Source organism: Rhinoderma darwinii, chromosome 1 (genome assembly GCF_050947455.1).
Source record: "Rhinoderma darwinii isolate aRhiDar2 chromosome 1, aRhiDar2.hap1, whole genome shotgun sequence".
NCBI classification, from domain to species: Eukaryota; Metazoa; Chordata; class Amphibia; order Anura; family Rhinodermatidae; genus Rhinoderma; species Rhinoderma darwinii.
Window position 1 is genome coordinate 198,868,072 of NC_134687.1, and position 72,089 is coordinate 198,940,160.

The 72,089-nt window shown below is 42.7% G+C and overlaps 2 protein-coding genes across 2 annotated transcripts in view; both read right to left on the reverse strand.

Moving 5' to 3' along the window:
* Positions 1-766: 766 nt before the first annotated feature.
* EPGN (epithelial mitogen) lies at positions 767-33,534 on the reverse strand. Its single transcript, XM_075849801.1, has 5 exons — positions 33,498-33,534; positions 31,642-31,716; positions 29,792-29,900; positions 19,326-19,481; positions 767-842 (listed from the first exon to the last, which is right to left on the reverse strand). The coding sequence occupies exons 1-5, from the start codon at positions 33,532-33,534 to the stop codon at positions 767-769; spliced, it is 453 nt and encodes a 150-aa protein (XP_075705916.1).
* A 19,624-nt stretch (positions 33,535-53,158) lies between these two features.
* The window catches only part of MTHFD2L (methylenetetrahydrofolate dehydrogenase (NADP+ dependent) 2 like), a 101,363-nt gene continuing 82,432 nt past the window's right edge, over positions 53,159-72,089 (reverse strand). Inside the window, exons 7-8 of the mRNA XM_075849789.1 lie at positions 65,091-65,216; positions 53,159-55,848 (exon numbers count right to left, since the gene is read on the reverse strand). Of these exons, the coding sequence (XP_075705904.1) occupies positions 55,736-55,848; positions 65,091-65,216 (239 nt within the window). The 3' untranslated portion in view covers positions 53,159-55,735. The remainder of the gene's footprint in view (positions 55,849-65,090; positions 65,217-72,089) is intronic.

Here is a 72,089-nt window from a genome sequence, read left to right on the forward strand (position 1 = left end):
GCAATCGCTTTCGATTGCTGCATCGAAGGTTTTAATGGCAGGGATCGGAGCTAGCTCCGGTTCCTGCCGTTACAGGTGGATGTCAGCTGTACAGTACAGCTGACTTCCACCGCTGATGACGCCGGATCAGCTCCTGACCCGGCGCCATCTTGCCGGCAGCTACGGAAGCCGATCAGGCTCCGCCGCCGGGCGGATCTTGACCGGCTTCGGTGCTAGGCAGACCGGGAGGCCAGTATTAGGCCTCCGGTTGCCATTGCAGCCACCGGAACCCCGGCAATTTTATTACTGGGGTTCCGATGAGCTGCAAACACCTTAAGTGCAGCGATCGCGTTTGAGCGCTGCACTTAAGGGGTTAATGGCGGGGATCGAAGCTAATTTCGGTCCCCGCCGTTACAGCCGGATGTCAGCTGTAAGATACAGCTGAGATCCGGTGATGATGGCACCGGCTCAGCTTCTGAGCCGGTCCCAAACATTTGGCGTACATGTACGGCAAGATGCGGGAAGTCAGTACTTTCCATGACGTACATGTACGGCAAATGTCGGGAAGGGGTTAAGATCAAATTCCTTGAATAGAAGTTTTGAGCAACTGCAGCAACGAACATTTCCACAGTCTCTGGAGACCAGAGTATAATTCTCTGCAACCACAACATTTCATGAACTGTTCACGTGAATTCCCTCTAATTAAATAATGCCTACTAAATGGCAAGTCTCTTCACTGCTTGTGTTTTTGGGGTTTTTCTTTTTTTCCTTTCTACTGTAAAGCAAATCAGTCCACAACATTGACTTGTTGCAGTGTTTCTTCTATATTGCATCTTGTATGATTTTGGCCTGTCTTTTTGCATCTGAAAGAAACACAAATTTATGTCATGTTTATGAAGATAAATCTAGCAAGTGCAAATGGATCAGTCAACATCTACTAAGGATCCCCAAGCGTTTTATTTTATTATTTTATCAAAATCATCCCAAAATCTAAGGTGAATGTATTCATAAATGGTAACCTACTTAGGTCTCATGCACACGGCCTTGCCCATAGTAACTGCCCGTATGTGAAGGAAGGAGGCCCGATCCGTGAGTTGCCGAAAGTGCACAGGTAGGGAAGGAGGCCCCCTCCGTCTGCCGCACGGCTGTGTCGATCAATATGCTGATCCATGCACACAGCATTTAGGGCAGCTGAGCGGGCCCTCACCTACTCCGGGCACCTGTACAGCCAAACTGGCTGCACCGGCGATATGTCTGCCCCATTACGAATATGTTTGGTATATTAAAGCGTTGCCCATCTGCACCCCTTTGAATATGACTTATTAGAGCATGTAGATGTCCTGCTGGACTTAGTGTAACCATGTATAACCGGGCAACCATGAATAACATGGTCACCCATACATTTGAGTGGGTATCAAATAATACTAGATTTTCCAAAAATGATTGGCCATTGACAGCTTTCTCCAGCAATAACATCTAATGGCCAGAGGTTGGATCTGCCAGACCTAGGGCGTCAGCTGATCATCAAAGCAGCTTCATTCAGAGAAGGGTCTATCTGGTAGGGACAACCCCAATAAGGACATTTACTGCTCTCTCCAACTTATTGCTCAGGAAATACAATGGGGAGATTTGTCATTAGTGTGTTAAAATGCATACATTTTATGGAGACATTGAAAATGACACAAATGGCACACAAAACTAAGCAGAAATTGGAGTAATGGTCGTGGTTGTTTTCCATCTATATTTTACCAACACACCCAATAAAACATTATTTTCCTCTTTGTAGAAATGTGAAATACTAGAATTGTTACTAATGTAAAACCTGAACATGCTTTAATGCACTCTACTGGTACTTTTGTCCACCAGTCTTCTATGAAATATAATATAGAACTAAGTGTTATTTTGAAGTCTACCATTTTAATCTATGCTATGAACAGAGGTACAATTTATTATTTAGATTTACTAACACCACCATATTGTAGTAATCGTATCATTTTTATGATCGATGTATGGCTTATACTATTGTAAATAACCTTAACCTTTGCCTGGACAGATATTACACGGGCAGATACATTCTGCCATAAATATGGTATTTTAATGACCTCAGAAAAATGTGTAAAAGATTAAATAAAAGATGAGAATGTACAATAGTTTATGACTCTCTGCCAAACATTACAGCTGGATTTAAGAAGACTTGTATAAAACTACTAATATAGTGCCTCACTAGTGATCTACTAGTGAACATGTAAGCTGTTTTAAAGGCTATGTAAACCTTTGAAAGGCAATTTTTTTAAAATATATATAGATATATATTTTTAATATATATATATATATATATATATATATAAATACTTTTTATTAAAAATTATTTTTACATTTTTAGATACTGCTGGTCTATATTCTCTATATACAGCAATTGTATCTAGCACTATTCACTGAATCTGTCACTCCCGCGGACCTGACGGGTTCAGTGTTGGTGGGTCCTGCATGTCTGACACGCGGGATCCACCTGTAATCTATCACATCTAAGTTCACAACATAACTTAACTGTGATAAGTGAATAGCAAATGATACAGCTGCTCTGTATAGAGAATACAGAGCAGCTGTATCTAAAAAAGTAAAAATAATTTTTAATAAAAAAGATTTACAAAGTTACACAAAACACACTGATACATGTTTTAATAAAATTTTTTGCCTTTCAAAGGTTTACGTAGCCTTTAACCCCTTGATGCATTATCATGCAATGTGATAAGTGTTATAGGGAAGTATGGAGGGCGCTCACAGGCTGAGCGCCCTCCATACCCTGCGGGTGTCAGCTTTGTTTTACAGCCGACAGCCCAGACTAACAGCCGGGAACAGCAATCGCACTGTTCCTGGCCGCTTAACCCCTCAAATGCTGCGGTCAATCTCGACCGCAGCATCTGAGGCGTTATAGAGAGGGGGGCGCCAACCTCCGACAGCTCATCGGCACCCCCCTAATGAAGGCCCCCTGGGCTGCCTTTTGTCTGCCTCTGTTAAGCCGTGTCTCTGGCACGGCTTAACAGAAGCCTGTGAAAATGACGATATACTGCAATACATCTAATTATTGCAGGTTTAAGTCCCCTAGGGGGAGTAGTAAATGGTGTCAAAAAAAAAAGTTTAGTAAAGTTATTAGTAGTGAAAAAAAAATAAAATATTAAAAGTTAAAAAAAAAAAACTTTTCCCATTCTTCCTCTAAAGTAATGTAAAAAAATAAACAAAATTGGTATCGATGCGTCCGTAAAAGTCTGAACTATTACAATATACCATTATTTAACTCGCACAGTGAACGCAGTAAAAACCCAAACATTTTAACCACCAAAATCGCTGTTTTTTGTTCACTTTAGCCTGCAAAAAAAATTTCATAACAAATGATCAAAATGTTGTACATACCAAAAAATGGTACCAATAAAAACTACAGCTCATCCCGCAAAAAATAAGCCCTCACACCCCTCAATCCACGGAAAAATAAAAAACCTATATAAATTTGGTATCGCCGTAATCGTATTGACCCGCAGAATAAAGTTCAGTTGTCGTTTTTACTGCATGTTGAAAGCCGTAAAAACGAAAAACAAAAAAACAATGTAGGAATCACAGTTTTCTTACAATTTCAGCCCACAAAGAATTTTTTTCCAGTTTCCCAGTACATTATATGGTACTTTAAATGGTGCCATTAGAAACTACTACTCCTCCCGCAAATAATAAGCCGTCACACCTCTCCATTGACGGAAAAATAAAAAAGTTATGGCTCTTGGAGCGCGGTGATTGAAAAATGGCTCGGTCCTTTAGGTCAATTAGGTCAATTCCCGGCGCGTAAAACGTGCCAAAAACACGCCTAATTCCCATAGTCAATGGGAGTCCTAATTACGTGCCCAAAAACAAACCCAAAACGCGTCAAAAAATGCATCAAAAACGTCTGTACTTTAAAAAGCGCTTTGCAAAAACGCTAGCATTTTTGATGCATTTACACATCGTTGTACAAGGCCTTAGATTATACCACTACAAATTAGGGCAGGGGCGGATATGAACATTAGAGGGCCCCCTTGGAAGAACAGCATGTGGGCGTTGTTCATTAAGGAACAACCCACCCTTATGTCTCTCTAACAATCCTCAATAATTGTTAGCTATTGTCATTAGCTCAATCCCTTACATGCAATCCACTAGACAGTACAAAGCTGTTTTTAAGGTGTCAGTGGGCGCTTCTACATACTGGGCCCCTGTGCAGTTGCACAGGTTGCACCATTGGTATGTCCACCCCCAGGGGCGTAACTAGGAAAGACTGGGCCCCATAGCAAACTTTTGACTGGGCCCCCCCCCTCCACTGGGTGTCACACAACCCCCCCTTGTAGATAGGGCCTTTTTTACAGCCCCCCTGTAGATAACGCCATACAGCCCCCCTGTAGATAATGCCATACAGCCCCCTGTAGATAACGCCATACAGCCCCCTCTGTAGATAACGCCATACAGTCCCCTATGTAGATAACATCATACAGCCCCCCCTGTAGATAACGCCATACAGCCCCCTCTGTAGATAACGCCATACAGCCCACCCTGTAATTAACGGCATACAGACCCCTTTGTAAATAGCACCATACAGCCCCCTGTAGATAACGCCATACAGCCCCCTCTGTAGATAACGCCATACAGCCCACCCTGTAGATAACGCCATATAGCCCCCCTGTAGATAGCGCCATACAGCCCACACTGTAGATAACGCCATACAGCCCACCCTGTAGATAATGCCATACAGCCCCTCTGTAGATAGCGCCATACAGCCCCCCTGTAGATAACGCCATACAGCCCCCTGTAGATAGTACCATACAGCCCCCCCCTGTAGGTAACGCCATACAGCCACCCCTGTAGATAACACCATACAGCCCCCCTGTAGGTAACGCCATACAGCCCCCCTGTAGGTAACGCCATACAGCCCCCTTGTAGGTAACGCTATACAGCCCCCCTGTAGGTAAAGCCATACAGCCCCCCTGTAGGTAACACTATACAGCCCCCCTGTAGGTAACGCCATACAGCCCCCCGTAGGTAACGCTATACAGCCCCCCTGTAGGTAACGCTATACAGTCCCCCCTGTAGGTAACGCGATACAGCCCCCCCTGTAGGTAACTCTTTACAGCCCCCCTGTAGGTAACGCCATACAGCCCCCCCGGTAGGTAACGCTATACAGTCCCCCTTGTAGGTAACACCATACCGCCCCCCCTGTAGGTAACTCTATACAGCCTCCCTGTAGGTAATGCCATACAGCCACCCCTGTAGATAACGCCATACAGCCCCCCCTGTAGGTAACGCCATACAGCCCCCCTTGTAGGTAACGCCATACAGCCCCCCTGTAGGTAACGCTATACAGCCCCCCCTGTAGGTAACGCTATACAGCCCCTCTGTAGATAGCGCCATACAGCCCCCCTGTAGATAACGCCATACAGCCCCCCTGTAGATAGTACCATACATCCCCCCTGTAGGTAACGCCATACAGCTACCCCTGTATATAACACCATACAGCCCCCCCTGTAGGTAACTCTATACAGCCCCCTGTAGGTAACGCCATACAGCCCCCCTGTAGGTAACGCTATACAGCCCCCCCTGTAGGTAACGCCATACAGCCCCCCTGTAGGTAACACTATACAGCCCCCCTGTAGGTAACGCCATACAGCCCCCCGTAGGTAATGCTATACAGCCCCCGTGTAGGTAACGCTATACAGTCCCCCCTGTAGGTAACGCCATACAGCCCCCCCTGTAGGTAATTCTTTACAGCCCCCCCTGTAGGTAACGCCATACAGCCCCCCTTGTAGGTAACTCTATACAGTCCCCCCTGTAGGTAACGCCATACAGCCCCCCCTGTAGGTAACTCTATACAGCCCCCCCTGTAGGTAACGCCATACAACCACCCCTGTAGATAACGCCATACAGCCCCCCCTGTAGGTAACGCCATACAGCCCCCCTTGTAGGTAACGCCATACAGCCCCCCTGTAGGTAATGCTATACAGCCCCCCTGTAGGTAACGCTATACAGCCCCCCTGAAGGTAACGCCATACAGCCCCCCTGTAGGTAACGCTATACAGTCCCCCTGTAGGTAACGCCATACAGCCCCCCCTGTAGGTAACTCTATACAGCCCCCCCTGTAGGTAACGCCATACATCCCCTCCTGTAGGTAACGCTATACAGCCCCCCTGTAGGTAATGCCATACAGCCCCCCCTGTAGGTAACAACCCATGCAGCTCCAACCCCCCAAAAAAATCAGACCTATAGTGTGTCCTACAAAAGACATGTATCCCCTATCCACAGGATAGGGGATACATGTGTGATCGCTGGCACTGATAAGGAGAATGTGGGACCGAAAGTCCCCCTAAATTCTCCATGACTAACCTCTGACTTCCGGAGTCTGCGCAGCTCAATAAAAATGAAGGGAGCGCTGGTCACGCATGCGCACAAGCGCGTCCGGCGCTCCATTCATTTCTACGGAGCTTCCAACAGAGACCCTGGAAGTCCGAGGTTTGTGATGGAGAACTTCAGGGGACTTTCGGTCCCCCGTTCTCCCTATCGCTGCCAGCGATCACACATGTATCCCCTATCCTGTGGATAGAGGATACATGTCTTATGTAGGAACAACCCGTTTAATGGCAGAGCGGGGAGATACCTCCCTTCTCTGCCGTAGTGTTCAGTGGCGTCGCGCTGTAGCAGCCATAGCGGCAGCTAGCGGAGCCTCCGGCCATGGTGGGGGCCCGTGCCAGTGGGCGACACGGGCCCCCTCATGCCGCGGGCCCCGTAGCAGCCGCTACGGCTGCTATAGCGGTAGTTACGCCACTGTCCACCCCTGAATTAGAGTTATATCAAGCCCCAGGCACAGCTCCAGATACAAGAGTATGAAGTAGTTTTTGACAACTTAGAGATGAATGATGATATTGTTATGTGTAAAAAATATAGAAAAGAGCAAAGGTTCGCTGACTCTTATGAAGTGAAATGTGGAAGTTGCTACCTGGTTGCGATAAATATGATGAAGGTAACTTGGATTTTGCAAAGCAGCATCCTCAACAGCTCTGCAGATCAATATGTTCTTTCTCTTAAACTTGGCTTCTCGGATCGACTATTCCTCTGCTTGTATCTTTACTTATATACTTTTAATGTTTCTTCTCTTTATATGTTTTCCCGATGTACATGTTGTACATTTGTACATAACAAATATGTTTTTTTTTCTTACCTGTGTGGAAAACATCTACAACATTTTTATTCCTGTCCTTTTTAGCTATGTTCACACTTAAAGAGGCTCTGTCACCAGTTTTTTAACTGCCCTATCTTCTACCTAATCTAATAGGCGCTTTAATGTAGATAAGTAATGTATTTGGTTTGTTTTTTTAAACTTTTATTTTTGACAAAGTTATGAGCATTTTAAGTGTTTTGGAGGCGATGTCTGGTCATACTCCTGTCGCTTAGGGTATGTTCACACGCTAGCTGGCTTTTACGGCTGAAATGACAGCCTGTTTTCAGAAGAAAACAGCTGCGTCGTTTCAGACGTAAATGCTCCTCCTCGTAATATACGAGGCGTCTGTGACGCTCGTATATCTTGAGCTGCTCTTCATTGAGTTCAATGAAGAACAGCTCAAATTACGTTGCAAAGAAGTGCCCTGCACTTCTTTGCCGAGGCAGTCAATTTACGCGTCGTCGTTTGACAGCTGTCAAACGACGACGCGTAAATTACAGGTCGTCTGCACAATACGTCGGCAAAAGCATTCAAATGAATGGGCAGATGTTTGCCGACGTATTGTAGCCCTATTTTCAGGCGTAAATTGAGGCATAATACGCCTCGTTTACGTCTGAAAATAGGTCGTGTGAACCCAGCCTTAGGTGAAGGAACTACGGCAGTAAGTGACAGCTGTAACGTCCGCAGTCGCAGACCGCAGACTCCTATCATCCTGCGGACGTCTTCCTCCCCAGAGATGCCAGCACATGCGGCCGTCCTGTCCTGCAGTGACCACTAGGGTGCGCGCTGGAGCTCATTCCCGGCCTTAATAGGCCAGAGCACACACATGTTTTAGATTTGACTGATTGCTCCCAGATCACCCTGAACTATAAGAAGGGCCCTGCCCCTTCAGTCATTGCCTGAGTGTTGTTAGTATTCCCATTTCAGTCTTGCAAATGGTCCCTTAGTGTTATCCTGTTCCTGTTGTTACCTGCGCCCTGCTACCTGTATCCTGTATCCCGTGCGGTGTCCTTGTTCCTGAGCCTGTTAGTGTTGGAGTCTTGTCCTATTTCACCTGCTGTCATCTGCCACTCCCAGTGTTATCTGCCACGTCTGGCGCAACCTGCTGCACCTGCTGTCATCCGCCACATCTGGCGTAACCTGCTGCACCCACCTCCATCCGTGCTAAAGCCTCGGCCACTGTCTGGACTATTCAGGTACCCTAGCATATGACTTTGTATTGTTTGGGTGCTCTGTTGCTTGGCCAGCTGCCTCCCCGCTGCGGTGGTGCGGCCTAGTGGGTCCACATACCCACAGACCGTGATAGTACACTCAAGCCATGGACCCCACTGGTCAACCTGAGACCTTGACAACACAAGCTATGCTGGCAGAGATGCAAGACCTTCAGTCACGGCAAGACCAACTCCTCCTGACAGTGAACGCCATTGCATATCGGCTGGTTGCTCAAGCACCAGTCATCACCGCACCTACTCCTGCTGTTCCTCCTGATACACCTCCTGTCTGTGCCAGTTCCGATCCCCTATGCTTCTTGCCGCTACCTCCTCGCTATAACGGAGACAGGAGGTCCTGCAGGGGATTTCTGAATCAGTGCCAGATCCACTTTAGACTGCATGCCAGGGCCTTCCCCTCTGATGACGCTAGGATAGCCTTCATAATCTCTCCCCTTGCTGACAAAGCAGTGGCATGGGCAAATCCTCTGTGGGAACATCAGGGAACAGAGACTCGTGACTTACGTGATTTTTATGGACTTTCCGTTCGATATTTGAGGAACCTGGGAGAGTTTCTTCTGCTGCTGCATCCCTGCTGACCCTTCACCAGGGAGACCTCTCCGTGGGCAAGTATCCTGTTCAGTTCCGTACCCTGGCTGCTGAACTAACCTGGAACAATGAGCCTTTGGTGGCCATATTCTGGCAGGGACTATCTTCTGGGATTAAAGACGAGCTGGCCGCTCGCGATCTGCCACCTACCCTGGACGATCTCATCCTACTAGCCACCCGGGTTGACATGAGGATCCGGGAGCATTCCCAAGGGGTTCTCCATGAGAGAGGATTTCCTAGGCTGGCTTCTACTTTCCAGCAATCCCTACTGTCCTCTTCAGTTGTCCCACCAGGGGAGCCTATGCAGATGCACCGAGCCAAATTGTCTACCCAGGAGAGACAATTCAGACGCACTTCAGGACTTTATCTGTATTGCGGCCTCGGAGGCCATGTTGTGCGTTTGTGATCCCAGAGGCCAGAGAGACCCCAGTGCCTAGGATTGGTTGGAGAAACGTCCCTAGGCAGAATGGTACCAAATAAAATGTTAAATTCCAAGCTGACCATTCCTGTGACCATAATGTCCGGCGAGAAGACGCACCGGGTTTCTGCCTATCTGGATTCCGGGTCCGCGGCAAACTTCATCCAAAAGGATCTAGTGGATTGTCTCCAGTTGCCCACAGTTCCTCTGGAGACATCTTTGGCTGTTGCCTGGGTTAATGAACTGCCTCTACCTTATCCGATTGTATCAGAGACCAAGCCGCTGAGGCTCCAAGTTGGAGACCTTCGTTCAGAACTGATTTTGTTTCTTGCTTTGCCCAAAGCCATCAATCCTGTTCTGCTGGGTCTGCCTTGGCTTCGACTACATGCCCTAGTCATGGACTGGAATTCCGGAGAGGTTCTCCAATGGGGCACCAAATGTTTCAATCGCTGTCTGTTGCAGATCCATCCTGTCCAGCCTCCTCTGCCTCAGTTATTGGCAGGATTACCCCCTCATTTCACTCAGTTTGCGAATGTCTTCAGCAAGAGGGAGGCTGAGACGCTGCCCCCAAATCGGATTTATGACTGCCCCATTGAATTGGTTCCAAATGCCTCTCTGCCCCGTGGATGGGTATACCCTCTCTCCCTGCGAGAGACTCAATCCATGTCTGTCTATATCAAGGAGAATTTGGAGAGGAATTTCATCCGAAAGTCTTCCTCCCCGGCAGGGGCCGGGTTCTTCTTCGTTAAAAAGAAAGACAGATCTCTTCGACCCTGCATTGACTACCGTGGTCTCAACCAGATCACGGTCAAGAACAAATACACGTTGGCCAGGTGTTCCACATATCCACAGACCGTGACAACAGCACAGCGTGATCTCACGAGATCACGCTGTGCTGTGGATTAAGCTGGACATGAATGAAGATAAGTGTATGACACTTCTCTTTACTACGCCCACAAGCGCCCGACATACGCAATAAATCTGTCTATAGTGCTTCATCTGGCTGGTATATGTTAGTATACCTTCTTTTTCAAGGATGGAATAGCATGGTAGACTCTTCTTACATAGAGGTCTATGGGTGACGGTTAACACCTCATTTAACCCCTTAGATGCCATGGTCAATAGCGACCGCGGCACATAAAGCGTTTTGAAAGAGGGGCGTGACCCCCTCTGACAGCCCGTAGAGCCCCCCCAAAGTACAATTGCAGGGTGCCAGCGGTTGGCATGGCAGCTCGGGGGCCTAATGAGGGTCCCCAGGTCTGCCATCTTTGTACTCCTATTAATCCATGCCTCCAGGAGGGCTTAATATGTGCATGTCAGAAACACAACATACTGCAATACATTAGTATTGCAGTATATAGTGCAAGCGATCCACTGACCACTGGTTCAAGTCCCCTAAGGGGACTAGTAAAAAAAAGTAAAAGTAATTTCAAGTTTTATGTACAATATTAAAAGTAAAAAAAAAACAAAAAACTTTTCCTTATCTCCCTAAAGCATTGTAAAAAAAAATTATAAATAGAATTGGTATCGCTGCATCCGTAAAAGTCTAAACTATTACAATCTAACATTATTTAACATGCCTGGTGGACGCCATTAAAAAAAAAAAAAAAAAAAAATGCCAGAATGTCAGTTTTTTTGATCACATCAACTCCCAGAAGAAAATGGAGTAAATAGTGATCAAAAACTTGCATGTACATACCTCAATAGCAAAAAAAACTACAGCTTGTCCTGCAAAAAAATAAGCCCTCATACCGCTCAATCAATGGAAAAATAAAAAAAATATATATAAATTTGATATCGCCGTAATCATATTGACCCGCAAAATAAAGTCAACATGTTGTTTTAATTGCACGGTGAACGCTGTAAAAAACAAAGTGAAAAAAAATGAAGGAATCGCTGTTTTTTTTTATTTTTCACACCACAAAGAATTGATTTCCTGTTTCCTAGTACATTATATGGTAAAAAAAAAATGGTGCCATGAAAAACTACGACTCGTCAAGCCCTCATATGTCTATATTGACAGAAAAAGAAAAAAAATTATGGCTTTTGGAAGGTGGGGAGGAAAAAAATAAAATCCAAAAAATGGCTGCGGTGAGAAGGAGTTATAGCCTATAGGTGATGGATGGCGCTATTAGGCATCTGTCACAGCCTGCGTTTAATGTATACGTTGGGAGCTTTTTCCTGACATATACATTAAACATAGGCAAAAAAACATCATGTGCACATGGCCTAAATGATAAAATTCTGGTTGCCTCTATAGCTGACACTTAAGGGAGTTTACAGTATACAACTTATACATTGAACTTAAAGAGGCTCTGTCACCACATTATAATTGCCCTATCTCCTACATAATGTGATAGGCGCTGTAATGTAGGTAACAGCAGTGTTTTTTATTTAGAAAAATGATCTATTTTCACCAAGTTATGACCTATTTTAGCTTTATGCTAATGACTTTCTTAATGCCCAACTGGGCATGTTTTTACTTTTGACCAAGATAGCGTTGTGGAGAGAAGTGTATGACGCTGACCAATCAGTGACCAATCAGCGTCATACACTTCTCTCCATTCATGTAATCAGCACATAGTGATCTTGCTAAATCATGATGTGCAGTCACATACTCAGACATTAACGTTACTGAAGTGTCTTGACAATAAATAGGCATTGCTTCCAGCCAGGACGCGATGTCTATTCACAATCCTGACACTTCGCTAACGTTTGTGTGGGACTTACAGCACAGCAAGCGTGATCTCGCTGTAAGCTGTCATTTACAGCGTGATCTCGCGACATCACGCTTGCTGTGCTGTAAGTCCGACACAAACGTTACCGAAGTGTCAGGATTGTGAATAGACATCGCGTCCTGGCTTGAAGCGATGTCTATTCACTGACACTTCAGTAACGTTAATGTGTGAGTATATGACTGCACATCATGATCCAGCAAGATCACTATGCGCAGAGTAAATGAATGGAGAGAGGTATATGACGCTGATTGGTCAGCGTCATACACTTCTCTCCACAACGCCCACTTGGTCAAAAGTAAAAACACGCCCAGTTGGGCATTAAGAAAGTAATTAGCATAAAGCTAAAATAGGTCATAACTTGGTGAAAATAGATTGTTTTTCTAAATAAAAAACACTGCTGTAATCTACATTACAGCGCCGATCACATTATGTAGAAGACAGGGCACTTATAATGGTGACATAGCCTCTTTAATATTAAAACAGTATTGGTGGAAGTACACCCTAGAGATGTAATTCATGAAAGTAAGGGAAAGTGGAAAAAGAGAAATAGGGTCACTGACTGATGACCAATGAAAATATCTAAGGGAAGTATCAATACAAAAATGACGTATTTCTTTTATTATAAATAGGATGGACTAAACACCGAAAATAATGAGTAAATTTGAGGGAACTATATCTGATAGATGTTTAATATGTAGGCAAACTAAGGGTGAGTTTATACAAATGTACTGGGTTTTTCTGCTTAAGGCGTCCAGATTGCAGGGAGTGGAAAACAGTCATGTGCAGAATTATTAAATATGAATAAAAGATACACAAACAAGAATGAAGTGGAACACTTTGGGAGAATTGAGAGTTCTGGATACGAAGTTTTCCCCTAAAGCACAGCATACATTTTATTAACTCCTTAACGCCGAAGGACGGATATATCCGTCCTCAGCAGCTGCTAGTTCGCGCAGGAGGACGGATATATCCGTCCTGTGATGGCGTGGGTACTGAGACTGTACCCACGCGATCAGCGGCAAGAGCACGGCTGTTATACACAGCCTGGCTCCTGCTGCAGCTGCCGGAATCGAAGCGCGCGCCGATTCCGGCAGTTTAACCCATTAAATGCCGCTGTCAATAGTGACAGCGGCATTTAATGTGTTTGACAGAGGGAGGGAGCTCCCTCTGTCACCCGATCGGCGCCCCCGCAAACAAATCGCGGGTCGCTGTCGGGTTTACATGACAGCCGGGGGTCTAACAAAGACCCCCAGGTCTGCCTTCAGCATCTGCCTGTTAGGCGATGCCAGAGGCATGACCTAATAGGTTGCCTGTCAGTTTTACACTGACAGGCAATAATGCTTTGGTATACTAAGTATACCAAAGCATTATATATGCGATCGGCACATCGCATAGTGAAGTGTCCTGATGGGACTTTAAAAAAAATGACAATCAGTTAAATAAAGTTGTTGAAAAAAATAAATAAAAATTACAGTCAAAGTCAAATAAAACTACTTTTTTGGCACAAAAAGTGGATTTATTTAGTAAAACTGTCAAAACAAATCACACATACACATATATGGTATCCCCGCGATCGTAACAGCTTGACCAATAAAATGAACACATTAATTAAACCGCCGGATGAACGGCGTCCAAAGAAAACGCAAAAAACAACGGCAAAATTCTCTCTGTTCTCCCATTCCCCCCATAAAAAATAAAATAAAAGTTAATCTATAAGTCCTATGTACCCCAAAATAGTACTAATGAAAACTACACATTGGCCCGCAAAAATCAAGCCCACGTACGGCCACATCGACGGAAAATGAAAACGTTACGGCTCTTGGAATGCGGCGATGCAAAAACAAGTAATTTTTTTCTAAAAGGCTTTTTATTGTGCAAACGTAGGAAAAACATATAAAACCTCTACATATTTGGTATCCCCGTAATCGTGCCGACCCATAGAATAAAGTTAACATGTTATTTACGCTGCATAGTAAACGGCGTAAATTTATAACGTGAAAATCAATGCTGGAATAGCTGCTTATTTTCAATTCTCTCCTAAAATAAAGTTAATAACAGTTAATCAATATGTTATAAGCATCTAAAAATGGTACAATTACAAAATACAACTCGTCCCGCAAAAAACAAGCCCTTATACGGCTATGTAGACGGAATACAAAAATAGTTACGACTCTTGGAATGCGACCGTGAAAAAACAAAAAATAATCCTTGGTCATTAACGTGCAAAATGGCCCAGTCATTAAGGGGTTAAGCTAAAAGAGGCTGAGTACAGCATTTTAACAACATGTAGTTTTAAGGTTAAACTATATTCATATAAAATATTTCATCAAATTTCAAAATCTATCTTTATAGTACTTAGAGCTCAGTTTTTAGACATAGCATAGACATAATTAAAAGATAACATCCTGGCTGACTGTCACTACGACTAGAGGGAGATTAGGAGCTTGCTGCATAATGTTTCATTATTATTATTATTATTATTATTATTATTATTATTATTATTATTATTTCAATTATAAAAAAATATAAAATTACAAATGTATTTCTTATTTTACTTGATCAATCTTAATCCCCTATCACACTTCCTCCAACACCCCTCCCCAGGAGGAGAGAGAAGAATAAAAAAAAAAATTTTTAACAAGAAGAAATACCACCCATCCTTCTTAATTTATTTTGACTTTCCTTGTAACTTCCTTAACCCCTTAATGACCGGGCATGTTTGTACCTTAATGACCAAGCCAGATTTGTCAAATCTGGTATGTCTGACTTTATCAGAGAATAACTCTGTGAAAGTTTTGAATATACAAGTAATTCTGACATTGTTTTTTCGTCACATGTTGTACTTTATTTTAGTGGTAAAAGTAGACTGATACAATTTGCGGAAATTAATTAAAAAAATAGAAAAATTGAAGAAATTTTGTAAAAATTACCATTTTTCCCTATTTTTAACTACAATATGTCACATATGTACACACATACTGTACAATTTTTTTAATTAAATATATATTTCTATCTCTTTACTTTATTTTGGCAGCACTTTTGAAAAAATAAAATTTATTTTCAGCAATTTAGAGGACTTACAAATTGAATAATAATTTTATAAATTTTGAAGTACATTTTGTTTTCCTGCACCAAGCCAGGTTTTCAGAGGCTCATAGGTCTCAGAGTGATGGAAACCCCCACAAATGACCCCATTTAGAAAACTAGACCCCTTAAGGTATTTACCTAGGGGTATAGTAAGTATTTTGACGCCACAGTTTTTTGCTAAATTTAATACATAGCAGGTGAAAAAAAAATTCACTTTTTTTTATAAAAGTATCAGTTTGAAGACCAATTTCTTTGTAAAGCGACCATGAGAATGAAGAAACACACCACAAAATCTATCACCCTGTTTCTCCTGTTTTCAAAAATACCCACATTGTGGCCCTAATGCGCTGCCTGGACACACGGCAGGACCCAAAAGGAAGGGAGCACCCGGAGGCTTTCAGGACACATATTTTGCTTGAAAATGTTTTAGGCCCCACTGTATATTTGGAGAGGCTTTGAGCTGCCAGAACGATAGAAACTCCCCATAAGCGACCCCCATTTAGAAAACTAGACCCCATAAGGTATTTATTTAGGGGTATAGTAAGTATTTTGACCCCTCAGATTTTTGCTAAATTTAATGCATAACAGGTGAAAAAAAAACGTATTTCACTTTTTTGACAAAAGTATCAGTTTGAAGACCGATTTCTTTGTAAAGCGAACATGAGAATGAAGAAACACACCACAAAATCTATCACCCTGTTTCTCCTGTTTTCAAAAATACCCACATTGTGGCCCTAATGCGCTGCCTGGACACACGGCAGGGCCCAAAAGGAAGGGAGCACCCGGAGGCTTTCAGGACTCATATTTTGCTTGAAAATGTTTTAGGCCCCACTGTACATTTGGAGAGGCTTTGAGCTGCCAGAACGATAGAAACTCCCCATAAACGACCCCATTTCGAAAACTAGACCCCTTAAGGTATTTATCTAGGGGTATAGTTAGCATTTTGACCACACAGGTTTTTCGCTAAATATATTGGAATTAGTCTGTAAAAATTAAAATGTACTTTTTTTCTGAAACAACATAGAAATTTTTATTATTTACAAGGAATAACGAAGAAAATGCACCCCAATATTTGTAAAGCAATGTCTCCCGATTACGACAATACCCCATATGTGGTAATAAACTGCTGTTTGGACCCACAGCAGGGCTCAGAAGGGAAGGAGCACCATTTGGATTTATGATTTTGCTGGAATGGTTTTCGGTGCCATGTCGCATTTGCAATGCACTGGAGGGACCAAAACAGTGGAAACCCACCAAAAGTGACCCCATTTTGGAAAAACCTTCAAGGAATTTTTCTAGGGGTATATTGAGCATTTACACTCCACTTGCAGAGTTTATTAGAATTAGGGCGCGAAAATTAATTTATCAACATTTTTTCCACTAAAATGTTGAATTTTCTCATTTTCACAAGGGATAAAGGAGGAAAAAAAAACAAACATTTTTTATAAAGCAATTTCTCCCGAGTACGGAAATACCCCACATGTAATCATACGTTTTTTCATTAGAAATGAATTAACCCTTTCAGGACTGATCCATTTTTTGCTTTCATATTTTAGATTTTCACTCCCCGCTTTCCAAGAGCCATAACTTTTTTATTTTTCCATCAATAGAGTGGTGTGAGGGCTTATTTCTTGCGGGAGGAGCTGCAGTTTTTATTGGTACCATTTTTTGGTACATAAAAAGTGATTCAAAAGTTGTATTGCATTTTTTTTTTAGAGCGAAGGTGACAAAAAAAAAACAAACTGCGATTTTGGCGGTTTCAATTATTACATTTTTTTAAGGTGTGCACTGTGCAAATTAAATAATGGTATATTGTAATAGTTCGGACTTTTACGGACGTAGCGATACCAATTTTGTTCATTTTTTTACATTACTTTAGAAGAAAAATGCGAAAAGGTGTTTTGTTTTTTAACTTTAAAAAAATAAATTCTCACTACTAATAACTATAATTCTTCTACACATTTTATTAATCAATCCCCTTAGGGGACTTGATCCAGCGATCATTGGATCACTGGTACAATATACTGCAATACTAATGTATTGCAGTATATTGTTATTCTGACAGGCTTCTGTAACAGAGCGATCGCTGTACCTGTCCGTTAGTACCCAGGGGGCCTGCTGTAATACACAGCCGACAGCCGCAGCGTATGGAGCGGGCTCAGCACGTGAGCCGGCTCCATACATCAACCACCGCACCATGACGGGCAATTAAGTCATAGTGCGCAAAGGGGTTAATGCGCAGCGGATGGTTCAAAGTGAAAATTGCAATTTTCCACTGGTATTCCATTTTAGTGCATAATATGTTGTGCCCAGTTTGTGCCACAGAAGACAAATACCTCATAAAACGTTAAGCGGGTTCTCTCGGGTATGGTGACGCCATATGTGTGGGCGCAAACTGCTGCTTGGGCACGCTGCAGGGCTCAGAAGGGAGGGAACGCCATTTTGCTTTTGGAGCGCAGATTTTGCTTGGCAGTAGTTTTGTTTGGGGTTTTGCTGGTATTTCAGTTTATAATTTGGGGGTATGTGTAATCTGTGCGGAGTACATCAGGGCATAATAAGAGGGTATAATAATGGGGCAAATAAATAATATTTCATAGATGTGTGACCGGTGTCGCACTGATAAATGGTGCCCGATCTTATCCGCTTTTGGACACTCTGCACATTTTGCATCGCCATATTCTGAAAGCCAGAACTTTTTTATTTTTTCACCACCGGAGCCCTGTGAGGGCTTATTTGTTGCGGGACAATCTGTAGTTTTCATTGGTACCATTTTGGGGTACATGCGATTTTTTTAAATCACTTTTTATTCAATTTTTTTGCAATCCTGAGCAAAAAACAGGAATTCAGACACCGTTTTTTAGGTTTTCTTTTTGCGGCGCTCACCGTACGCTATAAATGACATTTTTACTTTATTCTGCGAGTTGGTACGATTACGGCGATACCATATGTATATAGGTTTGGTCCTTTTTTTTAGCGTTTGCACAATAAAATGACTTATTTATAAAAAAAAAAATTCTGTGTCACCATATTCTGAGAGACATAATTTTTTTATTTTTTAGTCAAAAAAGCTGTGTAAGGGCTTGTTTTTTGCGGGACGGATAGAAGTTTTTATTGCTACTATTTTCGGGTACATGCGACTTTTTGATCACTTTTTATTCTTTATTTAGGGAGCGGTGGTGACCAAAAAAATTGTGATTCTGTCGTAGTTTTTTATTGATTTTTTTTGGGGTGTTCATCGTGCGGGAAAAATAACATTACAGTTTTATAGTTGGGGTCGTTACAAACGCGGTGATACAAAATATGTGTACTTTTTTAACGTGTTCATTTTTTTTCTATAATAAAAGTCTTATTATAGGAAAAAAAAGCATTTAGTGTTTATAGAACTTATAACTTTTATTTTTACACTTTTTTTTAAAACATTTTTATTACTTTTTTTTACTTTTTTACTTGTCCCACTAGGGGACACTTAGACTTGCAGCTTTGATCGCTGCTAGAGTACATTACACTACACACGTAGTGTAATGTACTCCAACTGTCATTGTGACGTAACTGTCACACTGACAGGAAGCCTCGGAGGACCGGCCGGAGGCTGCTCCTCCGAGGCATCCGTACATGGCAACCCGGAGGTCATTATCTGACCTCCGATTGCCGTGACAAGCATCGGTAGCCCCCACGATCACTTCGTGGGGGCTGCCGATGTGCTTCAAACCACTTAAATGCGGCGACGGCAATCCGTCGCCGCACTTAAGGGGTTAATTGCCGAAAGCAGCGGCGATGGTCCGCTGTCCGGCGAGACTGATGTCTCAGCTGTCTAGGACAGCTGTCAGCGCGCGCCTGTCACTCTGTGTTTACACACAGTGACAGTTTGAAATGCTGACGAAAATGAACGCCCTGGTGCGGGAACTAGCAGCCGACCAGGGCGTTCATTTTCGTCCTTGGTCGTGAAAGGGTTAAAAAGCAAAAATAAACCAAAAAGGAAGAGCTCACCAAAAATGATACTCCATATTGAAAATATAGCGTACTACAATGCAAACAGTAAAACAGATTAATTTTAAACGTACCTTTTTTCCTTGTAGAACCAGAGAAATGCAATCAATCCGCTTATCAATAACCCTACTCCTATCCCAACGGCAATATGTGTGGCTTCCATTTCATTTACCTTTGTTGCAGATAAAATTATGTTTTCACATCTTTGTCCTGTGAATCCAGAGTTACACCTAAATAGAAGCACCAAACAATGGTTTATTTATTCACATACAAATGTAGCCATATAAAATTTGCAGTTAAGAGCCTTATTGATGAATCGCATGCTGCAAAAGTGTGGTAAAAGTACGCTGCGGCTCAGAGATAGTTAACGTGAGCAGCCATACTGTTACGGCGCTGTGAATTTGCGGGCTCAGTAGCGTCACTTGCACCATCACTTGCGGGTGTCAGCTTTAATATATAGTCGACTCCATTATTTAAAGGCTGGGATCGGAGCTCCCTGCTCCATCCCTGTATTCAACTCTACCTGCAGATACAGTTAGACAGCTGGACATGTGGCACTCATACCGGTACAGAGGGACAGTGCCCAAATCCGGTACTGTCCCACTGTATCCGAGACATTTGGGAGGTGTGGTATTAATTACAGAAATAATATTTGAAAATTAAATATCTTTATATTACACAATGAATAACCTTTATTTTGTGGATGCCGGATTACCCCTTCAACGCTCCTGTGTTTGACAAATTCAGCTGTACTACATCTGTAATACTGTGTTAAATAAAGCTGTTTTCACAATTTCAACATACAGCACATCTCAATAGAAGTAGCCACAAGGATACATTCCCTATAAATGAATATTAAGTGACGTTCCATTATTAATGCAAGTTGCAGCCCCATGGACAGGCCCATGATACCAGTCATGAGTAATGTTTGTTTTCATCCCCTGAAGCAGCTCCAGTGTGAAGATGCAGATTAAGAAGATCATGTACATTAGTGAATTCTTTGCTTTGATGAATGTGGCCTGTCAAGGTTTAACTAGGATCCAGGCAGCCCTTTACCCTATGGCCAGCATTGTTTGTATATTGTGATAAGACACTGAATTAGGCTGGTTTTTATAACACTTCGTGATATCATGATGAGCAAAATGACAAACGCAGACCTACTAAATATAGCAAATGGCTCTACTTCATCATGTTAACTACACCGCGTTCCAAATTATTATGCACATTGGATTTAAGTGTCATAAACATTTAATTATTAGTTTTTCAATTAAACTCATGGATGGTATTGTGTCTTAGGGCTCTTTGGATCATTGTAATCAATCTCAGACACCTGTGATAATTAAAACAAAAACACCGAAAAAGGCCATACTTACAAATGGACACAGCCAGGCCAGAAATGCTGATAAAAGGGCGAGCAGGTGCTTTAAATAATAATAGCCACTCCCACTAATCTTGAGGGGAGTGGTGTGTGGTGCATGGGATGTGTAGTAAGAAATAATAAATGAATAGTGTGTGTGCAAGTGTAATACTATAAGTGGCACGTTGTGCCTCATGACGTACACACTATCCCTCCATGTTTCACTCACTTGCACCCCATTATCCATTTATTTCTATTGAGGCACTTCATTTATTACTGCCCCCTATATTTCACTTATAGTATTACACTTGCACACACACTATTCATTTATTATTTCTTACTACACATCCCATGCACCACACACCACTCCCCTCAAGATTAGTGGGAGTGGCTATTATTATTTAAAGCACCTGCTCGCCCTTTTATCAGCATTTCTGGCCTGGCTGTGTCCATTTGTAAGTATGGCCTTTTTCGGTGTTTTTGTATATGTCCCTGTGTTTTTATCGGTTCTGTTTGTGCATCAGGAACGTTCTGTTCCAGTTTAGGAGTTAGGGACTCGCAAGTCTGGGGATCCTTGTCGTGGATTGCGAGCTTGCGTCCTTTTGGCCAAAATGATTACCAATACCCCAGGTATTTTTCATTATTATGTATATTCGCTTCTCTTGGACACAGCCGGGTCTTTGATGCTGGGAGAGCATGGTGTGTTGTTGTTTGGCATAGCAAGCAGGGTAGCCCGCTCTATGCATTATCAAGGCGTCACAAATAGGCTTCTACCTGGCTATACACGTTGTGCCTCATGACGTACACACTATCCCTCCATGTTTCACTCACTTGCACCCCATTATCCATTTATTTCTATTGAGGCACTTCATTTATTACTGCCCCCTATATTTCACTTATAGTATTACACTTGCACACACACTATTCATTTATTATTTCTTACTACACATCCCATGCACCACACACCACTCCCCTCAAGATTAGTGGGAGTGGCTATTATTATTTAAAGCACCTGCTTGCCCTTTTATCAGCATTTCTGGCCTGGCTGTGTCCATTTGTAAGTATGGCCTTTTTCGGTGTTTTTGTATATGTCCCTGTGTTTTTATCGGTTCTGTTTGTGCATCAGGAACGTTCTGTTCCAGTTTAGGAGTTAGGGACTCGCAAGTCTGGGGATCCTTGTCGTGGATTGCGAGCTTGCGTCCTTTTGGCCAAAATGATTACCAATACCCCAGGTATTTTTCATTATTATGTATATTCGCTTCTCTTGGACACAGCCGGGTCTTTGATGCTGGGAGAGCATGGTGTGTTGTTGTTTGGCATAGCAAGCAGGGTAGCCCGCTCTATGAATTATCAAGGCGTCACAAATAGGCTTCTACCTGGCTATACACGTTGTGCCTCATGACGTACACACTATCCCTCCATGTTTCACTCACTTGCACCCCATTATCCATTTATTTCTATTGAGGCACTTCATTTATTACTGCCCCCTATATTTCACTTATAGTATTACACTTGCACACACACTATTCATTTATTATTTCTTACTACACATCCCATGCACCACACACCACTCCCCTCAAGATTAGTGGGAGTGGCTATTATTATTTAAAGCACCTGCTCGCCCTTTTATCAGCATTTCTGGCCTGGCTGTGTCCATTTGTAAGTATGGCCTTTTTCGGTGTTTTTGTATATGTCCCTGTGTTTTTATCGGTTCTGTTTGTGCATCAGGAACGTTCTGTTCCAGTTTAGGAGTTAGGGACTCGCAAGTCTGGGGATCCTTGTCGTGGATTGCGAGCTTGCGTCCTTTTGGCCAAAATGATTACCAATACCCCAGGTATTTTTCATTATTATGTATATTCGCTTCTCTTGGACACAGCCGGGTCTTTGATGCTGGGAGAGCATGGTGTGTTGTTGTTTGGCATAGCAAGCAGGGTAGCCCGCTCTATGAATTATCAAGGCGTCACAAATAGGCTTCTACCTGGCTATACACGTTGTGCCTCATGACGTACACACTATCCCTCCATGTTTCACTCACTTGCACCCCATTATCCATTTATTTCTATTGAGGCACTTCATTTATTACTGCCCCCTATATTTCACTTATAGTATTACACTTGCACACACACTATTCATTTATTATTTCTTACTACACATCCCATGCACCACACACCACTCCCCTCAAGATTAGTGGGAGTGGCTATTATTATTTAAAGCACCTGCTCGCCCTTTTATCAGCATTTCTGGCCTGGCTGTGTCCATTTGTAAGTATGGCCTTTTTCGGTGTTTTTGTATATGTCCCTGTGTTTTTATCGGTTCTGTTTGTGCATCAGGAACGTTCTGTTCCAGTTTAGGAGTTAGGGACTCGCAAGTCTGGGGATCCTTGTCGTGGATTGCGAGCTTGCGTCCTTTTGGCCAAAATGATTACCAATACCCCAGGTATTTTTCATTATTATGTATATTCGCTTCTCTTGGACACAGCCGGGTCTTTGATGCTGGGAGAGCATGGTGTGTTGTTGTTTGGCATAGCAAGCAGGGTAGCCCGCTCTATGCATTATCAAGGCGTCACAAATAGGCTTCTACCTGGCTATACACGTTGTGCCTCATGACGTACACACTATCCCTCCATGTTTCACTCACTTGCACCCCATTATCCATTTATTTCTATTGAGGCACTTCATTTATTACTGCCCCCTATATTTCACTTATAGTATTACACTTGCACACACACTATTCATTTATTATTTCTTACTACACATCCCATGCACCACACACCACTCCCCTCAAGATTAGTGGGAGTGGCTATTATTATTTAAAGCACCTGCTTGCCCTTTTATCAGCATTTCTGGCCTGGCTGTGTCCATTTGTAAGTATGGCCTTTTTCGGTGTTTTTGTATATGTCCCTGTGTTTTTATCGGTTCTGTTTGTGCATCAGGAACGTTCTGTTCCAGTTTAGGAGTTAGGGACTCGCAAGTCTGGGGATCCTTGTCGTGGATTGCGAGCTTGCGTCCTTTTGGCCAAAATGATTACCAATACCCCAGGTATTTTTCATTATTATGTATATTCGCTTCTCTTGGACACAGCCGGGTCTTTGATGCTGGGAGAGCATGGTGTGTTGTTGTTTGGCATAGCAAGCAGGGTAGCCCGCTCTATGAATTATCAAGGCGTCACAAATAGGCTTCTACCTGGCTATACACGTTGTGCCTCATGACGTACACACTATCCCTCCATGTTTCACTCACTTGCACCCCATTATCCATTTATTTCTATTGAGGCACTTCATTTATTACTGCCCCCTATATTTCACTTATAGTATTACACTTGCACACACACTATTCATTTATTATTTCTTACTACACATCCCATGCACCACACACCACTCCCCTCAAGATTAGTGGGAGTGGCTATTATTATTTAAAGCACCTGCTCGCCCTTTTATCAGCATTTCTGGCCTGGCTGTGTCCATTTGTAAGTATGGCCTTTTTCGGTGTTTTTGTATATGTCCCTGTGTTTTTATCGGTTCTGTTTGTGCATCAGGAACGTTCTGTTCCAGTTTAGGAGTTAGGGACTCGCAAGTCTGGGGATCCTTGTCGTGGATTGCGAGCTTGCGTCCTTTTGGCCAAAATGATTACCAATACCCCAGGTATTTTTCATTATTATGTATATTCGCTTCTCTTGGACACAGCCGGGTCTTTGATGCTGGGAGAGCATGGTGTGTTGTTGTTTGGCATAGCAAGCAGGGTAGCCCGCTCTATGAATTATCAAGGCGTCACAAATAGGCTTCTACCTGGCTATACACGTTGTGCCTCATGACGTACACACTATCCCTCCATGTTTCACTCACTTGCACCCCATTATCCATTTATTTCTATTGAGGCACTTCATTTATTACTGCCCCCTATATTTCACTTATAGTATTACACTTGCACACACACTATTCATTTATTATTTCTTACTACACATCCCATGCACCACACACCACTCCCCTCAAGATTAGTGGGAGTGGCTATTATTATTTAAAGCACCTGCTCGCCCTTTTATCAGCATTTCTGGCCTGGCTGTGTCCATTTGTAAGTATGGCCTTTTTCGGTGTTTTTGTATATGTCCCTGTGTTTTTATCGGTTCTGTTTGTGCATCAGGAACGTTCTGTTCCAGTTTAGGAGTTAGGGACTCGCAAGTCTGGGGATCCTTGTCGTGGATTGCGAGCTTGCGTCCTTTTGGCCAAAATGATTACCAATACCCCAGGTATTTTTCATTATTATGTATATTCGCTTCTCTTGGACACAGCCGGGTCTTTGATGCTGGGAGAGCATGGTGTGTTGTTGTTTGGCATAGCAAGCAGGGTAGCCCGCTCTATGAATTATCAAGGCGTCACAAATAGGCTTCTACCTGGCTATACACATTGTGCCTCATGACGTACACACTATCCCTCCATGTTTCACTCACTTGCACCCCATTATCCATTTATTTCTATTGAGGCACTTCACTCATTACTGCCCCCTATATTTCACTTATAGTATTACACTTGCACACACACTATTCATTTATTATTTCTTACTACACATCCCATGCACCACACACCACTCCCCTCAAGATTAGTGGGAGTGGCTATTATTATTTAAAGCACCTGCTCGCCCTTTTATCAGCATTTCTGGCCTGGCTGTGTCCATTTGTAAGTATGGCCTTTTTCGGTGTTTTTGTATATGTCCCTGTGTTTTTATCGGTTCTGTTTGTGCATCAGGAACGTTCTGTTCCAGTTTAGGAGTTAGGGACTCGCAAGTCTGGGGATCCTTGTCGTGGATTGCGAGCTTGCGTCCTTTTGGCCAAAATGATTACCAATACCCCAGGTATTTTTCATTATTATGTATATTCGCTTCTCTTGGACACAGCCGGGTCTTTGATGCTGGGAGAGCATGGTGTGTTGTTGTTTGGCATAGCAAGCAGGGTAGCCCGCTCTATGAATTATCAAGGCGTCACAAATAGGCTTCTACCTGGCTATACACGTTGTGCCTCATGACGTACACACTATCCCTCCATGTTTCACTCACTTGCACCCCATTATCCATTTATTTCTATTGAGGCACTTCATTTATTACTGCCCCCTATATTTCACTTATAGTATTACACTTGCACACACACTATTCATTTATTATTTCTTACTACACATCCCATGCACCACACACCACTCCCCTCAAGATTAGTGGGAGTGGCTATTATTATTTAAAGCACCTGCTCGCCCTTTTATCAGCATTTCTGGCCTGGCTGTGTCCATTTGTAAGTATGGCCTTTTTCGGTGTTTTTGTATATGTCCCTGTGTTTTTATCGGTTCTGTTTGTGCATCAGGAACGTTCTGTTCCAGTTTAGGAGTTAGGGACTCGCAAGTCTGGGGATCCTTGTCGTGGATTGCGAGCTTGCGTCCTTTTGGCCAAAATGATTACCAATACCCCAGGTATTTTTCATTATTATGTATATTCGCTTCTCTTGGACACAGCCGGGTCTTTGATGCTGGGAGAGCATGGTGTGTTGTTGTTTGGCATAGCAAGCAGGGTAGCCCGCTCTATGAATTATCAAGGCGTCACAAATAGGCTTCTACCTGGCTATACACGTTGTGCCTCATGACGTACACACTATCCCTCCATGTTTCACTCACTTGCACCCCATTATCCATTTATTTCTATTGAGGCACTTCATTTATTACTGCCCCCTATATTTCACTTATAGTATTACACTTGCACACACACTATTCATTTATTATTTCTTACTACACATCCCATGCACCACACACCACTCCCCTCAAGATTAGTGGGAGTGGCTATTATTATTTAAAGCACCTGCTCGCCCTTTTATCAGCATTTCTGGCCTGGCTGTGTCCATTTGTAAGTATGGCCTTTTTCGGTGTTTTTGTATATGTCCCTGTGTTTTTATCGGTTCTACCTGTGATAATTAGTTTGCCAGGTGTGCCCAATCAAAGGAACACTACTTAAAAAGGACGTTCCACATTATTAAGCAGGCCACAGGTTTCAAGCAATATGGGAAAGAAAAAGGATCTCTCTACTGCCGAAAAGCGTGAAATAGTGCAATACCTTGGACAAGGTAAGAAAATATTGGATATTTCAAGAAAACTTAAGCGTGATCATCGTACTGTGAAAAGATTTGTGGCTGATTCAGAGCACAGACGGGTTCGTTCAGATAAAGGCATAATGAGGAAGGTTTCTGACAGACAAATTAATAGGATTAGGAGAGCAGCTGCTAAAATGCCATTGCAAAGCAGCAAACAGGTATTTGAAGCCACTGGTGCCTCTGGAGTTCCGTGAACCTCAAGGTGTAGGATCCTCCAGAGGTTTGCAAGTGTGCATAAAGCTATTATTCGGCCACCCCTAAACAATACTCACAAGCAGAAACGGTTGCAGTGGGCTCAGAAATACATGAAGACTAAGGCTGGGTTCACACGACCTATTTTCAGACGTAAACGAGGCGTATAATGCCTCGTTTTACGTCTGAAAATAGGGCTACAATATGTCGGCAAACATCTGCCCCTTCATTTGAATGGGTTTGCCGACGTACTGTGCAGACAACCTGTCATTTACGAGTCGTCGTTTGACAGCTGTCAAACGACGACGCGTAAAAATACAGCCTCGTCAAAAGAAGTGCAGGACACTTCTTTCAGACGTAATTTGAGCCGTTCTTCATTGAACTCAATGAAGCACAGCTCAAAATTTACGGCTGTCAGAGAAGCCTCGCAAAATGCGAGGAGGAGCATTTACGTCTGAAACGAGGCAGCTGTTTTCTCCTGAAAACAGTCTGTCTTTTCAGACGTAAAAGCCTCTCATCATGTGCACATACCCTAATTTTCAAACCCTGTTTACTGATAAATGCCGTGCAACCCTGCATGGTCCAGATGGATGGAGTAGTGGATGGTTGGTAAATGGCCACCATGTCCCAACAAGGCTGCGATGTCAGCAAGGAGGTGGCGGAGTTATGTTTTGGGCTGGAAACATGGGGAGAGAGCTGGTAGGCCCCTTTAGGGTCCCTGACGGTGTGAAAACGACCTCTGCAAAATACGTAGAGTTTATGACTGACCACTTTCTTCCGTGGTACAAAAAGAAGAACCGTGCCTTCCGTAGCAAAATTATCTTCATGCATGACAATGCACCATCTCATGCTGCAAAGAATACCTCTGTGTCATTGGCTGCTATGGGCATAAAAGGAGAGAAACTCATGGTTTGGCCCCCATGTTCCCCTGACCTCAACCCTATTGAGAACCTTTGGAGCATCCTCAAGCAAAATAGCTATGAGGGTGGGAGGCAGTTCACAACAAAACAGAAGCTCTGGGAGGTTATTCTGACATCCTGCAAAGATATTCAAGCAGAAACTGTCCAAATACTCACAAATTCAATGGATGCAAGAATTGTGAAGGTGATATCAAAGAAGGGGTCCTATGTTAACATGTAACTTGGCCTGTTAAGTTTTTTTTGATTGAAAGAGCTTTTGATTTCTGTAAATATGACCTCCTGATTCTGCAAATACACCAAATTACCATTTTAGTTCTCTTTACAACTTTTAAAATGTCTCTGTTGTGCATAATAATTTGAAACAGTGCATTTTGAGTTTTTTACTTCTAAAAAAAATCTGTTATCATTAGAAGATTTGTTCAATAAAATTTGCATTATACTCCAACGGTTGATGGCTTGAAGATTATACTGACTGTCATTTGACCACTATTTAGGAAAATCAGCGAAAAATAACATTTGCATAATAATTTGTAACGCGGTGTATATACCAAAGGATGATGACATGGTTAACGTTTCTTGTCATACGGTTACTATGTCACTTCATTCACATTACAATCCACCTGTAGCGTCCATGGCCGCGGGCCGTCGGGTCTACTCACCTCCTGATGCCCGCTGCCATGAATCAGTGAGCGCTGGCTCGCATCTCCTACCGAGGAGACGCCAGCGCTCACTTCCGCTCCTGTGAGCTGTGTCCCGAAGGGTGCGCGCGCACGCTCGTGCCCGGTCTTAAAGGGCCAGCGAGCGCACATGTGAAACAATCATCATCATCAACTAGACATGATTCCTGGACTATAAGAAGGGTCCTGCCCTTCTGATCCTTGCCTGTGCATTGTTAGTGTATCCCAAGTCTGTCTTGCAAATGGTCCCTTAGTGTGTTTTCGTTCCAGTTGTTACCCGTGCCCTGATACTCGTATCTTGTATCCTGTGCTGTGTTCTTGTTTCTGAGCCTCTTAGTGTTGGAGTCGTGTCCTACTGCACCTGCTGTCGTTTGCCACGTCCAGTGTCTTCTGCCACGTCCAGTGTCTTCTGCCACATCCAGTGTTTTCTGCCATGTCCAGTGTCGTCTGCCATGTCTTGTACTGTCCACCACGTCTGGTGCAACCTGCTGCACCTACCTCCACCCGTGCTGAAGCCACAGCCACTGTCTGGACTAGTTCAGGTACCCGTGTGTTACGAACTGCTATAGACTTTTGTATAGACTGTGACTAGGCCAGCTGCCTCTCCACTACGGCGGAGCGGCCTAGTGGGTCCACATACCCTATGATCGTGACACCACCCACATGCTACTGAAAATGGAATTTATGTGACACGGACTTATTAAGTATACCATGTTCTTAGGACTGTCTATACTGTAGCTATGGGATTGTTTAACACAGACAAATCTCAGGTCCATCTTAGTTTTAATCCATTTATAGGGGGGGAAAAAAAATCAAGGAAACACATAAAATGGTAGGAGCATGCTTTCCTCAATACTTTACAGAATAGATTCCCATGCAGAGGCTTAGAAAGGGGGGCCCAAAAGAAAAGAAAAACAATAGGTCTCTTCCTCCTGATCCTCGTTCTTGCCAGTATACCCATCTCAAGACAAAAGGGAGTGATAATCCCTCAATTCCTTGTAAAAGGGAAATGTCCACCCCCCCCCCCCCCCCCAAGCAGCTTACCTCCTTATTTTTTGCTAACAACGCAGTATCAGACAACGGTGTAGTTCCCCAGTGACCGAGGGGCATTGGCCAAACCTGGTCTGAAAACCTCTTTTTTGCATTTACCCCACAGCATCTTCTAGGGCTGCTTCTTTTGTTTGTATAAACCTTGTATCTCTGTTATAAACAAAAGCTAATACCCAAGTGCTAAGTGTGTTAAAAGTTATAACGGTTACATATATAGTATACAATACCTGCATAATGGCTCTCCAATAGATTTAAGAAAAAAACAGCCACCATTAATGCAAAAACTGGTATAATCTTCAGGGCATGCATCCTCATATAGGAAGTTGTTGTTCGATTCTAGTAAAATAATAACACATAAGAAAAAAAGTTGTATTATTAGCTTATGTGTTTTATTTACTGTACATTTTTCAAGCTATTTCATTTTCTTTTGTCTCTGCTTGGTAGAACATTGTTGTTTTATACAAATTATAGACTGAAGGTTCTAGCTTTATTTCAACATAACCAGAAATGACCAAGTTATAGTCCCATCAGACAGCCATACACAGCTGAAAGCTATCTCCCCCTACTTCCCCATAACCATGTACACTCGGATCAGCCAAACATGCATGTTTATTTCACTTATCTCCAAAGTAACAAAGGATCGGGCATGTCGAAATCCAACACACCCAATCCTTCTTTCTCCCAACATGTACATCAGGGGCTTTTGGGCTTCCCCCATACACATTAGATCTTTGATCAATTCTGCCGACATCAGCGGGTTCAGCCAACTTTCATTTAATGTATATTGCCAGATTTGGAAACCCTGTTTTTTCTGCCAGGTAAATTTTTCTCTGGTACAACGCTGCTAACTTTGTGTTAATCAATGATGTTGGAGTAGTATTATTGGCCTGGGGGACTTATATTTACAATAACCCCTTAATGACCGGGCCTGAAAAGGCCTTAATGACCAGATAAATTTTTCTGTTTTTGCCTCTCTGCATTTCAGCAGCCATAACTTTTTTATTTTTTCATTGACGTGACTGTATGAGGCCTTGTTTTATGTGGCAGAATTAGTATTTATTTTTTTCGCAGTTTGGGGGTAGAAAAAAGTTATTTTTACAGCGTGAATATAGGAAAAAGCGATTCTCTGCATCATTTTCCTTGTTTATTTTTTATCTTGTTCACGTTTCATGCTAAATAACCTGTTAAATTAATTCTTCAGGTTATTATGGTTGTGTAGATACCTAATATATGTAGGTTTTTTGTTTTTATGTAATGTAGGGGCAATAAAATATATTTTCTGCAAAATAATGTCACCTTTTTTGGGACATTTTTTTTATTTATTTTTGTTAAAAAAAATGTAATCCCATTAAGGGATAACTTTATTTATAACTTTATTTTTTACTTATGTAAAATATTAGTATACTCCTGTATACATTATACTGTGTCACTTTGACACTGGCTGCTGTTAAGACAGCACATAGAGTGCCCTAACAGCAGGAAAACTGAATAGACAGCCATGGGGTCCATTCTAGGTCCCCAGGGCTGACTGCAGAGGGATTCCCTGCTCTTTGATCACGTCACCAGGTTTCCGATGACGAGATCAAAGAGGGTAGTTCTCTTTGATCATGCCGTGGTCACAGACCACGGCGATCAAAGACTTAAACAGCTGTGGTTGGAATGTTTTCCGACCCCAGCTGTGTTCAGCAGGCTGCTCTAAGGTCAGGAGCTGTAAGTTGCAGCTCCTGCTTAGAGGATGCTTAGAGAGTGCTCACAGGAGCGCTTATCAGCCTCTTCTACAGCGACGCCAAAAGACGTCGCTGTAGACGAAGCACCTGCACCACCTGCCATCAAAAGATGGTGAGCGGTCGTTAAGGAGTTAAAGAGAGTTGGTATAGGTAAAAAATTGTAATGGTTGTGTGTATTATATTAAGAAATGAATAGCAAGTCCTCCTGTATGCTTTGCGTTTCTGATAGTTTGAGCATTTTTTTAAACAAGTTTAAATTTCAATTAACTTTTTTTTTTTTTATAACGGTCTTAATTATCTTAAGCTTTGTTATCAAAGACATTATTAAAAAAAAGTATAAGAAAAAATACCTGGTGTTGAATTTCTGTTGCTGGTATATGGGGATATGGTACCTGAAATTTCTTCACCTAATACAGTCATCAAGGCTTAATTAAAAAAGAAGATGTATTCATTAAGTTAAAGGGACACTTCATCAGACATCATCAGAAAGAGAAATATATATTTGAAGGGGTTGCCCCACCATTAAATATCATATTCATTATTTAGATAATAAAAACTTAACAATGTTTTCTATTTACAGGCTGGTATAAAAACGATCCAGTGAAGAGTTATGACATTTACAGTATATAGCAATGTGCACATCCACCTAATGAGCTGAACACACATATTCAGTCACTCTCCCCATAGTCCGTTATTTGCATAGTGATCCTCTGTTTACTGCAGAGCAGCCAATAGAAATAGCTTTCTGTCCTGCTTGTCAGGGAAGGAGCAGAGCCTCTGCAGTAACCCCGGCAGGCAATATATCTGAGGAGTCTTCTTCTTCTCAGTTTGTTAGGATTGTAAAGTTCTGCATCCTGACAGGTGATATCAATCATCCACATGCCCACTAATTCTTTGTTGTATCTTCACTACTCTGGATCGCATGTTACCTAACTACAGGGAAACTAAAAAGGGACTATAGAGTTAGCTGCCAGAGAATAAAGCCCCTCACCAGCAGCACAGATTAGCAACAGCACCAAGGGGTCACATATTATATATATATATATATATATATATATATATATATATATATATATATATATATATATATATGCTAAAAACACTGCAAATTACTTTAAAAACACTATGAAGATCATTCTGGGACTTTTGGTATGAAAATGACTCATGAGATAGCTACTTGCTAATATTTTGCCATGTCTATTCATATAAAGATAAATTATAGAATATAGCAGTTACACAGGTGGTTACACTGCAATAGAGATGCATCTCATTTTACAGGCTAAAGTGAAATTAAATGTCATCACGTCACTATCACTTGCAGGCTGAGAATTAATGACAAAGTGACAGGTCTATTGTACTGCCTCAAACAAAACACAGAGATTGAGTGTAGACAGAAGACACAGAGCACAGTGAGGGGGCAGAGTTATCTGCTGACGACTGGTGTTCGAGACTCCTACCAAAGTGGGGGCGGGGAGGTTCACTAAGGACTTTCTCCCGGAAGTAAACATAATACAAAATAAATTATTAAAATATAAAGGAATTGAAGAAAAATGAAAAAATTCCATGCACTAGTAATGCTTAGATGTTTTAAATAAACTAAAACTTGTTGGTTATACTATAAGGAAATATAAGTTTCCTTAAAGAATTATAAATGTAAGCATGGAGATATACTGAGCCCATATATATATATACACCAACATTCTTTTTTGGGTGAGAAACTTTATCACCAAATTTTGGTTGGGTCTCTAAATCGGTTTAGGTTCCAATTGACTTTAGAGTAGTAGTTACAATGTTTACGAGGTGGGTGTTGCACATTGACATTCATTATGTAATAAATGCAGGCTCTTTCCCACATCAGTCACTACAAGCACATACATGCCATTTTTTCAATTCACAGTTCACTGTCTACCACAGTTTTTCATAAAAATTGCTAAACCATAGTTAAATTCTACTATATCTTAAATGAATATCCAAAATGCTATAAACCCACCTTTCCACCGATACCTTTTGATCAAAACTTGAGCCCTAGTCATGTAAATATATATATATCAGTCCAAGTTACATAGCATTCTCTTTCAGACAAACGCATTGACAGAACCAGACAAACAGCTATTACTCAGATGGATCAAAGTGACAATGTGTATAATAACATATAGGACACCTATGCTAAATCAAACGTCATTGAAAAGTAAAAGTAGAAACCTACCACACGTCAGTACTGAGAATACAACGTGTAAAGCCATTATTAAAGCCATTGGTCTCCTCCCAAGAATAACAAGACCGGTGAGGTGAAGTGTCTCCCCTGTTCACTTATATAGATTGCGGAATTACAGTATGTGACTTCACTAACCAGTCACAACTGTCTGGACGTCCACCTACTGCATACCTCCCTAGGGACATCATATTGACAAATTACATAGCAGCATTTCCAAACGTGTGGGTGAACTGAAACATGCCACAAATACTTACACCGCTTTCTTCTTTACAGCATTTAGGATAGTACTATCGATAGTATGCCGAGGGCTAGACATTAGTCTCATAGAGAGAAACAGCCCACTCAGTTTTGTATGCTATTTCTCTATGTCACCTTTGTATTCCCATGGGGCAGAAATGTTATATTTTATATATAGGAAAAACTTCAGACATTTGAAAGTGTATGAACTCTTTGTAACCATTGGTATGTAAGGACCGTATCGAAGCGAAAGGCAATGGCACATTTTCAAATATGCTGATGATATATCTTATGGTTTATATAAATAAATTATATGGGACTCTAAGCACTCATCAACACAGCTGTACTATGAATAGCCTTGTACAGATCCATAATACCGCACCCATAGACTCCTGTGGGCCCATACTTTCCATATGGGTGCATGTTCTATTTTATATAGAGGCACACAAAGATTTATATAAAAATCATTACATGCTCCAAGAGCCCTAAAAGCTTTGTTTTTATTGGATATTATGGATGCACCAGTGGCGTAACTATAGGAGTTGCCGTTTCGACCAGGCCTTATACTCCATGGGGCCCTCAGGTCCATCTGCCATGAGCTATTTATATGTAAATAAAGTTATTGAAAAAAGTATGCTTCCCTTACTTCCAGCTAGCGCCCCTGGATGATGTCGCTCTAGAGTACCCCGCTTTACCGCCCACCTCGTCCACACAAGTCTCCCGTGCGAATACGGTCTCAGATGCCCCGCCTAGCGTCTCCTCCTTCCACCATGTTTATATACCACTGGATGTTGTCCATATTGTATTACATCAAATGGTCACATGACAAATAGCTCAAAGGGGTTGTCTGGACATGGGGCGGTTTTGTATACTGATCACCTATCCGCAGGATAGGTCATCAGTATATGATCAGTGGGGTCCGACACCCGAACCCCACACCAATCAGCTACTCCGGCACGAATGTTATACAGTGGCTGGTGTCGGAAGCAGATGGCTCCGTACACTGCATAGCAACCATGCTGCAGTACTGCAACTCTGCTCTGATTCACCGAATAGGAGCAGAGTTTCAGTACTGCAGCACAGTTGCTATACTGTGACCGGAGCCATCTGCTTTCGGCACGGACACGGGCGGCTAATTGATGCGGGATCCAAGTGTCGGACCCTCACAGATCATATACTGATGACCAATCTTGTGGATAGGTCAGCAGTATGAAAAACCACCTTGAGCCGGCCAACGCCTTTAAGGACTGCACATGTTAAGTGTAGGATAAAACGTTATCAAAATCTGCAGGTTTTCAGAATTGGAAATAATAGTATATCAGTAAGTAACAGCAATTACAAAAATCATGAATAGAAAAACGGTTTTTTTCCTGTAAAACTCTTGTGAGGGTATGTTCACACGCCTTATTTACGGACGTAATTCAGGTGTTTTATGCCTGGAATTACGCCCGAAAATACGGCTCCAAAGCGTTGGCAAACATCTGGCCATTAATTTGAATGTTTTTTACAATGTACTGTGCAGACGGTCTTTTTTTTTACGCGCCACTGTCAAAAAACGGCGCATAAAAAAGACGCCTGCGTCAAAGAAGTGCATGTCACTTCTTGGGACGTAATTGGAGCCGTTTTCCATTGACTCCATGGAAAAACAGCTCCAATTACGTCCGTAATGGACGCCGCGAAAAAAGCCTGCACATGCAAAAAACATCTGAATTTCAGGAGCTGTTTTCTCCTGAAAACAGCTCCGTAATTTCAGACGTATTTTACGTTTGCGTGTGAACATACCCTAACTATGTAGGGTAGAAGTGCTATCTGCTCATCTGAAAAACAAATAGAAAAGGTATGGAAGGATCTGTGTAACAAAGATGACTTTTAGATAAGATGGTGCATTCGAGTCCACAGACATTGTGACTATAGGAAGCAGCATTTTTTTTCCTAGCGTACACACATACACACAGGTATATTGAAATGTCTATGTTGTGCCCATATTGATCGTTTAAGTCCCATGTTGTGTCAGTATTTCTTCCATTGCCCAGCTACAAATACGATGAGAGCATACAACCGAACTTTCAATTATCGCAAAGAGGGACAACCGATGTGGTGCGCATAGAGCGCCAATTTTTTTTCCTTTTAAGCCATGCATTTAACCCACCCAATCCCCGCCCATACACACCCGGTTTAGTCCACAGAGTATCATGCTCCCATAGTGCCTCCCACACAGTATGATGCCAAATAGCTGCCACCATACAGTATAATTCCCCCATAGATACACCCATACAGTAGAAAACCAACACAGATGCCCTCATACAGTATAATGCCCATGCAGATGCCCCCATGCAGTATAATGCCAACACAGATGGCCGGGGAGGCCACGATAAGTGGAGGAGTTGCCTCTGCTCCTGCGCACTAATGGTTCCCTGCTTCAGCATTGGGTTCAACTGTATCTGCGTCCTGGGGACGCAGATACAGTTGACACCGTGACATACCCCCTGCCGCCCGGGACAGCGGGACACCCCCTGGAATCTGGGACGGTTGGGAGGTATGTGAATGTTAGATGGATGGATGGATGAGACAGAGTTGGTCAGCGCCTCCTAACAAAGTGAAGTAATGGGCAGTGGCAAATCTGCTGTGACTGTAATACAAAGCAAAGAAACACAAATGTACAGCAGCACCCTATGAGCGCTAAGATATATTCATACATTATATGCATACATTAAATATATGGATTATTTTATATTGTATTACTGCTATATTTGCTATAATTATAAATGTGAGGTTCTTAGTGCTCATTTCGATCAAACTATATGAGCCCACCTGCCACAACAAGGCAACCTCATACAGAGGGTCTCTACACCACTGGCAAGCTATAGAGGTCGCAGTGGTCGCAATTGTGACCGGGCCCCGAAGCCAGGGGGGCCCACAGCACCCCGCACCACATCAATAAAAAGTTACTATAGTAACTCGGGCCGCGGGCCCCTGTTACTATAGTAACAGACAGTACTTACCTTCCTGGTTCCGGATCACAGCGAAGGTCCTGATGTCAAGCGCTGTGCACAGCGCATGACGTCACAGCGCTATGCGCCGCGCACAACATCGAGAGGACAGAACTTCCGCCGCGGCTGAAGAGGAAGGTAAGATTAGCCCTGACTGGCGGGGTCTGACTCCCGGGACCCGCCAATCAGCTGTTTTGAAGGGGACGCAGCACTCGTACGAGAGCTGCTTCCCCTTCATTCCGGTCACACTGTGAATCCGTGTCGGCGATTCACAGTGTGAGCGAGTAGTGAAATGAAGGGGAAGCAGCTCTCGTACGAGTGCTGCGGCCCCTTCAAAACAGCTGATTGGCGGGTCCAGGGAGACGGACCCCAACACATCAGCTATTGATGGCCTATCCTGAGGATAGGCCATCAATGATTAGGGACTGCACAACCCCTTAAAGCCTATGATGTAGCAGGCTTAGAGGGCCAATTAGACAGGATCACAGATTGTGTGATCCTGTCTGCTGGGCCCTGTATCTAAGCCAATCACATGGTAGGCTTAGATACATGACCCATGTGTGATCCTGTCTGATGGGCCCTGTATATAAGCCTACCACACTGTAGGCTTAGATACAGGACCCCAGCACACAGTAATCTTATACTGTATAAGATTACTGTCTGCTGGACTCTGTATCTAAGCCTACCTTGTGGTAGGCTTAGATACAGGGTCCCACAGACAGTATCACACATGGGCCCCCTTATCTAAGCCTAACACGTGTTACTAATTGTTTTTTTTGTGTTTGGGTTTTCTTACAGCTTCGGTCGTTGGACTACGTCGGATTCCAGGACTACTTCGATGACGGATTTTTTTTTATTATCAATTAAATGGTTAATGAGGGTTGTGTGTTTTTTTTTTTTATTTCAATAAAATATTTTTTCTATGTCTTTGTGTTTTTTTTTTAACTATATTACTACCGCCTTAGTAATGGCCGCCGGCTGATTGACAGCATCCATTGCTAAGTCGGGACTTAGTGTTAGCCGGTGCAGAGGCTAACACTAACCCCCTTTATTACCCCGGTACCCACCGCCACCAGGGGTGCTGGGAAGAGCCGGGTACCATCCAGTACTTGACCATCTGTAGTGATGGACGACCACTGGGGTGGCCGCAGGCTGGTATTATCATGAGGGGAACGGCCAAAAACAGTGGCCCTTCCCACCCTGGTAATGCTAGGCTGCTGCTGCTTTATTGTATCTGGCTGGTTATGAAAAATGAGGGGGACCCCACGTCATTTAAAAAAAATAATAATAATAATAATTGGAAAGAACGATGTCGGGTCCCCCCCCCAATTTTCATACCCAGCCAGATACAACACAGCAGCAGCAGCAGGCAGTATTACCAGGGTGGTAGGTGCAACTGTTTTTGGCCTTCCCCAGCCTAATACTACCAGCCTGCGGCCACCCCGGTGCCTGCCCGTCGCTACAGATGGACGGGTACTGGTTCGCACCCGGCTCTTCCCAGTACCCCTGGTGGCGGTGGGTACCGGGGTAATAATGGGGGTTAGTGTTAGCCTCTGCACCGGCTAACATTAAGCCCCGCCTTAGTAATGGAGGGGTTCAACCAGCCAGCGGCCATTACTAAGGCGGTGATAATAAAGTTTAAAAAGATACAAGCACATAGAAAAAATATTTTATTGAAATAAAAAAACACAACCCTCATTAACCATTTTATTGAGAATAAAAAAACGCTGTCATTGAAGTCCTCGTATCCGAAGTCCAACAACCGAACCTGTAAAAAAACACAAACACACAAAAATAATTAGTAACACAAAGAAGCAAAATTATTATTCTTACCTTTCCTGGGTCCAGCGCTGGAGCCGCAATGTCAGCGAGCTGAGTCTTGTATCTAATCCGATCATGTGTGATACTGTCTGCTGTGCCCTATATCTAATCCAATAATGTGTGATACTGTCTGCTGAGCCACTGTATCTAATCCTATCATGTGTGATACTGCCTTCTGAGCCACTGTATCTAATCATATCATGTGTGATACTGTCTGCTGAGCCACTGTATCTAATCCTATCATGTGTGATACTGTCTGCTGGGCCCTATATCTAATCCTATCATGTGTGATACTGTCTGCTGAGCCACTGTATCTAATCCTATCATGTGTGATACTGTTTGCTGAGCTGTGTAACTAATCCTATCATGTGTCATACTGTCTGCTGAGTCATTGTATCTAATCCTATCATGTGTGATACTGTCTGCTCAGCCACTGTATCTAATCCTATCATGTGTGATACTGTCTGCTGGGCCACTGCATCTAATCCTATCATGTGTGATACTGTCTGCTCAGCCACTGTATCTAATGCTATCATGTGTGATACTATCTGCTGAGCCACTGTATCTAATCCTATCATGTGTGATACTGTCTGCTGAGCTGTGTATCTAATCCTATCATGTGTGATACTGTCTGCTGAGTCATTGTATCTAATCCTATCATGTGTGATACTGTCTGCTCAGCCACTGTATCTAATCCTATCATGTGTGATACTGTCTGCTCAGCCACTGTATCTAATCCTATCATGTGTGATACTGTCTGCTGGGTCACTGCATCTAATCCTATCATGTGTGATACTGTCTGCTGGGCCACTGCATCCAATCCTATCATGTGTGATACTGTCTGCTGGGCCACTGCATCTAATCCTATCATGTGTGATACTGTCTGCTCAGCCACTGTATCTAATCCTATCATGTGTGATACTGTCTGCTGAGCCAATGTATCTAATCCTATCCATAGTTGATAGGGTCGTAGTGCTATAGATTTGCTGTCTCTTATACACAAACACATTTTTTGGGGGCGGACACATATGTATTGGGGCTATTTCCCCTGACATTTTAAGTCCTTAGTGACACCCCTGGCTGCTAGTTCTGCATTGTTGGGTCAATTAGGAGACCCAGCGATGCAGCTGAAAGCTGCGGACCGTCGGCCATGAGAAGTTTGCGTGGGGGGGGGCAATAAGAACTTTTGTATCGGGGCCCATGAGCCTTTGGCTACGTCCCTGCTCTACACTAAACAATATACAATAAAAAGTGATCAAAAAGTCGCATGTACGCCGAAATGGTACCGATACAAACTACAACCCGACCCGCAAAAAACAAGCCCTTACACAGCTTTTTTGACTAAAAAATACAAACGTTATGGCTCTCAGAATATGGTGACACAAAAAGTAAATGATTTTCTAAAAAAGTTATTTTATTGCGCAAACGCTGCAAAACATAAAAAAAAACTATATACATATAATGGTCATTTATAGCCCAGGGTGAATGCTCTAAAAAATAAATAAAAATCATTGTCAGAATTGATAGTTTTTGGTCACCTGGCTTGCCGAAAAATTGAATAAAATGTGATCTACAAAATCGCATGTACCCCAAAATGGTACCAATGAAAATTAAAGATTGTCCCGCAACAAATAAGCCCTCACGCAGCTCCGGTGGTGAAAAAATAAAAAAAGTTCCGGCTCCCAGATTATGGCGTGCAAAATGTGCAGTGTTCCAAAAGCAGATAAGATCGGGCGCCATTTATAAGTGCAACACTGGCCACATATCTGCGGATTATTATTTATTTACCCCATTATTATACCCTCTTATTATACCCTGATGTACTCTGCCCAGCCTACATGTACCCCCACATTATAAGCTGAAATACCAGCAAAACACCAGAGCTACTACCAAGCAAAACTGCGCTCCAAAAGCCAAATGGCGTCCCACCCTTCCGCGCCCTACACCGTGCCCAAACAGCCTTTACATCCACTGATATGGCATCGCCATACCCAGGAGAACCCGGTTAATATTTTATGAGGTATTTGTGGCACAAACTGGGCACAACATATAGTGCACTAAAATGGCACATCAGTGGAAAATTTAAATTTTCACTCTGCACCATCCGCTGCGCATTAAACCCTTTGTGCACCATGACTTAATAGCATGTCGTGGTGTGGGGGGTGATATATGGAGCGTCTCACGCGCTGAGCCCGCGCCATACGCTGTGGGTGTCAGCTGTGTATTACAGCTGATACCCGGGCCTAACGGACAGAAACAGCGATCGCACTGTTACAGGAGCCTGTAAAAGTGACAATATACTGCAATACATTAGTATTGCAGTGTATTCTACCAGTGATCTAATGATCGCTGGTTCAAGTCTCCTAGGGGGACTAATAAAATATGTAAAAACAAAAGTAAATAGTTATTATTAGTGCAAAAAAAAAACCTTTTCCCATTACAAAGTAATGTAAAAAAATAAAAAAAAATAAAAAAAATTGGTATCGCTGCGTCCGTAAAAGTCCAAGCTATTACAATATACCATTATTGAACTCGCACGGTGAACGCCGTGAAAAAATAAATCATTTTAAACGGCAAAATCACAGTTTTTTGGTCACCTTCGCTCTACCAAAAAATTTAATAAAGAGTGCTCAAAAAATCTTATGTACCAAAAAATGGTACCAATAAAAACTACAGCTCGTCCCGCAAAAAATAAGCACTCACACCACTCTATTGACGGAAAAATAAAAAAGTTGTGGCTCTCGGAAAGCGGGGAGGAAAAACGAAAAAAGAAAAAGCAAAACACGGATCAGTTCGGAAAGGGTTAATTACTTTCTAATGAAAAAATATTTATGACCACATGTGGGGTATAGCCGTACTCGGGAGAAATTGCTTTACAAATGTTGGGGTGCATTTTCTCCTTTATCCTTTGTGAAATTGAAAAAATTCAACATTTTAGTGGAAATAATGTTGATATTAATTTTCACGGCCTAATTCTAATAAATTCTGCAAAAGACGTGTGGGGCCTAAATGCTCACTATACCCCTAGATAGATTTCTTAAGTGGTGTAGTTTCCCAAATGGGGTTACTTTTGGGGGGCTTCCACTGTTTTGGTCCCTCGGGGGCTTTGCAAATCCGACATGACACCCAAAAACTATTCCAGCTAAATTTGAGCTCCAAAAGCCAAATAGCGCTCCTTCCCTTTTAAGCCCCGGTGTGGGTCCAAACAGCAGTTTACTACCACATATAGGGTATTTACGTAATCAGGAGAAATTGTTTTACAAATGTTGGGGTGCTTTTTCTCCTTTATTCCTTGTAAAAATTAAAAATGTCTAAGTTCATACAGAAAAAAAGTAGATTTTTACCTTTACAGACTAATTCCAATGAATTCAGCAAAACAACTGTGGGGTCAAAATGCTAACTTTACCCCTAGAAAAATTCCTTGAGGGCTGTAGTTTCCAAAATGGGGTCACTATTGGGGGGTTTCCACGGTTTTCATCCCTCCAGTGCATTGCAAACGCGACACGACACTGAAAACTATTCCAGCAAAATCAGAAATACAAAATCCAAATCGTGCTCCTTCTCTTCTGAGCCCTGCTGTGGGTCCAAACACCAGTTTATTACCACATATGGGGTCATGCTATAATCGGAAGAAATTGCTTTACATATGTTGGGGTGTTTTTTCTACTTTATTCCTTGTAAAAATGTAAAATTTCTACGTTTTTTCACAAAAAAAAAGTAGCTTTTCATCTTCACATACTAATTCAAATAAATTTAGCAAAAAAACTCTGGGTTCAAAATGATAAATATACCCATAGATAAATTCCTTGAGGGGTATAGTTTCCAAAATGGGGTCACTTTTTGGGGGTCTTTACTGTTTTGGTACCACAAGACCTATTCAAATCTGACATGGTGCCTAAAATATATTCTAAAAAAAGGAGGCCCCAAAATCCACTAGGTGCTCCTTTGCTTCTGAGTACTGTGTTTCAGTCCATTAGCGCACTAGGGCCACATGTGGGATATTTCTAAAAACTGCAGAATCTGGGCAATAAATATTGAGTTGCGTTTCTCTGGTAAAACCTTTTGTGTGACAGAATTTTTTTTATTACAAATGAATTTAGGCAAAAAAAGATTTAATTTTGTAAATTTCACCTCTACTTTGCTTTAATTCCTGTGAAACGCCTAAAGGGTTAAAACACTTTCTGAATGCGGTTTTGAATACTTTGAGAGGTGCCGTTTTCAAAATGGGGTGATTTATGGGGACTTTCTAATATATAGGGCCCTCAAAGCCGCTTCAGAACTGAACTGGTCCCTGAAAAAATAGGCTTTTGACATTTTCTTGAAAATATGAGAAATTGCTGCTAAAGTTCTAAGCCTTGTAACGTCCTAGAAAAATAAAAGAATTTTCAAAAAACGATGCAAACATAAAGTAGACATATGGGAAATATAAACTAGTAGGTATTTTGTGTGGTATTACTATCTGTTTTACATGTAGATACATTTAAATGTAGAAAAATGCAAATTTTTGCAAATTTTCTCTAAATCTTGGTGTTTTTTACAAATAAATATTGAATTTATCGACCAAATTTTTTCCCTAACATAAAGTAAAATATGTCACGAGAAAACAATCTCAGAATCACTTGGATAGGCAAAAGCATTCCGGAGTTATTACCATATAAAGTGACACATGTCAGATTTTAAAAAATCGGCTTCGTCCTGAAGTCCAAAACAGGCTCAGTCCTGAAGGGGTTAAGGGCGGATTTACACGAACGTGTGCATTTTGCGAGCGACAAAAATGCTGAATTTTGCACGCGTGGCAGGTACGTGACAGCTCCATGTGTCATGTTCATATGGATGCGCGGCTGCGTGCTTTTCACGCAACCGCCATCATTATGACACTCCGTTTGGATGTTTGTAAACAGAAAAGCACGTGGTGCTTTTCTGTTTACATTCATTCTTTTACTGCTGTTGCGCGAATAACGCGCATCCCACGGAAGTGCTTCATTGTGGTGCGCTTTATTTTCATGCACCCATTGACTTCAATGGGTGCGTGATGCGCGAAAAACGCCGAAATATGGAACATGTCGTGAGTTTTACCCAGCGGACTCACGCTGCGCAAAACTCACGGACAGTCTGCACTGCCCCAAAGACTTGCATAGGTCCGTGGGAACCGCGTGAAAACCACACGGGTTGCACGGACGTATAGCACGTTTGTGTAAATCCGCCCTAAGGGTATGTGCACACGCAGTGTTTTCAGGCATATTTCGCAGCATTTACGCCTCAAAAAACACCTGAAAAATCGGAAGCAGTACGCCTCCAAACATCTGCCCATTGATTTCAATGTGAAATTCCGACGGGGCGTTTTTTTACGCCTCAATTTCATTTTTGTTTCGTAAAAAACGCGAGTTACTAAAAAAACGACTGAAAATCAGGAGCTGTTTTCCCTTGAAAACAGCTCCGTGTTTTCAGACATTTTTTAGTAAGCGTGTGCACATACCCTAAGGCCGGATTTACACGAGCGTGTGTGTATTGCGCACGCAAAAAACGTGTTGTTTTGCACGCGCAAAAGGTACTTAACAGCTCCGTGTGTCATCACCATATGATGCGTGGCTGCGTGCTTTTCGCGCAGCCGCCATCATTATGACACTTTGTTTGTATGTTTGTAAACAGAAAAGCACGTGGTGCTTTTCTGTTTTCATTCATAGTTTTACTGCTGTTGCGCGAATCACGCTCGTGACACGGAAGTGCTTCCGTGTGCTGCGCGTGATTTTCACGCTCCCATTGACTTCAATGGGTGCGTGATGCGCGAACAACGCACAAATATGGGACTTGTCGTGAGTTTTACGCAGCGGACACCCGCTGCTTGGAAATCATGGACTGTCTGAATGGCCCCATAGACTAACATAGGTCCATGTGACACGCGTGAAAATCACGCGCGTTGCACGGACGTATTACACGTTCATGTAAATAAGTGCTAAGGGTGTGCATATTTATGCAACCACATTATTTTTGTTTTTTTATACACCGCGTTCCAAATTATTATGCACATGTTATTTTTCGCTGATTTTCCTAAATAGTTGATGCAAATGACAGTCAGTATAATCTTCAAACCATCAACCGTTGGAGTTTAATGCAAATTTTATTATACAAATCTCCTAATGATAACAGATTTTTTTTTTAGAAGTAAAAAACTCTAAATGCACTGTTTAAAGTTATTATGCACAACAGAGATCAAAACATTTTAAACGTTATAAAAAGAACTAAAATGGTAATTTGTTGAATTTGCAGCATCAGGAGGTCATATTTGCAGACATCAAAAGCTCTTTCAATAAAAAAAAAACTTAACAGGCCAAGTTACATGTTAACATAGGACCCCTTCTTTGATATCACTGTCACAATTCTTGCATCCATTGAATTTGTGAGTATTTGGACAGTTTCTGCTTGAATAGCTTTGCAGGATGTCAGAATAGCCTCCCAGAGCTTCTGTTTTGTTGTGAACTGCCTCCCACCCTCATAGATATTTTGCTTGAGGATGCTCCAAAGGTTCTCAATAGGGTTGAGGTCAGGGGAACATGGGGGCCACACCATGAGTTTCTCTCCTTTTATGCCCATAGCAGCCAATGACACAGAGGTATTCTTTGCAGCATGAGATGGTGCATTGTCATGCATGAAGATAATTTTACTACGGAAGGCACGGTTCTTCTTTTTGTACCACGGAAGAAAGTGGTCAGTCATAAACTCTACGTACTTTGCAGAGGTCATTTTCACACCGTCAGGGACCCTAAAGGGGCCTACCAGCTCTCTCCCCATGTTTCCAGCCCAAAACATGACTCCACCACCTCCTTGCTGACGTCGTAGGCTTGATGGGACATGGTGGCCATTCACCAACCATCCACTACTCCATCCATCTGGACCATCCAGGGTTGCACGGCACTCATCAGTAAACAACACGGTTTGAAAATTAGTCTTCATGTATTTCTGAGCCCACTGCAACCGTTTCTGCTTGTGAGCATTGTTTAGGGGTGGCCGAATAATAGCTTTATGCACATTTGCAAACCTCTGGAGGATCCTACACCTTGAGGTTCGCGGGACTCCAGAGGCACCAGCGGCTTCAAATACCTGTTTGCTGCTCTGCAATGGCATTTTAGCCGGTCTCCTAATCCTATTAATTTGTCTGGCAGAAACCTTCCTCATTATGCCTTTATCTGAATGAACCCGTTTGTGCTCTGAATCAGCCACAAATCTTTTCACAGTATGATGATCACGCTTAAGTTTTCTTGAAATATCCAATGTTTTCATACCTTGTCCAAGGTATTGCACTATTTCACGCTTTTCGGCAGCAGAGAGATCCTTTTTCTTTCCCATATTGCTTGAAACCTGTGGCCTGCTTAATAATGTGGAACGTCCTTCTTAAGTAGTTTTCCTTTGATTGGGCACACCTGGAAAACTAATTATCACAGGTGTCTGAGATTGATTACAATGATCCAAAGAGACCTAAGGCTGGGTTCACACGACCTATTTTCAGACGTAAACGAGGCGTATTATGCCTCGTTTTACGCCTGAAAATAGGGCTGCAAAACGTCGGCAAACATCTGCCCATTCATTTGAATGGGTTTGCCGACGTACTGTGCAGACAACCTGTAATTTACGCGTCGTCGTTTGTCAAACGACGACGCGTAAATGGACTGCCTCGGCAAAGAAGTGCAGGGCACTTCTTTGCCACGTAATTTGAGCTGTTCTTCATTGAACTCAATGAAGCACAGCTCAAGATTTACGAGCGTCTCAGACGGCTCGCAAAATGCGAGGAGGAGCATTTACGTGTGAAACGAGGCAGCTGTTTTCTCTTGAAAACAGTCTGCCTTTTCACACGTAAATGACAGCTAGCGTGTGAACATACCCTAAGACACAATACCATCCATGAGTTTAATTGAAAAACTAATAATTAAATGTTTATGACACTTAAATACAATGTGCATAATAATTTGGAACACGGTGTATTTATTTCTCCACCCTAAAATATTTCAGTTTGTTTTTCAATGGAATTGTACAGATTATGGGTCACATTAAAGGTGGAAAAAGTTCTGAAATTATTTATCTTGTACTGACTTTGTAACATAACAAAAACCTGGCATTCTAACAGGGGTGTGTAGACGTTTTCTATCTATCTATCTATCTATCTATCTATCTATCTATCTATCGGTATGTGCACACACACTAATTACGTCCGTAATTGACGGACGTATTTCGGCCGCAAGTACCGGACCGAACACAGTGCAGGGAGCCGGGCTCCTAGCATCATACTTATGTACGATGCTAGGAGTCCCTGCCTCGCTGCAGGACAACTGTCCCGTACTGTAATCATGTTTTCAGTACAGGACAGTTGTCCTGCAGCGAGGCAGGGACTCCTAGCATCGTACATAAGTATGATGCTAGGAGCCCGGCTCCCTGCACTGTGTTCGGTCCGGTACTTGCGGCCGAAATACGTCCGTCAATTACGGACGTAATTAGTGTGTGTGCACATACCCTATCTATCTATCTATCTATCTATCTATCTATCTATCTATCTATCTATCTATCTATCTATCCTGTATATATATATATATATATATATATATATATATATATATATATAGGTTCTTAGCGCACATTTTGATCAAAATATATATATATATATATATATATATATTGCATACAATTTATGGTTCCACATGCGTCAGTATAAATAAATCTTCATCTGGAATACTGTGTTACTGCTTCTTGCATAACATATTAATTATATTTTGATGACAGTTTTGCTTCACTATACATAACTAAGACATGGGCAGGTACATTAAATATAGCCATAGGATACGAATATATTAAATATGGAAATATAAATTTTATAAATAGCTGCAGGATATCATAACAGATTTTGTAATATTATGGTGAGGTCGGGAAAGCAATAACTTCTCATGGATATTTGAAAACATCTAGGTATTACTATATTAACCCCTTCCCGACATTTGTCATAAGTATACGTCATGGAAAGCCAGTGCTTCCCGCAATTTGTAGTATACTTACGACAAATGGATGGCACCGGCTCAGAAGCTGAGTTGGTGCCATCATCACCGGTTGTCAGCTGTATGTTACAGCTGACAACCTGCTGTAATGGCGGGGATCGAAACTAGCTCCAATCCCCGCCATTAACCCCTCAAATGCAGCGGTCAAAAGCGATCGCTGCATTTAAGGGGTTTGCAGCTCATCGCCAACCCAGCAATGAAATTGCCGGGGTGACGGTGGCTGCAATGGCAACCGGAGGCCTAATAGTGGCTTCCCGGTCTGCCTAGTACGGAAGCCTCCCAGGCTTCCGTAGCTTCCGCAAGATGGCACCGGCTCAGGAGCTGAGCCAGCGTCATTATCGTTGGATGACAGCTGTATGTTACAGCTGACACCCACCTCTAACGGCAGGAACCGGAGCTAGCTCCTTTCCCTGCCATTACCCCTTAGATGCAGCGATGGAAAGCGATTGCTGCATCTTAGTGGTTGGCAGCAAGGGCTGCTGACTGCTGCTATGGCAAAATGAGGCCTAACAGTGGCCTACTGCTCTGCCGAGTAGGCCCCGCTGGGAGGCGAAGCCTAATCGGCTTGCTGTCATGAATAACTGACAGATCTAATACATTGCACTACATAGGTAGTACAATGTATTAGAAAAAAATATCAGACAGTTGGACCTTCAAGTTCCCTAGTGAGACTAAAAAAAGTGTCAAAAAAGTAAAAATAAAAGTTGTGAAAAATATAATAAAACGTTTCAAGTAATAACATAAAACACAATCGCCCATTTCCCCTATCAAGTCCTTTATTATTGAAAAAAAAAAAACATACATATTTGTATTGCCGCAACCGCAACGGCCTGAACTCTAAAAATATGTTATTTATTCCACGTGGTGAACGACATAAAAAGAAAAAAAGTTAAAAAAACTATGCCAGAATTTCTGCTTTTCGGTCACTTTGCCCTACAATAATTGGAATAAAAAGTGATCAAAAAGTCACATGTATCCTAAAATTGTACCTATAAAAACTATAGCTCATCTCGCAAAAAAACAAGCCCACATGCAGCTCCGTCGATGAAAAAATTAAAAAGTTATCGTTCTCACAACATAGCGACAGAAAAAATACATTATTTGTAATGACCGGGGGGTAGGGAAATGGACAAGTGAGCGCTAATCTACCCGCCACTCTGTCCCTGCCTACTTGCAACGACCCGCCCTAGGCGACGGGGTACAACTGGGCGGTGGTCCCTGCACTCAGTAAGTGCACGACAAACACGACAAACATACAAGGGAATACAAGCAAGGGAAAGGGGCAGTTGCCCACGGCAACACCGTGAGCAACCAGAGTGGTGAACGAGCCGAGTCAAGCCAGGAGTGTGAGAGGTACCAAACGAAGAGCAGAAGAGTAGTCAGTAAGCCAGGGTCTGTATGGAGCAGGAACAAAATAGAAGGAGCTGTAGCTGGGCCAGGAAACCACACGAAAAAGAATCACAAGCACTGGAGGAACAGGAAAGGCAGGCTTAAATAGACTGAGGGCGGGAGCTAGCTGAGTCTGGTCAGGTTGCGATAGGCTCTCCCACTCCTAAGCCTGCCAGCCTGAGTGGTGGAAGCTGGAGTCAGTCTCAGGGATGTAGATTCAGGTGCTGACTGATTAATTAAGGGAGTTAACCCCGAAGCTGTGCCTGGCAGATCCTTTACATTATTTTTCCAAAAGTAATTTTATTGTGCAAGAAGTTGTAAAACATAAAAAAGTGCTATAAATTTGGTATAGTCAGAATCGTACTGACCCACAGAATAAAGTTAACATGTAATTTATGTGTGGTGAACGCTGTATAAATAAACACTAAAAAAAACAATGCCAAATTGCTTTTTTTTTTGGTCACCTGGCCTCCCAAAAATAGGATAAAAAGTGATCAAAAAGTCACATGTACCCCAAAATGGTACCAATAATAACTACAGCTCGTCCCGCAAAAAAAAGCCCTCATACCACTACGTCTATGAAAAAATAAATTTAGTTAAGGCTCCAATAATTCAGGAAATAAAAAATATGCAGTTGTGCCGGCCCGAGGGGAACATTTCTTCTGTTTAAAAGGCGATTTATCAAGGCCCTAAAATTAGGGAACCAGGAAGGGGAGGGACCAAACATATCTACTGAAAGCGACGGCGCCCGTATTATACCAGGCAAATACTTTCCTAGCAAAATTCCCCAAACTGCAAAGGTGCAGAGTGTGGACCAAATAGGGATAAGAAACGACACCATTTATCAGTGCGACACTGTCCGGTGCAGAAAGGATTGCTTCACAGCGTAACATACATCTATGGTTTATTTTATTGTTTTTTTTTACCCCATTATTATACCCCCTGACTAAGCCCCTGATGTACTCTGCATGGCTTACATGTAGACCCACATTATAAACGGAAACACCAGCCATACTCAAACAAATCTACTACCAAACAAAAGCCACATGGCGCTCCCTCCCTTCTGAGCCCTACAGTTTGCACAAACACATATATGGCATCGCCATACCCGGGAGAACCCTTTTAATAATTTTTGGGGTGTGTGTCTCCAGTGGCACAAGCTGGGCACGACATATTTGCTACTGAAATGGCATATCTAGGGAAACATTTTAATTTTTACTTTGCACCATCCGCAGCGCAATCATTTATGGAAAAGAACTGTGGGGTGAAAATGCTCACTACACCCCTTAATAAGTGCCTTGAGGGGTGTAGTTTCCAAAATGGGGTCACTTCTCAGGGGTTTCTTTTATTATTTCACATCAGAGCCTCTGCAATTTTGAACCCATACTTTGTAAATCTCCAAATTAGGCGTCAATTTTGCATGGCACTCCTCACTCCTGAGCCCTGTCGAATGTCCAGGCAAAAGATTACGGCCACATGTAGGGTGTTTCTAAAACCAGTAAACAAAGCATAATAATTAGAGAGCTGTCTTGTTATGCTGGCACAAGCTGGGGACCACATATTGGCATATCTATGGAAAAAATCCCTTATTCACTCTGCAACATTTAGTTTTCTGCAAAACACCTGCGGGGTTAACATGCTCACTACACCCTTCGGTGAATACATTCAGAGGTGTAGTTTCCAAAATGTGGTAACTTCTGGGGGGTTTCCACTGTTTTGGTCCCACAGGGGCTTTCTAAATGTGACATGGCGCCCAGAAACCAATCCAGCAAAATCTGCACTCCAAAAGCCAAATGGTGCTCCTACCCTTCTGAGCCCTACCGTGTGCCCAAACAACAGTTTATGACCACTTATGGGGTATTGCCCTACTCGTGAGAAATTTCTTTACAAATGTTGGGGTGCTTTTTCTCATTTATTTGTTGAGAAAATGAAAAATGTTGAGCTAAAGCTGTGTCTTATTGAAGAAAAATGTTTTGTTTTGTTTTTACTGCCTAATTCTAATAAAATCTATGAAACATCTGTGGGGTCAAAACACTCACTACACCCCTAGATAAATTCATCAAGGGGTGTAGTTTCATAAATGGAGTCACTTTTGGGTAGTTTCCACTGTACTGGTACCTTAGGGGCTTTGCAAATGTGGCATGGTGCCAAGAAATCAATCCAGCAAAATCTGTGCTCCAAAAGCCAAATGACGCTTTGTCCCTTCTGAGACCTGTCGTGTGCCCAAACAGCAGTTTATGACCACATATGGGGTATTTCCGTACTCCAGAGAAGTTGCTATACAAATGTTAGGGGTCATTTTCTTCTTTATTCCTTGTTGACTTTATTTTTTTTTGTTTTTTTTTAATCTTGGAAAAAATTTAAATTTTTCATTTTCACGTCCAAATTTTAATAACATCTATGAAACACCTGTATTGGCACCACAAGACCTTTTCAAAGCTGACTTGGAGCCAAAAATACAATGTAATAAAAAGAAGGCCCCAAAATCCTCTAGGTGCTCCTTTGCTTCTTAGGCCAGTGCTTCAGTCCATTACCACACTAGGGCCACATGTGGGATATTCTAAAACCTGCAGAATGTGGGCAATAAATATTGAGTTGCGTTTCTCTGGTAAAAGCTTCTGTGTCACAGATAAAAATGGAATAAATATCCTCCTCTACATTCTTTTAATTCTTGTGAAACGCCTAAAGGGTTAAGAAACTTTCTAAAAGCTGTTTTGAATACTTTGAGGGTGCAGTTTTTAAAATGGGGTGACTTATACTTGTATTGTATAGTCCCCTCGAAGCCACTTCATAACGAAACTGGTCCCTGTAAAAATAGCCTTTTGAAATTTTCTTGAAAATGTGAGAAATTTCTGCTAACGTTCTAAGCCTTGTAATGTCCTAGAAAAAAAAAAAAAAAAGCAAACATAAAGTAGACAAATGGGAAATGTTAATTAGCAACTATTTTGAATGGTATTACTATCTTTTTTACAAGCAGATACATTTAAGTAGATAAAAATGATAATTTTTGCAATTTTTCGCTACATTTTGGTGTCTTTCACAATTAAATACTGAATGTATCTATCAAATTTTACCACTAACTTAAAGTACAATGTGTCATGAGAAAACAGTTTTAGAATCGCTTGGATAGGTAAAAGCATTTCAGTTATTATCACATAAAGTGACATATGTCAGATTTGAAAAATAAGGCTGTCAGGAAGGTCAAAAGTGGCTGCAGCGGGAAGGGGTTAAGTCTTGACAAGGGGGAAACATTACAGATGTAAATAATGCATGGTTTTGCACATGTATAGTAATTGGATGTTGATAAGGCCGAATCATTGGTGCTTATCCGAGCCACTTTAATCACCTACCTAAACCTTTATTCATTCCAGTGTGAGTTTCAATGAAATAAACACAATACAGGGAAAGTTTGTCAAATAATGCGCTCTGCACACTATGGTCAGCAGGCAGAGTGACGCCTGTGCTTTCTGATTTACTGTCACACTGGCCAACGGTCAGAGCTGTCTCTACAACCAGGTGAGGGGTGCAACTGCCAGGGGCGCTGGCTCCTTTGATGAAAGGGGGAGGCGCAACAACTCCCCCATAACTTTTCACTGCTGTTCAACTGCTCGTCCTTGAGTGGAAGTGGGCAGGCAGCTGATCAGCAGCGATAGGTCGAGTGTTCCCTGGGGCGCCGGTATACTCCTCTTCAACTCCTGGCAACGCCCAGGGTCATATATTCATTAGGCACCTGAGGGCGTATTGAAGGAGTGGCACTTGAAAAAAGTGAATATGTAGCTGCATTTTGTAGCTGAGGTCAGATCCTGAGATTGAGGGAACCACTACATCCCCTTTAAAGTTTCTTGCATAGCTGCACTCCTGACCACTAACTGTGAATTTGCTTAAATGGAGCAGTGCTGCAATTCCCGCACAGCGCGTGGCTGGGAGAAGCCACCATTTTGGGGTTCCAGCCAGGCAGTTGGACCCCCACCAATCAGAAAATGATGGCATATCCTTTTGCATAGGTGGATCAGAATATAGCTAAATAAATATAGATATATAGTATAATAACTGTTTACTAGAAACCAATGCACAAATCATGTTTAATAATGAAAATGTTTACGAATAATTTATTGCATAGGTAGGATATTGGAGTTTAATTAATAAATACTTTACAAAGATTTTTTTTTTTGTCCCTTTAAACTGTAACTCAAATTTATATACCCAATATAAATAGCTGTAAAACAATACAAGCCAGAAATGATCACTGAAAAAATAATGTTAGTAGTGCTTACAATTCAACTGGTAATTCAGTCAAGCATTAAATCAATACAAAATGGTGGATCTCGAAACCTCTAAACACGAGGCCATTTAAATCCTCTCCTTGGATCCCTACTCCAGTACGTAATCATACTTATAGCCCCTTCTGATTATATAAATCAATTTCATCCCTGTGGGACTTTTTCATTAAAAAATTTAACTTATCCTCAATTCCAAGCCCAATGACCCCTCTTATAGACAATCCTCAATTCCCTATAGGATTAGACAGATTCCGCTAACTAGACATATCTGGAGATATTTACCCACAAATTAGACATGTCTCAAAATCTCAGTAATTAAAACTTTTATGAGATATTTTACTACCAGGGTCTTTGCGTACAATGTATTGCATAGTTTCTGCAACTCCCTAAATCCCACTGATTTTTTTTACTACATCTCAGTTCCTTTGAACATATCTGTACTAAAAACTAAGCCCCATGACATTTAATAACCTTGCTCTATGGATTGCTGATGAGAGATAGGGTTCAACGGAGTACTGTCCCATTTTTTGCTACCTGAGAAAGAGAACTAGAAAAATCCTTCTCTACTCAGGAATGGGATAAAGCTACACTGTTAACTAAAAAATTCGATTTCCTGTGAACTACAGTAGACTAATTTTAAAATCCTCTCCAAATGGTATAGGACTCTGATGCGGCAACACTGGATTGGATCTTGCCCTCGGTTTTGAACCTATGCCTGAGATGCTCTAGAGATCAGGGTACTATGCTTCACACATGGTGGGCATGCCCGGCTATACTGGATCTTTTGGACGATTTTCTACTTCTTTTCAACTCCCTTTGTAAAACATCAATAACAAACTACCCCGAGGTCACCCTAATAGCCATGATTCCAGGATCGATCTAATCCATTGGAAAGGGATTGCTCAGCCATTTTCTAATGGCCATGAGACTGATGATTCCTTGGCTCTGGAGATCTCCCACACCATCTACAGTACTCAATGGGTTTATTATGCATATGGTAGAACTGATGGTCATTGACAACCTACATAATCTAGATACTCCTTTCATCCTGCTTGGCTCCTCTGGACTTGTTTCTGTCTATACAGACAATGCAGGAAGGAAGTGTGTGCCTACAATATGGCCATCCCCAAAAATAGCTACAACATTAAAAAAAGAACAAACAACTGTAATTTTTCAAGGGCCCTTTTAAAAATGAAAGAAGCAATCTTATTGGTTACTATGAGCAATTTCTCTACTTTTCCTTTGCACTAGTTTTGACAAATCTCCGACATTACTTTTTTTCTTCAGACTAACTGAACATCTAATTATTAAAACTAAAATATATGAGATCTTGCCTTTAAGTAAGGGAACTTCAAAAGGGAAAAAATGTGCTCAGAGCTCCTGTCATTTAGCACAAAACAGTGAGGAGGAACGGAGTTCTCCTAACTTGAACTGATGACTGACCAAGTCTAAGAAAACATTAACTAGTGCACTTTGCCGAAAAGCTTTATGGTCCTAGTTGACAGTACCATGAAAGGTTTTATTATCATTTTAATGCAATTGCATTCAGCTGCTGAGTTTAGCACTTAGCCATGGAGGACAGTAGACGTCCACTGACAACAGTCTATGCCCTTGGATTTCATTGCCTCGAACATATGATAGCGGTGGATTTAAAGAGCAAGAACTAACACAAATAGCTTGTCTATGAGTCAAGTTGTCCAAACCAAATAGCCCGTTTGATAGAGCTCCAATATTAAATCTCCGAATTTTAGGTGCATAAATTGCTCTATTTTGCCCAGAAATTCAAAGAGATGGGCCCTATGATGTGATCAACCTAAATTATGGCTTAAAAGGGTTATCTCAACTTTCAGAAAGAGTCACTATGGCGATCAGTTGATCGATGTGGGTCTAGCTTCCTGGAACCCTTACAAACAGTCGATTTTGTGAGGAGAAGACGCGGTCAGCCAGGCATTTCCCCTGCAGTGGGAGAAATGAATGGTTATTTATGTAATAAATGAACACATTGAGTCCGCCAGAATGAACCCGTCTATGACGTCCATATGCCGTAAAAGGGCATATGGACATGGATTTTCTTTATTAGACAACTTATTTAAATTTCTATTTTTATATATACATTGCCCCTTTCAGGGCAGGGGTGTAGCTATATAGCATTGCAGTAACTTATTATTAGACCTCTGTTACGCGTTCAGGACAAAATCTTCTAAATTGGAAAGGATTAGTTCTAGATCAAGTGACTAGGAACACACCCACACAGACATACTAACATTGGTGAGACTATATAGATTATAAGGCTCGGTCATAGGGAAATATGGATATTATTAATTGATAAGCACAGGATGATCTGCTATCGAAGGTTCAGAATTATGACAAAAACATTTGGAATCATCATTGCATTATTGTTTTAGTAAATGGTTATTGAAACATAGAATGTCCTTGTTCCAATCTCATATCCAAATATGTCCAAATATGAGATTTTAATTTATACGTTTCTTGGCAACCATCAGCGTGTTCTTCAGAAGCATTGCAATTGTCATTGGTCCAACACCTCCAGGAACAGGTGTAATATAGCTTGCTTTTTCTTTGACTTCTGAAAGACAGAATATAAAAATAAGATACTGCTTACATTTTTAAGATGTAATTTCAGGTATACACAATTACAATTTTTTTTTAGAATCCCTAGGGATAATCCCAGGTTTTAGTCCTGCTTTCTTGGAAAGAAGTGTCCATGATAATGCCTCTGCTTTCCTAGTACTGAGTAGCAACAAATATCTTTTTCTTTTTTTTTTACTAGATTTAGATTTAGTTTTAACCATAGTTTTCACTCATATTACTCACATTTGTTTTTCCTCACTTAGATATTGATGATATAGTGCTGGGATATGTCACCAACTGGTCAGGTGTCAGTGCCAGGCCAAACTAGGCAGATAACATGGCTTTCTGGTTTTGGGAGTCCTATGGTGATTTGGGTAAATATATTCTATATTTGTCAAGCTGAGGGTGAGGTAGGCAGGGGAACCTTCCTTTAGGTCAAACAGCTCGGTCGCATAAAGATTGAATAGAATAGACATGTGTCTCTTTTCAAGCTAAGTAACTATGTAATACTGATAAGGATTTCTTTGCTCCCTCCATATTTGGACAAGAAACTATAGTAAGTTGTAATTGAAAGACTATATTGTATTTACAAATTTTATTACGTATAATTAAAATTAGTTTGTTAAAGGGGTTATCCGGGCTTTACAAAAAAAACTTTTACTTGTGTATGGCATAATTTAGTGAAACAAGTCCATATCACCTTCTAATCCCCTTCCACCATCCTCCAGTCTCTGTTTACATAGGTCCGGAGCAGTATTGTGCTGCACCGGTACACAGTTTTTTCATACATTGTTATTTTTTTATTTTTTAAATTCTGGCATATGCAACTCTAAAATATTTTTTCATGAACCCTAGAAAATCCATTTAAAGAGGCTCTGTCACCAGATTTTGCAACCCCTATCTCCTATTGCAGCAGATCGGCGCTGCAATGTAGATAAGAGTAACGTTTTTGTTTTTTTTTAAACGAGCATTTTTGGCCAAGTTATGACCATTTTTATATTTATGCAAATGAGGCTTTTTTAAAGTACAACTGGGAGTGTTTAAAGTTAAAGTACAACTGGGCGTGTATTGTGTTCGTTACATCTGGGCGTTTTTACTTCTTTTACTAGCTGGGCGTTGTGAATGGAAGTGTATAATGCTGACGAATCAGCATCATCCACTTCTCTTCACAACGCCCAGCTTCTGGCAGTGCACAGACACACAGCTTGTTCTCGAGAGATCACGCTGTGACGTCACTAACTTCCTGCCCCAGGTCCTGCATCGTGTCGGACGAGCGAGGACACATCGGCACCAGAGGCTACAGTTGATTCTGCAGCAGCATCAGCATTTGCAGGTAAGTAGCTACATCGACTTACCTGCAAACGCCGATGCTGCTGCAGAATCAACTGTAGCCTCTGGTGCCGATGTGTCCTCGTTCGTCCGACACGAAGAACCAGGTCGTACGTCTTCAGCGGCTGCTTCCATTCTGTCAGTACGTCAAGCAATTTAAACTTTTGGACAATATATCATCCAATTCCGTACTCTCGAAGCGGAGCTTGCCTCGAAAAATGAGGACCTGGTGGCAAACTTCCGCCAAGGATTAGCCAGTAGTATCAAAGCTAGGCTAGCAGGCCGTGATTTCCCCTCTACCCTGGATGCCCTGATTCTGTTTGCTACCCGTAATGTATACTTTTATTATTGAGTTCAATGTATGCAGTAAGAATTGTGTCTATACATAATGTCTATACATATGTCTTATGTCTTATGTCTATACACAGAGGCGTAGCTAGGTTCTCCAGCACCCGGGGCAAAGATTCAGTTTGGAGCCCCCCCCCAACCTCTTTCCCGACATGTCCTTCCCTCTCGCCGTGTTTGTTTTCTCTACCAATCGACGTGTCATTTCTTTTTATGTAACGAGAGCATAAAAACATTTGTACATTTTACAAGCAATATCGTTCTATACACAACACAAGAACCAAGCTCAGTACATATATACAGCACCAGCATAAATACAGCTCAATTTAGTGCAACCCCTGCCATATAGGTGTATACGGCGTAGAACTACAGATCCCAGCATGGCCCGAACAGAGGATATGCTGGGAGTTAATGTTTCACAAAAAATAAATCCTATCATAATCATCTCGCTGCAGATCATACAGTGACTACAGTACTGATTAGAGGCAGAATAAACATTTACATTAAGTGACTCACCGGTGACGTCTCAGATTCTAGTTCTTTTTCTCCATCCGGTCCAGACCTCTATGATGAATTCTCCCGGTCACAGACCATTTCTGCCGTTTGTCGCTCACATGTCTTCAGCTTCTCACTTTACCAACATTTCTGCACCTATAAATAAATATAAAGTTATCATTTTACCACACACTACGCCCCTAAATATAATAGCGCCATACACTGCACCTCTAATTATAATAGCACCATACACCGTGTCCCACACACACACTGTGCCCCCTGTAGATAGTGCCCCCATATAGCCCACCCCTGTATATAGTGTCCCACAAATAACTCCCCCTATAGTGCTCTACAGATAGCCCACCCCTGTATATATCCCCCTGTAGATATAGCCCAGCCCTGTATATAGTGCTCCACGTATAGCCCAACCCTGTATATAGCCCCCTGTGTATAGTGCTCCACGTATAGCCCAACCCTGTATATAGCCCCCTGTATATAGTGCTCCACGTATAGCCCAACCCTGTATATAGCCCCCTGTATATAGTGCTCTACAGATAGCCCACCCCTGTATATAGCCCCCTGTAGATATAGCCCAGCCCTGTATATAGTGCTCCACGTATAGCCCAACCCTGTATATAGCCCCCTTTATATAGTGCTCCACATATAGCCCAACCCTGCATATAGCCCCCTGTATATAGTGCTCCACGTATAGCCCAACCCTGTATATAGCCCCCTGTATATAGTGCTCTACAGATAGCCCACCCCTGTATATAGCCCCCCTGTAGATATAGCCCAATCCTGTATATAGCCCCCTGTAGATATAGCCTACCCCTGTATATAGTGCTCCACAGATAGCCCAACCATGTATGTAGCCCCCCTGTAGATATAGCCCACCCCTGTATATAGTGCTCCACATATAGTCCACCCCTGTATATAGTGTTTCACAGATAGCCCACCCCTGTATATAGCCCTCTTGTACATATAGTCCACCCCTGTATATAGCGCTCCACTAGATAGTCCACCCCTGTATATAGTGCTCCACAGATGGCCCACCCCTGTATATACTATATACAGGGGTGGGCTATCTGTGGAGCACTATATACAGGGGTGGACTATATGTACAAGGGGGCTATATACAGGGGTGGGCTTTCTGTGGTGCACTATAGGGGGAGCTATTTGTGGGATACTATATACAGGGGTGGGCTATATCTACAGGGGGACTATATCTTCAGGGGGACTATATCTTCAGGGGGACTATATACCGGGGTGGGCTATATCTACAGGGGGGCCATATCTACAGGGGGACCATATCTACAGGGGTGGGCCATATACAGGGGTGGGCTATATACAGGGGTGGGCTATATACAGGGGTGGGCAATATACAGAGGGGGACTATATCTACAGGGGTGGGCTATATCTACAGGGTTGGGCTATATCTACAGGGGTGGGCTATATCTACAGGGGTGGGCTATATCTACAGGGGGCTACATCTACAGGGGGGCTACATCTACAGGGGGGCTACATCTACAGGGGGGCTACATCTACAGGGGTGGGCTATATCTACAGGGGGACTATATCTACAGGGGTGGGCTATATCTACAGGGGTGGGCTATATCTACAGGGGGACTATATCTACAGGGGGCTATATACAGGGGTGGGTTATATACTATATAGCCCCCCCTGTAGCTATAGCCAACCCCTGTATATGGTGCTCCATAGATAGCCCACCCCAGTATATAGCCCCCCTGTAGATAGACACCCCCCCGTAGATAAAGCCCCCCGCGTGTAGATAGAGCCCCCCCGTGTAGACAAAGTCCCCCATGTAGGTAAAGCCCCCCTCCCGCAGATACTGCCACACACTTCTATTACAATTAAAAAAAACAAAAAACTATTCAAACTCACCTTATTCCCGCTCCCACGCCGACCGGCAGCCATGGAGACCTGCTCTCTTCCTGCTCTCTTCTGCGCAGGTCTCCAGGGGGTTGAACGCAGCGTCTATGAAAGGTGCTGATTGGCTGGGCAGGATGACTTTCCCTGTCAGTCAGTCAGCGCCTTTCATCGACGGAAGCGTCACTGGTACAAAAGGTACCAGTCGCTTCATTTGTGGAAAGGCGCTGAATGGCCAGGCACGGAACGTACCCGGTCATTCATTGCTTCTAATTGTACCTGTGTCCTTGCGACACAGGTACAATTATAGTGCAGGAGGAGGTGGCGCTGGCGCCCCCCTCTGAACTGCGCCCGGGGCACATGCCCCGCCTGCCCCCCCCCTAGCTACGCCCCTGCTATACAGAAGGATCCGGGAATCCTCCCAAGAAGCGCTCCAAGAGAGAAAGTCCCCTAGACTGGCGCTTAACTTTCAAAGACATCTGCTTCCTCCTTCCACTACTGCCTCTGAAGTGCCTATGAAGGTTTACTGGGACCGAATTTTGGACCAGAAGCGTCAGCACAGATGCGCTACTAACTTTGTACTGTGTACTGTGGGAGAAAGGCTCATTTTGTGCGCCACTGTCCTCAGAAGTCAGGAAATTCCAGCACCTATAGTTGATAGGAGAGACTACCCTAGGTGAACCAATGACTTCTGTGCTCGCTGGTGAAGCCTCACATTCTGTCTCAGCCTGTCATGATGAAGGGTGTGGACCCAATGGGCCGTACCGCGTAGCGGGATGGCAGCTGGCCAAACAGGTATGGTACAGAGTCTATAGTCCAGAAAGGGTACCTGAGGCACTATAGACAGTAGCAAGGGAGGCCCGGCTGGGACCAGGCGGCAGGTGGACGTCAGGTGTGGAGTAGCAGAACAGGCATGGAATGCAGCACAACACGACAACAGCTCAGCACGGCAGTAGACCAGGATAGTACTGGATAGCACGGGATACAGGATATAGGTACGGGGGACACTGGGAACTGGAAGACACTTAGGAGATCATTTGCAAGACAAACTTTGGGAAACAACAACAAAGCTCAGGCGAGGATCAGAAGGGTGGTGGCCTTCTTATAGTCCAGGAAATCATGTGAGTTAATGATGATGATTTTCATGTGCGCTTGCTGGCCCTTTAAGAGCGGGCATGAGCGCGCGTGCACCCGCCGGGAGACAGTCTCGATACCCGGAAGTGAGTGCCGGTGCCTCACAGGGGGACGACGCAGCACAGCAGCAGGATGTACATGGCCGCGGTCGCCGAGGGGTAAGTTAGAACGATGGACCACGGCCATAGACGTTACACAGCCTATCTGAATTCTGGAGCGGATGGGAACTTCATACACCAGGCCTTAGTAAAAAGTCTCCTCTTGCCCAAGGCTCCTCTAAAGAAACCTCTAGCGGTGGCTTCAATGAATAGTCATCCAGTGCCAGGTCCAATTCTATCCATCACTGAACCATTAAAGGTACAAGTAGGTGTTCTACACTCAGAACAAATAGCTTTCTACGTTCTACCTGAGGCTATTAATCCAATCCTACTGGGACTACCCTGGCTTCACAATGACACACCCAGCCTTGACTGGAATTCTGGAGAAATTCTTCAGTGAGGACCGCGTTGTCAACAAAGCTGTTTGCCTCTGGTTTGTCCTGCCATACCTCCAGTGTCTCAGTCGCTCCCTGGTCTACCTCCGCAGTATGCCTGCTATACAGATGTTTTCAGCAAAAAGGAAGCTGAGACCTTGCCTCCACATCATCAGTATGACGGTCCAATCGAGTTGCTTCCTCCTTGTGGATGGGTATATCCTCTCTCTCTGCCCGAGACCCAAGCCATGTCGGCATATGTCACGGAGAACCTCGAGAGGGGTTTTATTAGGAAGTCAAATTCTCCAGCCGGAGACAGATTTTTCTAATAAGTACCCCTTGCCGCTGATCTCTGAGCTCTTTGACCGTATTCATGGAGTCAAGATTTTCACTAAGCTGGATCATCGTGGGGTATATAACTTGATACGTATTCGTAAAGGTGACGAGTGGAATACCGCATTCAACACCAGAGACGGTCACTGTGAGTATCTCATGATGCCCTTTGGATTATGTAGTTCTCCAGCTGTGTTCCAGGATTTTGTGAATGATATATTCCGGGATCTGTTGTATGTGTAAATACCTAAATGATACAATTCTTACTGCATACATTGAACTCAATAATAAAAGTATACATTAAACTCCCTCTAGTGACAGCTGATGGCAGTCAGAGTTTGTCATTTTACTGTATGTCTATGCAGGGAATTTGAAGATCTGCATCAGAAAAACAAAGCCCTAAGCAATATTAAGATATATTAACAAATTCATGACCACAGAAATGTGATCCTATTTAGATGAAAAACCAACCAAACAAAATAAATGAAGTTCAAGGGAGGAATATTTTGACTTTTGATATATTGAACTTGCTGTTTTTAAGGTTTTCTTTAAACAATGCTGTTTGCTTCTAGTGAAGTACCAATGTGGTACATGTGCCACACAATTTTTTTTTTATTACATTAAGGACACATTTCCAAATTACAGATATGGTTGTACATTTTTAGGATTAATTTTTTTTTAAACATAAAAAAGCATGCAGCTGTTAATGAATATGTCTTTATTTTTCTGTTTTTATCTAGAGTCAAAATCAGTTAAGGATCTGCACACCCCTTTAGTATTTTTTTTTTTATAGAAACAGAATACAGGAATGTGAGTATAAAAAATGTGAAACATCATATTGATATAGTTGAAACTTGTTAAAAAACTTGGCTTATATTAGGGATAATATTAGTCATAATTCGAAAAAAAAAAACACACTGTATCATCGTATTTTTAATTTATACAAGACTTTTAACACTGATAAATCTAGGGTTATGCACTTGGGAAGAAAAAATATATGTCATGAGGCCCCATGCGCACGACCGTAAAAAATATCCGTAATTGCGGAGCGTAATACGGTACGCAATTACGGACCCGCCCGGTTCTATTGGCCACAGACACCTTTCCGTATCACTACGGAAAGGTGTCCGTGCTGGAAATTATGGAGCATGCCCTATTTTACGTTTTTTATGGGCCGTACTCCTATACTTTGAAAGCACGGCACGAAAATGCGGCCCACAGGCATCGGCGGCTAGCAGTGCCCGCAATCGCAGGCCGTGATTACGGGCATGGCTGTGGGCATGAGGCCTTACTGGGTAAAACTGAACTGGAAAAGGTCGTAGGAATTTTAGTTAAAAAGTAAACTTAACTGTAGCAACCAGTGTCAGGCAGCTGCTGCCAAGGCAAAGAAGAAAATGGGATGCACCAAAAGGGGCATAGATACACATGAAGAGAACATAGTTCTACCACTTTACAAATCACACGTCAGACCGTATATAGAATGTTGTGCAGAGTTTTGGCAACGAGTGCACAAGAAAGACATAGTAGTGCTTGAGCGGGTTCAAAGGTGGGCAACCAAATTAATAAATTGAATGGGTGGACTACTGTATCCAGAAATATTATCAAAGCTGGGGTTATTTAGTTTAGAAGAAAGACAGCTGAGTGGTGACCTAATAACTATGTATAGATATATCAGAGGTCAATACAGAGATCTCTCTCATTATCTATTTATACCTAGGACTGTAACTATAACAAGGGGGTATCCTCTATGTTTAGAGGAATAAAGGTTTTCGCACCAATATAGAAGAGGATTCTTTACAGTAAGAGCAGTGAGACTATGGAACTCTCTGCAATAGAAAGTTGTCGTGAAAATTTCACTGAAAGAGTTTAAAAGAGTTTAATACTTTCTTAAGTGTAAAAGTAATATATGTTATGGTTACTAGATTTCTGAATATGGGTTGCTGATCCAGGGATTTAATCTGATTGCCATATTTGGAATAATTTTTTCAGTAAGATGAGGAAAGTTTGCATTTTCCTCATGGAGTGTTTTGCCTTCCTCAGATCAACATTGCAGGATAATAGGCTAAACTAGATGGATTTATGTATTTTTCAGCCTTACAAGCTACTGTATGATACTATGAAATTGGCCTTAGTGTAGGTATAATAGAAAATTAGATTGTGCCCTTACTGGACACATGGACTGATGTGAGTGAGTTCTATCTGTGTACGGCATTGTGGAATTTGTTGGCGCCATATAAGCAACAGGATATAGGATATAAATAAACAAAAGTAGCATATGTCAGTATGGGCTTACCTACTCCCCTGAAACCTTCATTGTTTAAAATGTAAAACACTATTGCCCTATACAGTATATGGTCAGATGTCTAATGGTCAAGTAGTATCTATCATATGAATTGGCAAAGTCCTTGAACAAGAGGCTGCAATTACTGACATTTCTGTGCACCCGTCTGTGACAACATTTTCACGCAAAAGGCCTGTCAATACTGCCAAACTTTTAGCACTTCTTCCCCTCCTCGACTTGTCTGTGCCGAGTTAGTTTATAGCTCAGAATGTCATCCAATGTTGGCACTCTCTAATGACTTTGTTTTGGCAATAAACCTCAGAGGAGTATTTTTGAGCATACAAGCAATGTCTGTGTCTCTACTTCTCGCCGGTATATATCGATATAATCTATGATTTGAAGCTGAATTCTAATATATTTTGAGCCATGTCTTCCGCAACAATACTTAGCTCTACAGTTGGGGGTTGGCAGATTGCTAATGTTAATATAGAATCAGTAAATTATTACAAAATCTGTATGCAACTAGATATTGTGTTTGTATGAACTTTCAGGAGAGTTATGAAACAATACCATTACTAAAGGTTGTCATTGATTATTTGTACATCTTAATCAGCCTATAAAACTTCTAAGAGCCATATTTTATATAACAAAAAAAAACATGAAAAAAAACCTTGGAGACAACTACCAGCCACCATAACCACTTCCATTCCCACTGCCCAATCTTGTACTTCTTCTTTTGCAAAATTCCAAGTTAATACTATTATGTGCAGATTCTATATTATCAGATCTTTCTACATTTTACCATGTGCAGTCTTTGTCTTTTAACCAAGATATAAAAAAACCTACTTTCTAAAGCAGCATATTTACTGCATATAATGTAAGATGTCTTTTATAAAGTATTACAAATATTGGTATATTGCATATACAGTATATTATACATTTGTTGATAGAAATGGATTACCTTCAAAATCTACGTCTCCAACTAATATTGTTTTTCCAGTAACTGGATCTTCTATGTGATTGATGCCGACATCAATTATAGCAGCGCCGTCTTTAATCATGTCTGCTGTGATTAATTTTGGAATGCCTAAAAAAATGAGTTTGGTTTGAGAACAAAGAAGTAAATTTATACCGATATAAAAAGGCATACAATATACTGACAATACACCAGCCGTTTTACAAAATGGAAATAGCAAATTAGACATTATGGGGCAGATTTATTAATACGGTTGTAAGATTAGACAGGACAAGACAAGAAAAAACTGCGCCAAATTTTTCACAGAAGTAGTGACATGTCAGAAGTTTTGATCGGTGGGGGTTCGATCACTGAGACCCCCACCAATCTCTAAAACGAAGCGGCAGAAGCGCTCAGCCGCTTCGTTTCTGTGCGTCTTTTTCCTGAAAGCCGGTGTATCAGAGTACTGTGATTTTTTATGTGTTTTTATTCTCTTGACTTAAAGTGTAACTACATTTTCGACAAACTTCTGACATGTCATAGTGACATGTTAGAAGTTTTGATTCGTGGGGGTCCGAGCACTGAGACCCCAACCAATCGCTAAAACTAAGCGACTTTCTATTCAGCCCGTACGCCGAGTGCTTCTGCCGCTTCGTTTTAGCGATTGGTGGGGGTCTCAGTGCTCGGACCCCCACGAATCAAAACTTCTAACATGTCACTATGACATGTCAGAAGTTTGTCGAAAATGTAGTTACACTTTAAGTCAAGAGAATAAAAACACATACAAAATCACAGTATATGACTATAAATTCACTGGTATGAGACAAAACTCAGGGACAGTGTACACAAATAGATTGTTTTTTCTAAACATCTGCACCAAATCAGTAGGTTCTCTTTAAATATAGGTCAATGTACATATAACATTGGAATAAGGTGCATCTCTTTCACAGTCTTTATATAGAAGGAAAGCAAATATGTCAAAAGTTTCAAAATAAGCTTACAGCGGTATTCCCAGAATCGACAATTATCACCTATCCACAGGACAAGTGATAATTGTCTGATAGCTGGGGCCCCACCGATCCCGAGAACTGGGGGCCCGAACCCTCTAATCCTCAATGCTCGACCGCAGAAGAGAAGACGTTGAATGGATAGAGCATGCGTGCTGCCACTCAATTCAAAGTGTTTTGGAATAACGGATGCAGCCGAGTAGAGCGCTCGGCTATTTTCTTCAGTCCCATAGACATTTAATGAAGCGGCGGGTGCATGCTTGACAGCCGCTCCATTCAAGCTCCTTCTCGCCGCAGGAGGTGCAGTGAGGAGAGTCTTGCAGTCGGTTCTTGCAATCGGATGGGTGTCCCAGCAGTAGGGCGTATGGTAATTGTCAATACTGGGACAACCACTTTAAGGATAGGGCTTCAATGAGACTTTTGGTAGCGAGACTTTTTATTTTCACAAAGTAACCAAAACATAAACAAGCGTTTTTCAAGAGATTAATAATTAAAGTAGCAAACAAAAAAAATAAATCTCTAGCAATTCACTGGAATGTAGCGATGTTTAAGAAATATTCTAGCGACCTAATGCATTCCTACGAAACTACCATTTTTTTTTATAGTAGAGCAATAAAATGTCTAAATGTTTCCCTAGCTTAGGGACTAAAGTCTGGTTTACGTAGGCAGCTTTCTGCACGTAAAGAGCGGCAATCGCCGATGTAACAAGTCCCTAAAGGATCTTATTCACGGGCCGATGCGAACTGTGTAAGGACGAACTATCATTCATACGATCGTTCCATCCCCATACAGTTTGCATTTTGTCAACAGCACATTCCCTGTTTACACAGAGAGATGTGCTGCCGATAACAATGATTTTTTAAGCTGCATTAAAGATGCGATCAGCTGCGGTTCGTTCGTTTGCCAGCTGATCGCTGACATGTTTACATAGGCCAATGATCAGGAAAAAGCGTTCATACAAACGCTTATTCGCCCGATCATTGGGCATTGTAAATGGGCCTAAAGGCTCAATGACATAGATGTGCCTACAATTTCCGTGGACCTTAGGTGACAGCATCGCCATGGAGTTTGACCCTAAGACTACATACACTTATACTGGAATTTCTGTATATTTTCTGTCCGGATACGGGGGTGGAAGAACATCCGCAGTAGTATACAGTAGCAGCAAAGCAGATGAGATTTTAACAAATCCCATCCACACACTGTATAAAATTTAGATGCAGAAACTGATTTGTGTTGCCGATTTTCCCCAATGACTTTATTTGCAAAGTAGAATTCCACAAGCAAATCTCTGTGTTGTGGATTTTGCTATCCACACCAAAGTCACAAGTTCGTTCTGTTATGCCCCCTCTACCTCGGTCACTCTCCGATCTACCATCTCAGTATGCCAGTTTTGCGGATGTCTTCAGCAAGCGAGAAGCTGAGACGTTGCCTCCAAATCGGAATTATGACTGCCCAATTGAACTGGTTCCAAAATGCTTCTCTTCCCCGTGGACGGGTATATCCTCTGTGCTTGCCAGAGACTTTATCCATGAAAGCCTATATCAAGGAGAATTTGGAGAGGGGTTTTATACGAAAATCTTCTTCCCCGGCCGTGGCCGGGTTCTTCTTCGTTAAGAAGAGAGATGGATCTCTGCGACCCTGCATTGGCTACCGTGGTCTCAACCAGATCCCAGTCAAGAACAAATACCCATTGCCACTTATATCTAAGCTGTTTGACCGTATACGAGGAGCCAGAATTTTTTCAAAATTAGACTTGCGTCGGGCTCACAATTTCGTTCGAATCCATCAAGGGGACGAGTGGAAGACAGTGTTCAATACCCGAGACGGGCACTACGAATGCCTGGTGAGGCCCTTCAGACTGTGTAACGCTCCCGCAGTCTTTCAAGAGTTTGTCAATGATATTTTCCGAGATCTCCTCTATATCTGTGTTGTAGTCTATCTCGATATTTTGATTTTCTCCCCAGATCTGACGACCCATCAGAGGCAATGTCCTTCAGGTTCTACTGCGATTAAGGGAGAATCGCTTATATGCCAAGTTGGAGAAGTGCGTCTTTGAAGAGAAGTCTTTGCCCTTCCTGGGCTACATCATCTCGGATCAAGGTCTCAAGATGGATCCTAAGAAACTAAAGTCTGTCCTGGAATAGCCACGTCCTTAAGGCCTAAGGGCCATACAGCGTTTCCTGGGATTTGCCAATTTCTACCGGCAATTTATTCCAAACTTCTCATCTCTGACGGCTCCCATCTCTACCCTTACCAAGAAGGGTGTGAACGCCAAGGTGTGGACTCCAGAGGCAGAGTTCGCATTTATTAGCCTCAAGAATGCCTTCACTTCAGCCTCGATCCTCATCATCCAGACGTATCTCGGCAGTTTTCTTTGGAGGTGGACGCTTCTTTGATTGGTGCAGGTGCACTTATGTTCCAGAGGAGCTCCAAAGGAAGGGCAGTAGTATGTGGCTATTACTCGAGACTTTTTTCTTCTGCAGAGCGCAATTTGGAATCGGGGATCGGGAGCTACTGGCCATCAAATTGGCCCCGGAGGAGTGGAGACATCTTCTAGGGAGGGAGTAGCTCTTCCCCTCTTTATCTACACTGACCTCAAGAACCTCACCTATCTTCAGTCCGCTCAACGACTAAATCCCCGTCAAGCCAGGTGGTCGCTGTTCTTCACCCATTTCGAATTCGTGCTCCACTACCATCCCGCTAACAAGAATGTGAGGGCCGAGGTCGTTTCAGATGGATGACACGGTGGAGCCTCTTCAAAGTATCGTAGACCCGTCCTGCATTGTCATTGCCAATCCTTTGCAGGTTAGAGGCTTCCCTCCGGGGAGGACTTTTGTTCGGTTGGCAGTCAGGAAAATAATTCTCCACTGGGGACACAGCTCTAAACTGGCTGGGCACGCTGGTGTTCGTAAGACCCGGGACCTGATTGCTTGTCACTTCTGGTGGCCCACGCTACCCAAGGATGTTGTGGACTTTGTCTCTTCCTGCACGGTGTGTACCTCTAACAAGGTTACTCACTCCAGGCCTGCCGGCCTGCTCCAACCTCTGCCTGTACCCAATGCCCCCTGGCAGCACATTGCGATGGACTTTCTCACAGACGTTTCTCCCTCAGTGGGATGCAACACGGTCTTGATGGTGGTGGACCGGTTCTCGAAGATGGCACATTTTATCCCACTGACCGGCCTACCTTCTGCTCCCCGACTGGCGAGTCTCTTCATTCAGCACATCTTCCGCTTGCATGGCTTGCCCCTTCACATTGTGTCTGACCGGGGGGGTTAAATTTACCTCAAAATTCTGGACAGCCCTCTGTAAACTCCTGGATGTGAGGTTGGACTTTTCCTCAGCCTATCACCCCCAGTCCAATGGGCAAGTCGAGAGGATGAACCAGATCATGGAGAATTATCTCCGCCACTTCATCTCTTTGCAGCATGATAACTGGGTACAGCTTTTTCCATGGGCCGAGTTCTCGTATAACAACCACACAAGCGAGTCCACAACTTTCACTCCATTTTTCATTGTGTACAGTCCATATCCTAGAGTCCCTCTTCCTGTGTCAACTACATCTCAGGTGCCCGCTGCAGACTCTGCATTTGTGGACTTTCTGCAAATCTGGCAACAGACCCGGTCCTCTATTTTGCTGGCAGTCGATCGCATGAAGCGAAAAGGGGATACAAAGAGAAGAGAGCCGCCTCAGTATCTTCCACATACCAAAGTCTGGCTGTCCTCACGGAACATTCGTTTGAAGGTGCCTTCGTACAAGTTTGCTCCCAGGTTCCTCTGACTTTTTGAGATTCTACAACAGATAAACCCTGTCTCCTATAAGCTTCGACTGCCTCCTACCCTCAGAATCCCCAACTCCTTTCATGTGTCCCTCCAGAAACCAGTGGTCCTGAACCACTACAGTAAGACTTCCAGTTCCACAGTTGCTCCCAGCGGTTCTTCTGATGTGTTCGAGGTGAGGGAGATCCTGAACTGCAAAAGGATATGAGGAAGGACTTTCTATTTGGTGGACTGGAGAGGGTTTGGTTCTGAGGAGAGGTCCTGGGTGCCGGAAGAGAATCTCAGTGCCCCTGCTCTCATTAGGAGGTTCCTCTCTCGCTCTGGCCCCAAGATGAGGGGGGCGTAAGAGGGGGGATACTGTAGCGTCCATAGCCGCGGGCCGTCGGGTTTACTCACATCCTGATGCCCGCACCCATGGATGAGTGAGCGCTGGCTCGCATCTCCTTCTTAGGAGATGCCAGCGCTCACTTCCGCTCAGGTCCGCTGTGTCCCGTAGGGTGCGCGTGCACGCTCGTGCCTGGTCTTAAAGGGCCAGGCATGAAAACAATCATCATCATCAACTCACATGATTTCCTGGACTATAAGAAGGTCCCTGCCCTTCTGATCCTTGCCTGAGCATTGTTAGTGTATCCCAAGTCTGTATTGCAAATGGTCCCTTAGTGTTTTCCCGTTCCAGTTGTTACCCGTGCCCTGTTACCCGTATCCTGTATCCCGTGCTGTGTTCTCGTTTCTGAAGCCTCTTAGTGTTGGAGTCGTGCCCTACTGCACCTGCTGTCGTTTACCACGTTCAGTGTCGTTTGCCATGACCAGTGTCTTCTGCCACGTCCAGCGTCGTCTGCCACGTCTAGTACTGTCCGCCACGTCTGGCGCAACATGCTACACCGACCTCCATCCGTGCTGAAGCCACAGCTATTTTCTGGACTAGTTCAGGTATCCGAGTGTTACGAACTGCTATAGACTTTTGTATAGACTGTGACCTGGTCAGCTGCCTCTCCGCTACGGCGGAGTGGCCTAGTGGGTCCACATACCCTGTGACCATGACAGTTGTAGTGGGGAAATCATTAATATATTCTCCTAGGCGTATTTTAAGTTTTCTTGTGGTACATCCCATATATTGTAACTGACATATAGCAGAGGCGTAGCTAGGTTCTCCAGCACCCAGAGCAAAGATTCAGTTTGGTGACCACCCCCCCCCCCCAACCTCTTTCCCAACATCTCCTTCCCCCTCGACAGGTTTTCTTTCTCTACCAATCAATGGGGTGTAATTATTTCATCTTTTTTTTCCTGTAACTAGAACATAAAACCATTTGTACATTTTACAAGCAATATAGTTCTATAAGGGAGTTAACATAACAATAAATTAAAAGAAAATATATAAAGAAGTTAGTGCTATACTAAAACAGATTATATAACTGAGACTAATGAGACTATATGGTGGCATAATGAACAGCCTCCTCTTGTAGATAGTGCCACACAGCCCCCTTGTAGATAGTGCCACAACCAGCCCCCTGTAGATTGTGCCACACACACACCCCCTGTAGTTAGTGCCGCACATCTCCTCTTGTAGATAGTGCCACACAGCCTCCTGTAGATAGTACCACACACACCCCCTTTAGATAGTACCACACACACCCCCTTGTACATAGTGCCACCCCCCCCTTTGTAGATAGTGCCACACAGCCCCCCTGTAGATAGTGCCACACAGTTCCCCTGTAGATAGTGCCACACACCCCTTTTAGATAGTGCCACACAGATGCCTGTAAATAGTACCAAACACCCCCTGTAAATAGTGCCACACACCCTCCTGTAGATAGCACTACACCCTCTCCTCCCTGTACATAGAGCCATTTGGATTCCCTAGAGGAGCCTCTGATGTTACTGTCCATATACGGATAGTGACGTCAGGGGTTTCTCCAGTAGCGGAATCCCCGGGAAAAACATCGGCAATGCTTTGGCCGGGGATTCCTCCATACCTCACAACTTTCAAGTATCACAAAGAGGGACAACCGATGTGACACACATAGCAACACAGTATCTACAGCCCTCTATCTGCCCTCACACTGTATAATTCCCTCTAGCTGCCACCATACAGTATAATGACCCCATAGCTGCCACCATACAGTATAATGCCCCCATAGATGCACCCATACAGTATAAAGCCCACACAGATGCCCCCATACAGTATAATGCCCACACAGATGCCCCCATACAGTAT

Excerpts from the sequence above, each read along its gene's own strand:
- EPGN (XM_075849801.1), bottom strand. The coding sequence starts at position 33,534 with ATGGCTTTACACGTTGTATTCTCAGTACTGACGTGTG. Across the intron at positions 31,717-33,497 it reads ATTCTCAGTACTGACGTGTG|CCTTGATGACTGTATTAGGT; the intron begins GTAGGTTTCTAC and ends TTTTTAATTAAG. Across the intron at positions 29,901-31,641 it reads CAACAGAAATTCAACACCAG|AATCGAACAACAACTTCCTA; the intron begins GTATTTTTTCTT and ends TTATTTTACTAG.